Source organism: Canis lupus, chromosome 11 (assembly GCF_003254725.2).
Source record: "Canis lupus dingo isolate Sandy chromosome 11, ASM325472v2, whole genome shotgun sequence".
NCBI classification, from domain to species: Eukaryota; Metazoa; Chordata; class Mammalia; order Carnivora; family Canidae; genus Canis; species Canis lupus.
Window position 1 is genome coordinate 27,925,793 of NC_064253.1, and position 72,089 is coordinate 27,997,881.

A 72,089-nucleotide genomic window follows, 5' to 3' on the forward strand; every position below is an offset into this window, starting at 1 on the left:
CCAGCCCCGCTGTATGAATGAATGCGACAGAGCAAAGGTTCACAATTTGCAAAGTTGCAAGCCTCTTTCTCATGGAAGACACATGAAAAATGCTGACTTCTTGGACAGAGAAAGCATGTTATTTCCTTTGTAATATATAATATACATAATATATATGTATAATATATAACATATTACTCCCTTTTGGGCCTTATCAAAAAGACCATATTTTAAAAAAAGATTTAAATTTTCCCCAATCCAAATTGGGGTTGTGTCTAAGTTAATGGCATCCAGGGAAAGATGTATGGCTGATCCCATTTTGAAAGTGCTCTCCAGAGACTTTTCTGAAACTCCTGCCTGAAGACCAAGACAAATCTCCTGAGATCCTTCAAGCAAAAGGAAACATATTTTATTTACAATGTTACTAATAAATCCTTCCTACTGCATGTTAAGTTCCCTCTCTTTAGGTAGGCACTAGGAAATCTCATGAGGGGAGTGCTGGTATGGTGTCACTGACTATGCCTGTCTGGGAGACTCCAGAGCAGTATGTCTGGGGCCTAAATGAACGCAAAGCATTCTCAGATCAGTATGACCTGCCATGGCTTTTCTGTTTTCCTCAACCATTTTTATTTCTTTACCCAGTTAAAAGAAATACATTTCATAACTAATACACAGCAAACACCGGATGGATATAATTTTCTTCCTTCTTTTTTCTTACCTCTTTCCTCATCCATCCCTCTTGCTTCTTGTGTGTCTCAATGGCTTTTTTTTTTTTCTCTTCTACGTCTTTTCTTACATCTTTTTCTTTTCAACCAGTTTTATTCTTCTCTGTATTTATCTTTTTTTTCTTCCTTACCTTTTTCTTTTTTTCTTATCCCACTTATAGGCATTCATTGGGGGTGGAGGAGATTTATTTTTTAAAGATTAAACAGAATGGCTCTCATTTTCCAGGTTGTATCTGTCTAGTATCGGAGAACGTTGGTCCCTTCTACTGTTTACTGACTTTAAAGAATATTGACCATAGTTTTAGGGTGATTCTGATAATAATTACACCTTACTTTTTTGTTTATTTGCTTCCTTTCATAAAGTCCTTCTCTTTTGTTTAGTTTTTATATACTGTGGGACTCCAGAGACAATATCAAATGTGTGTAGATTTTAGCAATCTTTCAGATCTGATGACATTAGTTTTGTTCAGGCCATGAGACCTGACAACCAGGGCATGGATGCAGTTCAGTTGCATAAACTGACTGGCTCTTGTGTGCCAGATACTGCATACCTAGAGACAAAGAAGCAGGCTTTGCCTCTTAGGAACTCCCAGTCTATCACAGAGTAGTTCAATGCAAAGTGCTGTGTTAAACCACTGGTATAAGCAAAGTACTATCAGAACATTAAGGAAAGATTGATTTTTTTTCTTTTTGGATGGGAAATGAAGATAAAAGTCTTTAAAGAATGAACAGAATTTCTAAATGTTGTGAAGGGAAGGGCACTTATGCAGAGGGAACAGTTTGTACAAAGGAACAAATCATAAAAATACATGGTGTATTTTTGCCATTAGTTAGTAGCAAAAATGGTGAGTGAGTGCTGATAGGAGATATGAAAGATGAGTCCAAGATATTTTGCTGTAATGATTGTGAAGGTTCCAGGTGATAGAATTTAGACTTTGTTATAGGCAATATGTTATAGGGCAAGTCTGGTGAGATCCCTACAGAAGGCCCTGAATCATATATCACTCCATGTTATAACAATTTCCCTTCTTATAACAATGGGGAATAGTACTATATTTTGACTTTTTTTCCAAAGTGAGATTTGTCAAACTGTTTTGTGTCTGTTCATGTAAGATATCTGCATTTTTTTGCCCAAGGGAAAATAAGAACATTTGCAAATCCTCTTCTCTTAGGGGGTTTTGGTCCTTGCCAGAGACCAGTGAAACTTAGCCCCAGGGACTAGTTCTGATCATAAAGTCTATGTTTTTCAATATCTGATCTATGTTAGCCTGCAAGTGTTCAGGGGAAAGATGGACACTTGAATTTTTTCGACTTTAGGCAAAAGGCTGAAAGCTATTTGGGGGAATACTCATTATACATCAGACATTGCGTTTAATAAGAAATAAAAAGGCTTGGATACATGTGTTTACTCGTTACTATTCTTTGATATCCTGCTATAGCTGTTTCATTACAATAAAAAGAATCACAATTTGGGTCTATTTCAAGAGCAGACTCTTACCAGTTTGGGGAGACTCTGGCCATTGAATCAGAGGGAGTCTTAGAGGAGGAGCTGGCTGAAGGTAGGAGGCCTAGTAAGATGCAGGGACTGTGTACAAGGCAAGGGATGGGTGGAGGACAGAAGAAGAGGAACAGAGGGGTTTCAAAATATTTTATGAGATCAAATTGATAACAGGCATTCATTAGAAATGGAGGATGAAGGAGAAAGAAGACTCATAAGATAGAAAATAGATTTTGAGAATAAGTCAATGCTCTTATTCAATAGTCTGGAAAACTCAGGAGGGTGAAAAAGTGGTAGATGAGGAAGACCCCATCTAGTTTGGGGTATGTTAGGAATAGGGGACCTGGGGTGTAACCTAACAGAGATTTTTAGTAGACAAATGGAAGTTTGCATCGGGCACTGAGAAGAGCAGTTAGATGTGGAGAAAGATTTTGGAGCAATTAGTATCCATACAATAAAATGGAAAAATAATACATAGAAAATGGGATTCTTGAGGTAGGCCCTGAGTCTGTAATTAGTTGCCTGGGTGAAATTAGACAGGCTGACAGTTGACCTTTCTAGACTTCAATGCCTTTTTTAATGCAGTCTCCAAGTTCCCTTCTGGAAACTGTTGAACAGTTCAAAGCAGTGCTGGTTGGTGAATCCTCTGCTGGCTTCATGTCCTGCCTCGTGATTTGTGTAATGGACTCAAGGAGGACAGAGACCAGGAAACCCAGGATGGAGTTTGTAGGCTAACTTCTTTGTGACAGCTCTAATGGATCTTGCTGTTTGGAAAACTGTTAATTACACTGGAAAATTACTTCAAACTTCAGTTCTAAAATCTCTCATATATTTCAGAAAAGAAGAAAATAAAATAATTTGCACTAAAAATAAAAAAAAAATCATCAACAAAATAATCTACCCCAAAACCTGTAGTTCTTATTTTAAAAGTAGTGCCAGTTCCTTTGGTTCAACATAAGTGTGTGAGGATTGAGAGGTTGTTCACATGTTTGGCCTAGTGGAGTTATAAAAAAACAAAACCAAAAAACAGTACAAAACACTGAATTCCTTTTTCAACACCTGGCCTTAGTGACTGTCAATCTCCAGTTCCTCAAGGAGAGCTTTATTTTCCACTGGAAACAAACCTCTGCAGTTGGTAGGTGTGGATTAAGTGTGTGATTGATGCCTCCGCTTTCCACTCTCAGCTGCAGAGATCAGATTGGCCTAAAGCAGATCTCACTTAATGCTGGGCAAACCTCATGAATCATTAGAGATGCAACTTTAGCCACTTACTAGCGAAAGGAGCAACATATTGGTAAAATGGTGAGGGAAGTGTTGTCAAACTGTATGTCACTAAGGAAGCAAATCTTGAGAAGTCTTTTCCTCCCCCCACCCCCCAAAAAAATTACCTGTGAAAGAAGAAACAGGAAGGGAGAGAAAATGCTATTTAAAATTCAACTTCTATCTAAAGAAAATGAATCTTGTCCAACTTTTGGTGTTAAAAGAATAGATGATCTGTGTATCTGGAAAGGCTTGAGATCTATTAAGACAGACCTAAGTGGACAGTTTGTCAGGGTATCAGCTGATCTCAATACTGGTACATGAGCATCACCTGGAGTGCTTATTAAGTATGATGAGGCCCAGGTCTTGCTCAGAAATACTGTTATTCTGATTTTACATATATGGGTGAAGCTGCAGTGGCTTTACTCAGGCAACCAGAGCAGGAATATTCCAATTTTATTTGGAATAAGGATTTTTGGGGGTTCTTGTTAAGAAAGAAGCTTCCTTGGGGTGCCAGGGTGGCTTAGTTGTTAAACATTTGTCTGCTTTTGGCTCAGGTCATGATCCCAGGGTCCTGGGCATCCTGGTCAATGAAGCGCCGGCTTCTGCCTCTCCCTTTGCTGCTCTCCCTGTCTGTGCCCTCTCTCTCCCAAATAAATAAATAAAATCTTTTTAAAAAGAAAAGAAAGGAGCATTGTATGTACAAGTTGATTTAGTAGAGGAGACATGCAGGGATCCACATTTTATTTCATGTATTATTATACATTTTTTTTTAAATTTATTTAAGAGAGAGCAAGAGAGGGATGCCTGGGTGGTTCAGTGGTTGAGTGTCTGTCTTTAGCTCAGGTCGTGATCCCGGGGTCCTGGGATAGAGTCCCACATTGGGCTTCCTGCGGGGACCTTGTTCTCCCTCTGCCTATGTCTCTGCCTGTCTCTCTGTGTCTCTCATTAATAAATAAAAGAGCGCCAGAGAGAGAGAGAGAGAGAATGAGAGAGAATGAGTGGGGAAGGGACATAGGGAGAAGCAGACTCCCTGCTGAGCAGGGAGCCTGACAAGGAACTCAATGCCAGGACCTGAGATCATGACCTAAGCCAAAGGCAGGTGTTTAACTTAGTGAGCCACTCAGGTGCCCATAGGGATCCACATTTTAAATAAGCATCCAGGTCACTCTGATGCAGATGGTTCAGGAATGACATTTGACTAACACTGGGATTATGAATTTTGTTCAATGTTGGGGACATCCTAGGATGGAGAAGAGGAATGAGGAGACAGCTAGATGGTAAGAAGTGGGTTGCAATGTGGGATAGTGTAATAAGTGAATTACTATCCTTGTAGTGGCATGAACAATAAACCATTTTAGATGAGAGGAGCTTGATCAAATACTACTAATAAAAGGAATTATAGCTAACATTTGTTGCATGTTTAAGAGAGCATTAGGCACTATTCAAAACACTTTGCATACATTAACTTATATAATCCTTATAAATATCTTATGATCCTAAGGTAGATACACTTACTTATTTCTGTTTTACAGATGAGGAAATGGAGATACAGAGAGGTTAAGTATTTGCCCAAAGTCACACAGTAGAAAATGGCTGTGAGACATTGTCTAAATGGAGCCAGAATAAAGAACCCAGGAAGCCTGACTCCAGAGTGTGTGCTTTTGCTCACTCCACCACGTGGCTCTATGTTGTAGCACGTGGTGGTTAATTTTATGTGTCAACTTAGGCCATGATACCCAGATATTTGGTCAAAAACTAATCTGGATGTTGCTGTAAAGGTCCTTTCAGGATGGAATTAACATTTCAGTCGGTGGACCTTCCGCCAAGGAGCTGGGGCGCGGCAGGTCTTGTTCTCGGCGGCGGTAGCTGTGCTTCGCGGCCAGGCTCCTGCGCACGGGGAGCGTGTCGGGGCCGGGGTCGCTCCGCCTGCCCCGTGGCTGGAGGAGACGAGGTCTGGGGCTGGGCGGCCTCGCGCTCGGCGCAGGGGCTGTCGTCTTCGGCATCTGGGCGCGAGATGCCATTCACGACGGGCGTGCTCTGCTGGGCGGACAGCCGCCCCACAAACGGGGCCAGCGCGGGGGGCACCGGCAGGGGCTCGGCCCCGGGAAGGGGTCTGAGATGACCGGGCTGGACTTGGAGGCCGACAGGGCGCTGGGGAGGACGGAGCCGCTGCTGCCGGGCCCCCGCTGATCGGCTGCACCGCGCGGGCTGGGACCTGGGGCTCTACGGCGAGGCCGAGAAGACCAAAACGCGGGGCTGCTTTCCCTTCTCCTACACTCGGGCTCTGGACGGCGACGGCGGCGACAGGTTGCACGTGAGCCTGCAGCAGGGGCAGAGCAGCGGCACCGGGAACCTCCTGGACAAGGGGGACCCGGCCCTCCCACCCCCGACTACCGCACGTCGTCCCGCGCGCTCCCGGCCCAGACGGCCCGAACCCTCAAGCAGAGGCCCTACAGCCTGGCTGTGCCTGGCTTCTCCCAGGGTCAGCGGCTCGCTGGTGGCCACAGTGTGGGGACGCGGCCCACGGGCAGCCGCTGCTCGGAAGCCCCCCCCCCCCGCCCCCCGTCTGGCCTCCATCAGTTCCCACCTCTGCGCTCGTTGGCTTGTTCTCGGGTTCTTTGTCTTCCTCACTTGCCCTGTCCTGCCTTTTGGTTGGTGACCCCAGACTCTGAGATCCCCCAGGGTCCATGGTGCTGCCCCATCTCTGCTCCTCGTGGTTACACGCCCCCCCCCCCACCCCGCGTGTCCCCCAGGAAGGAGCTGCGGGCGCGGCAGCGGGGGGGGGGGGGGTCCTCGCCTCTGCTCCGAGGCCGCCGTGTTCATGATGCGCGGTCCCCTGTCGAAGGCTCACCGCATGCCAGGCCTAATGTTTGAAGAGAAAGAAAAATCTTAAAAAAAGAAAAAAAGAAAACCAGGAAAAGGACTTTTCTTTCCCGAAAACCAAAACCAGATCTGCCTGGCCCCCGGGGCGCGTACTGTTGCTCCTGCCTCTGACTCCCGCCGCGGACGCTGGCGTCTGTGTCGGGGAAGGGGAGGCTCGCGGCCCGCAGGCGCCCCTCCGAGGGCCGCTCCCGTAAGGGAGGCCACGGCCCCCGCCCCCGCCCCCGCCCCACGTCGGCCCCGCAGGCCGGCCCCTGAGCGCTTCCTTCCCGCGGACGCCGAGGCCCCTGTGCAGCGCCGAGCGCGGCGGCCCCAGGGCCGTGGGACCTCCCGCGGGGGTGGGGAGGGGGGGCGGCAGGCGCGGCTGCTCTCGGACTTTCCGAAGAGCTGCAGAGACCCCCCCCGGCCCCGACTGTCCTGGAAAGCGGCGGACAGCGGGAGGGAATCGCGGGCCCCCGGCTGCGGGCCGGCCCTGGGGAGGGGGCAGCAGGCCGCCCCCCGCCCCCCGCCCCCGCTCCCACGCGCTCGGCTTTCCGTGGGTCTTGGTGACTGCAGAAGCAGACACGCGGACTCCTGGGCTACTGGCTTCGCCTCTTCACACCCTGAGTCTGGGGTGGGAGCCCCGTGACGCTGTGGACGCTTTTTCTGATGTGATCTAAGAAAACCCTCCGCCCGCCCTCCTGGGAGGGTTCGCGAGAGAAGCAGCTCAAGGCACAGACAGACCCATTTTATATTTAAGGAAGAAACAAAGCCAGAACGTGACCCATGTGCAGAGAGCCTTCCGTGGTGTGTGCTCATTTTGCTAAAAGATCTCAAATCCAGGGGATTCCATGCTCAATGGATGAATGTAGACACAAAACCGCGACACTTGTATGAAGATGTAAGGTGCTCAAAATATTTTCGTTTCCTTTCCTCTTTTTTTTTTTTAAATCTGAATTGTGCCCTGTACTGCAGTCGTTTGAATAAAAGTTTTATTTCTTGTCAAATAAATAAATAAATAAATAAATCAGTAGACTTTGAATAAAGCAGATCATCCTTTATAATGTGAGTGGATCTCATTTAATCAATTTAAGGTCTTAAGTGAAAAAGACAACCCTCTCCATAGGAAGAGGAAAGAACCTCCTAGCCTCCACAATTTCATGGGTCAATTCATTAAAATCAATCAATCTCTCCCCTCACCTCCCATGTCTGTTTCTTGAACATGGGGAATCCTGACTACTCTAGAATGATAACTTACCTTGGTAACCAACAAAATTCAGCTTCACAGAGTACAAGAATTTTATTAGAGCAGAAAATCAAAACTATAGGTGACTTTGAGGATGCAATATCCTTGTATTTTCCCGTCTTAGGAGATGTAAAGAAATCCTAAGGAAAACATACTTGCCACAAAACATGAAACAAACATTCAAGCTAAAGCTATTTAGATTTTAAGAGAACAGAATAATGGCATCTAACATCTAATTGCACCCAAAACTACCATCACCTACAACTTTTTTTCTTAATCCAAATTTATTTTTTTACTCATCTATTTAAGCCTGTCTTCTGAAGTTGTGCTTAGTAAAAATATTCATGTACTAATGAATTGTACTAATTGTACTAATACTGCCTTTGACATGTACAGAAGAGATAAGAATGAAATCTATATAGATAGATATAAATGTAGATATAATTGTCTAAACTTACATGATCAGCTGCAAGGATTACTTCAAAGTCATTCCTTGGAATGATTGCTCTCTGTTACTATTTTATCCTTGTTAACAAATAATACATTTTTTCTTTGTCATGCCATGGATACCCTTTTTCAGACACACAGCACATTTTTACAAAGTACTTCCTCATGTCACCCTCAGCCACAGGTAGAAGTGATGGTATCCCTGCTTGAGAAGAAACCATGGTCTTACTGGGGAAAGGAGATGACATGAAAACAGATATTTATGGTAACATGTGATAAAAGTTACAAAAAACAATGGGAAAATGCTGTAAGAGGCAAAGAAGATAGTTGGAAGATCTTGTAGAAAAGATGACTTTGTAAACTGGGTTTTGAAAGATGAAAAGCAGTTTTCTAGGTGAAGAAAGAGGGCCAAAGCGATAGGTGCAGGGATGGTGAGATGGCTGAATTCAAGATCATTTGTGAGTTCAAAAGAATAGGGATAGCAGAGGGGGCGGGCAAGATGGTGGAAGAGAAGGGTCCCCAAATCGCCTGTCCCCACCAAATTACCTAGATAATGTTCAAATCATCCTGAAAAAACTACAAATTTGACGTGAGATTTAAAGAGGGAACAGCTGGAATGTTACAGAGAGAAGAGTTTGAGCTTCTAACAAGTACAACTCGTTTTTAGCCACTCTGCAATGAGCAAAATGACTAGAAAGAAGAACACACCACAAAAGAAAGAATCAGAAACAGTACTCACTGGCACAGAGTTACAGAATTTGGATTACAATGCAATGTCAGAAAACCAATTCAGAAGCAAATTATAAAGCTACTGGTGGCTCTGGAAAAAAGCATAAAGGATTCAAGAGACTTCATGACTGCAGAATTTAGATCTAATCAGGCCAAAATTAAAAATCAATTAAATGAGATCATTGGGAGGTCCCAATGATGAGGGTTAATGAGGTAGAAGAACGAGTGAGTGACATAGAAGACAAGTTGATGGCAAGGAAGGAAGCTGAGAAAAAAAAAAAAAAAAGAGAGAAAAACAATTAAAAGACCATGAGGAAAGGTTAAGGGAAATAAATGACAGCCTCAGAAGGAAAAATCTACGTTTAATTGGGATCCAGAGGGCACCAAAAGGGACAGAGGACCAGAAAGCGTATTTGAACAAATCATAGCTGAGAACTTCCCTAACTTGAGAAGGGAAACAGGCATTCAGATCCAGAAGATAGAGAGATCCTGCCCTAAAATCAATAAAAACCATTGAACACCCGGACATTTCATAGTGAAACTTGCAAATTCCAAAGATAAAGAGAAGATCCCTAAAACAGCAAGAGACAAGAAATCCCTTACCTTTATGGGGAGAAGTATTAGGTTAACAGCAGACCTCTCCACAGAGACCTGGCAGGCCAGAAAGGACTGGCAGGATATATTCAGGGTCCTAAATGAGAAGAACATGCAGCCAATAATACTCTATCCAGCAAGGCACTCATTCAGAATAGGAGAGATAAAGAGCTTCCAAAATAGGCAGAAACTGAAAGGATATGTGACCACCAAACCAGCTCTGCAAGAAATATTAAGGGGGACTCTGTAAAAGAAAGAGGAAGCCCAAAGAAATAATCCACAAAAGCAGGGACTGAATAGGTATTATGATGACAAATGATGATAAATTAATCTCTTTCAATAGTAACTCTGAGCATGAATGGGCTTAATATCCCATCAAAAGACGTAGGGTTTCAGACTGGATAAAAAGCAAGACCCATCTATTTGCTGTCTACAAGAGACTCAATTTAGACCTAAGGACACCTCCAGCCTAAAAATGAAAGGTTGGAGAACCATTTATCATTCAAATGGTCCTCAAAAGAAAGCAGGGGTAACAATCGTCATATCAGATAAATTAAAGTTTATCCCAAAGACTGTAGTAAGACATAAAGAGGGACACTATATCTTACTAAAGGATCTATCCAACAATAGGACCTAACAAACATGAATATTTATGCCCCTAATGTGGGAGCTCCCAAGTACATCAATCAATTAATAACCGAAGTAAAGACCTACTTAGATAATAATACACTTATACTGGGAGACTTCAACACGGCACTTTCCGCAAATGACAGATCTTCTGAGCACAACATCTCCAAAGAAACAAGAGTTTTAAACGATACACTGGACCAGATAGATTTCACAGATATTTACAGAATTTGCATCTGAATGCATCTTAATACACATTCTTCTCAAGTGAACATGGAACTTTCTCCGTATTAGACCACATACTGGGTCACAAATCAGGTCTCTACCAATACCAAAAGACTGGGATGTTCCCCGCATATTTTCAGACCATAATGCTTTGAAACTTGAACTCAATCCAAGAAGAAATTTGGAAGAAACTCAAACACGTGGAGGTTAAAGAGCATCCTGCTAAAAGATGAAAAGGCCAACCAGGAAATTAGAGAAGAATTAAAAAGTTTCATGGAAACTAATGAAAATGAAGATACAACTATTCAAAATCTTTGGGAAACAACAAAAGCAGTCTGAAGAGGGAAATACATCGCAATACAAGCATCCCTCAAAAAATTGGAAAAAAATCAAATACACGAGCTAACCTTGCACCTAAAGGAACTGGAGAAAGAACAGCAAATAAAACCTACACCAAGCAGAAGAGAGTTAATAAAGATTCGAGCAGAACTCAATAAAATAGAGACCAGAAGAACTGTGAAACAGACCAACAAAAACAGGAGTTGGTTCTTTGGAAGAATTAATAGGATAGATAAACCATTAGCCAGCCCTATTAAAAACAAAAGAGAAAAGACTATAATTAATAAAATCACAAATGAAAAAGAAGAGATCACCACCAATACCAAGGAAATACAAACGATTTTAAAAACATATTCTGAGCAGCTATATGCGAATAAATTAGGCAATCTAGAAGAAATGGATGCATTTCTGGAAAACCACAAACTACCAAAACCGGAACAGGAAGAAATAGAAAACCTGAACAGGCCAATAACCAGGGAGGGAATTGAAGCAGTCATCAAAAACCTCCCAAGACACAAAAGTCCAGGGCCAGATGGCTTCCCAGGGGTATTCTATCAACTGTTTAAAGAAGAAGCAATACCTACTCTACTAAAGCTGTTCTGAAAGATAAAAACAGATGGAATACTTCCAAACTCTTTCTATGAGGCCAGCATCACCTGAATTCCAAAACCAGACAAGGACCCCACGAAAAAGGAGAATTAGAGACCAATATCCCTGATGAACACAGATGCAAAAATTCTCAACAAGATACCTGCCAATAGGATCCAATAGTACATTAAGAAGATTATTCATCATGACCAAGTGGGATTTATCCCCGGGATGCAAGGCAGGTTCAACACTTCTAAAGCAATCAATGTGATTGATCATATCAACAAGAGAAAAAACAAAAACCATATGATCATTCAATAGATGCAGAGAAAGCATTTGACAAAATAGAGCATCCATTCCCAATCAAAACTCTTCAGAGTATAGGGATAGAGGGAACATTCCTCTATAGGGATAGAGGGAACATTCCTCAGCATCTTAAATGCCATCTACAAAAAGCCCACAACAACTATCATTCTCAATGGGGAAACACAGGGATGTCCACTCTCACCACTGCTATTCAACATAGTACTAGAAGTCCTAGCCTCAGCAATCAGGCAACAAAAAGAAATAAAAGGTGTTCAAATTGGCAAAGAAGAAGTCAAACACTCCCTCTTTGCAGATGACATGATACTGTACCTAGAAAACCCAAAAGACGCCACTCCAAGATTGCTAGAGCTCATATAGCAATTCGGCAGTGTGGCAGGATACAAAATCAATGCCCAGAAATCAGTGGCACATCTATACACTAAGAATGAAGAAAGAGAAATTAAGGAGTCGATCCCATTTACAATTGCACCCCAAAGCATAAGAGACCTAGGAATAAACCTAACCAAAGAGGTAAAGGATTTTTGCCCTAAAAACCACAGAACACTTCTGAAATAAATGGAGGAAGACACAAAGAGGATGGAAAACTATTCCATGATCATGGATTGGAAGAATTAACATTGTGAAAATATCGATCCTACCCAGGGCAATTTACACATTCAATGCAATCCCTACCAAAATACCATGGACTTTTTTCAGAGAGTTGGAAGAAATCATCTTAAGATTTGTGTAGAATCAGAAAAGACCCTGAATAGCCAGGGGAATATTAAAAAGAAAGCCAGAGCCGGGGGGCATCACAATGCCCGATTTCAAGTTGTACTACAAAGCTGTGATCATTAAGACAGTGTGGTACAGGCACAAAAACAGACACATAGATCAATGGAACAGAATAGAGAATCCAGAAATGGGCCCTAAACTCTATGTTCAACTCATATTAGACAAAACTGGAAAGACTATCCACTGGAAAAAGGACAGTCTCTTCAATAAATGGTGCTGGGAAAATTGGACAGCCACATGCAGAAGAATGAAACTAGACCATTCTCTTACACCATACACAAAGATAAACTCAAAATGGATGAAAGATCTAAATGTGAGACAAGATTCCATCAAAATCCTAGAGGAGAACATAGTCAACACCCTTTTTGAACACAGTAACTTCTTGCAAGATACATCCATGAAGGCAAGAGAAACAAAAGCAAAAATGAACTATTGGGACTTCATCAAGATAAGAAGCTTTTGCACAGCAAAAGAAACAGTCAACAAAACTAAAAGATAACCTACAGAATGGGAGAAGATATTTGCAAATGATGTATCAGATAAAGGGCTAGTATCCAAGATCCATAAAGAACGTATTAAACTCAACAGCAAAGAAACAAACAATCCAATTATGAAATGGGCAAAAGACATGAACAGAAATCTCACAGAGGAAGACCTAGACATGGCCAACAAGCACATGAGAAAATGCTCCGCATCATTGCCTGTCATGAAAATACAAATCAAAACTGCGATGAGATACCACCTCACACCAGTGAGAATGGTGAAAATTAACAGGACAGGAAACCACAAATGTTGGAGAGGATGTGGAAAAAGGGGAACCTTCCTGCACTGTTGGTGGGAATATGAACTGGTACAGCCACATGGAAAACTCTGTGAAGGTTCCTCAAACAGTTAAAAATAGAACTATCCTGTGAGTCAGCAATTGCATTACTGGGGTTTTACCCCAAAGATACAGATGCAGTGAAACACTGATCACCTGCACCCCAATGTTTATAGCAGCAATGTCCACAGTAGTCAAACTGTGGAAGAAGCCTTTGTGTTCATCAAAAGATGAATGGATAAAGATGATGTAGTCTACGTATACAATGGAACATTACTCAGCCATTAGAAACTACAAATACCCACCATTTGCTTCAACATGGATGGAACTGGAGGGTATTATGCTGAGTGAAGTAAGTCAATCAGAGAAGGACAAACATTATATGGTCTCATTCATTCAGGGAATCTAAAAAATAGTGAAAGGGATTAAAGGGGAAAAGAGAGAAAATGAGTGGGAAATATCAGTGAGGGTGACAGAACATGAGAGACTCCTAACTCTGGGAAACGAACAAGTGGTAGTGGAAAGGGAGGTGGGCTGGGGGTTGGAGTGACTGGGTGACAGGCACTGAGGGGGGCATTTGATGGGATGAGCACTGGGTAATATGCTATATTTTGGCAAATTGAACACCAATAAAAAAATATACACCCCCCCCCCAAAAAAAAAAACCCAAAAGAATAGAGATAGACAGATTTTGGTTGTGGATTGTGAGTGAGAGGGAAGGATTCAGAATGAAATTTACGGAGAAACATCTCTCTCTCTTTTTTTTTTTTTTTTGTCAGATGTTGGTTTTAAATGCAGGCAACCTAATGTATTAGGTCAGTAGAGAGATCATCTATTTAAGAAGGGCTGAATTTGGCTATTTAAAGGTCCTTCCAATTCTAAAATCCCATGTCCCTGTAGAACTTGAAATCTAATGAAATGAACAAAGTTAAATATTTGAGATAAGCTGGACAAAATACATGAAAGGAGGTAATTTGTTTTCCTTGGCAGTAACATTGAATATCTCCTGACCAAAGGCAGTGGGAAAAAGTTATATCAATGAGCATTTATCACAGCTTCTTTTCAAAATGAGCATCACTAAATAGAAAATAAAATCCACGAAGACAAAGAAGCAGAGGGAAAGATGGTGGAAGGGAGATGAGAATTTTGGGGATGAGAATCAGATCATATAGTGGTAACTGACTAAGTGAAGAAAGTAGAAACTGAAGCCTACAGAGTGAAAAGTGAACAGCAAGGAAGCCAATTTGTGTCCATAAACTTTGGAAATGCTCAAAAAGGAGAGTCACTGGACACCTCTGTTGAAGGCTGGATTGAACAGTAGGGCTGAAAATAATATTTCTTAAAAGTCTGTAGAAGGAATGGTTGCAATGCAGAATACACTTTTCTTGGTAGTGGGAACTTGTACTTTCCTAACCAGATAAAAGGTAGAAATTTAATTTCATGAGGAATTGACCCAGAAAAGCTCTGGCCTGAGGACTCCTAAACACAGCTGGGGACAAGGGTGAGCCACTACCCAGAAAACCAGAGGAATATGTAAGAATGATGTATCTTGATGGAATGATGGTTGATGAACCATCCTGCTTCTCCCCAGCTTCCAGAATGCTGGCTTCCAGGCTGATTGCCCATGTCTTTGTTTCTTTCACCATGCCTCCTTTTGACTCACATGTGCCCAGGGAGATTAGAGAATTTCTCTCTGGAGTAACCAATTGGTTCAGGGGAAAAGATGTGCAGATACTGAAAACTATGGAAGTCCCTTGAAGAAGTTTGCTCGCCATCTCAGCATCCTTCAATATAGTCCACTAGATATTTGCTAAGTTGTCAGTGCCTCACTCTTAAATATGAACAGGGAGGAAGAACAGATTTTTGAAGAAAACATGTAACATGAACACCACAAGCCAAAATGTATATAATAAAGGAAGAAAGCTAGAAGAAATGTGTGGGAGATATCAGAAAGGGAGACAGAACGTAAAGACTGCTAACTCTGGGAAACGAACTAGGGGTGGTAGAAGGGGAGGAGGGCGGGGGGTGGGAGTGAATGGGTGATGGGCACTGGGGGTTATTCTGTATGTTAGTAAATTGAACACCAATAAAAAATAAATTTAAAAAAATACAGAGACAATGTAAGAAACAAAACAAAACAAAAAACCTCAAAGAAATTAATTAATATACTTATAAACATGAGAAGGTACTCAGCTCAAGAAATAAGAAAAAGATATTATTAAAAAGAAAAATTGAAAAAAAAAAAAACCTTACACATAGTGAATTACATCATGACAAAAATAAGTCACCCTTAATATAAAGTTAACTTTGGCAAAGGAAAAGAAATCTGAAGGCGAATGTTAAAAGACAATGGTAAGATGCAATATCTGTCTAATAAATGACCCAGAGGAAGTGATAGAAGATAGAAATAAATATTCATATTCAGAAATATATGACTCATATGTGTCCTTTATTGTTAAAAGTGTTCAAGGGGTGGCTATTGAAATAAAAGACGGGGTGAATGAATTAGCAAGGTGTAGTATATACATAAAATTAAACACTGTTCAGTCTTAAAAAGGAAGGAAATTCTGTTATACGCTGCAAATTATGCATGAAATGTGAAGATGCCATACTAAGTGAAATAAGCCAGTCACAAAAGGGTAAATACTGTACCTTATGCGATGTACCTAGATGCATAAGAACAAAGTAGAAGAGTGATTGCCAGGGGCTACCAGTCAGAGGAATGGGAAGTTTTTGTTTAATGAGGAGTTTTTATCCTCTGGGAGGGTTAACACTCACCCTCCCTTTTTTAAAAGTAGGCTCCATGCCTAGTGTAGAGCCCAATGCAGGGCTTGAACTCATGACCCTGAGATCAACACATGAGCTGAGATCAAGAGAGTTGGATTCATAACCAAATGAGCCACCCAGGCATCCCACGGATTTGGAGTTGTAGTTTGGGAAGATGAAAAAGGTCTGGAGATGGATGGTGGTGATGATTGCATAGTGATGTGAATGCACTTATTGCCATTGAACTGTGTATCTAAAAATGGTTAAAATGGCAAATTTTGTTTTGTCATGTTATCCTAATCAGTCAACAAATAATCTATGAGAAAATATTTATTTTAAGAAAACAATGGTGAGCAAGAAATCCAGTAAAATTGATATTTAAATTCAAATAATTGCAAATTATAAGGCTTATAGAGCTTATTGCTATCTTACACGGTTGTTTTTTTTTTAATTTTTTTTTTTTTTTATTTATGATAGTCACAGAGAGAGAGAGAAAGAGGCAGAGACACAGGCAGAGGGAGAAGCAGGCTCCATGCACCGGGAGCCCGACGTGGGATTCGATCCCGGGCCTCCAGGATCACGCCCTGGGCCAAAGGCAGGCGCCAAACCGCTGCACCACCCAGGGATCTACACGGTTGTTTTTAAATGGAAGAGAAATAATTTTTTAAAGTTTTAAAAAAATTTTAAATTTTCTTTTGAATTAAAAAAAAAAAAGATAATTATATCCGATCCGATCAATATGGATTTAACAGAAATTCTCCATTGGCAGAAAGTGGAATACAAAAAAGCTAGTGGTGGAAATGCCCCAGTGCTGATAATGGAGATAGCAGCAGATCAAGAGGATTCTTGAGAGATGGTGACATCATTGTTGATAGGGCAATCAGAATTCAATTGCACACAGTTGTACAGAAAGCAAAAGAGTTTATCTAACACTGGTGTCTGACTGGCTGACTTGTAGGAACCATTGGATAAGAAAAGAGCAAGGAGCAGATCCAGTGGGAGTGGCAGAGTAGAATAAAAATATGAAATGTTGAGGTTAAAGAGGGACTTTTCAGAATTTCAGACACTGATACAAAGCAAGCATTCTGTTTGATAACGGAGTCCATAGTGTGTATCTGAAATAGAAAAGGTTTAGATATGTTGGAGTTGAGGAAATTAAGGAATCAACAATCTGGTCTGTGATGTCACCATGAAGATAGAACTGTACAGGCAAGGAGGACTGCTGAACCAGAGCCAGAGTCTCAGAAGGCAACTACAGCACACTGGTGGATGAGGGTCCTGTGGTACCTGTGGGCAAGGTAAGGGAAGGAAGTGGAGATACCAGACAACATCCATAGGTGTGGGTGAAGTGTCTTCCATTCATCTAGTTTTGTGAAAAGTGCTGAGAATAGCGTTTTTTCAGTGTCACAATTAGTTTGATAATATCTGGAATCATAAAAGTCTATTTTAAAACTGTGCTTGTAGTATGCTTGTGTATTATGTTGAGCTATGTGAAATGCCAGTATCATATGGTAATCATAATAGAACTTTCAAGTCCTCCTAAACTTCCTGACCATTAGAGGAATAAAAAGGTTTTTACAGATTTTCAGCATGTCATTTTAGATAACTGATAAACTCAAATGCAATATGGGAAATATCTTTTTTATACAAGACCATTGCTATGCACAGCAGATAGGATGCAAATGATTAAGACTTTTATCTTGTTTTAGTTCTGTATCCCTGCTAGCTATTCAAATGTATTCTCAAAAAAGTTTTAGGAAAATCTGAAAATAGGCTCTTCAGGTGTTCTGTTTCTAGACCCAAATGGAAATATTAGGAAACCAATCTAATGTGAAATATTCCATCTTTTGGTTGAATTCACTTGCTGTGATCAGATTCAAGTAACATTTATTAAGTACCTGAGCATTTTCTACTTACCAGCCCACATGCTAGGTTCATTCATTATTATTCATACATTATTTTCTTTAATGGCAACTTTTCATGTAATCTTATACTCTTTGGTACTATTTTCTTATTCTACAGATAGGGAACCAGTTTCAGAAAAGATAAGCAAATTGGTCACATGGAACAGATAAAGAGTAGAGCCAGGAATTAAACCCAGGTCTCTTGACTCTACATCTTGTATTCTTTCTGGTATTCCATAATCATTATATTTAAACTTCTAAAAGAAAATAAGAAATTACATCTGGGAAATTACCTATGAAAAGAGGGATGGAATGTTTACTATTGAATTAAGTCCATACATTTCTATATTATATCATGTAGAAGTTAATCTATATTTTTGCATGATATTATACATGTCATAGTGTTGAACAGGGGCCCTGTCATTGAGAGAAATGGTAAGAAAACTGTCAGAATATACTGGACTTTGGGACTATGGGGAGAGAGTGGCACAAGGGAATGACATGAACATAGAAGAAGGAAGTATAATGTAAAGAGTATGTTGACCTGATCTCGATGACCTGTAAATTTGGAAACATGAAAAATGTGTGTCTATTTGTGTGTATGTGTATGTGTATGTATGTATATGTGCATGCATATGTTTATATTCTATGAATTTTAACATGTAATTTGATACTACCTAGGAAATACAATTTATCTGAAATATCATATATATTTCACTATTGCAAAATCTGAACTTCTACAAAATTAATAAAATAAACCATGATCATCTTGCTGAAGGATTTTAGTTTACATAAGTACCACCACTGTTTAAATATTATGTGATTCATATCTGACTTTTAGAAATAACCTGTTATGTAAAGCACTTATCCTTCAGAAACTTGAGGTCTGTATAAATTTCTGGAAAGCATAGACTTTCTTTCTTATTTATCTTAATACTGAGATTCTTGATATTTTATGGATCATTATCTCTTTAAGAATTTGATGAAAACTACAAATTCCTTCCAAGAAGAACAGATACATGCATAAATGCTAACAATCTTACATTCTATGATAGGCATTCATGAACTTCTTGGCATCAACCCCTGGACCTCCTAGGGCATCAACTCGGGTCCATAGTGGCTTTCATTGATAGGTCTTTATACTCCTCAGCCTGAGTAGAAGACACAAGGTATGCCATAGCTCAATCTAATCTCCTAATTCACTGCAACTCTAGCTCCAACCAAACTCCTCACTGACTGAAGATAAGGGGAAGGCACATAATCTCTGTGCAGAAATAGTCAATCTGTCTTTTTAAGGAGGTTATTTTGACTTACCTACTCTGGCTTGGAAATTTTTGAATTAGACACAAGCAATAAAACTCCAAGTTATTTTTAAATCACCAGGTAACATAAAATAAGAGCTCCCACTCGGCCCTGAGCCTTACAGCATCATTCAGCCCCACTTGTGGAGAATACATCAGGATGGAATAATGCTCAGGTATGAGTGATGAAAAAAATTAGTGGGAGTCCTTAAGGACATTAATTATGGTAAAAAGCAGTGATTATATATTTTCACATAGATGCTGTGACTCAGATCAACTTAGGTATGAAAAGAATGGTGGTAGAGAAATGTCAAAGTATCAACGCTACCAAGAAGTTTCTGGAGTCAGTGATTTGCAGTGTTTCTTGCAAAATTGTCTTCCAGCTTTGGACTTGCACTAATACCAAGAAAAAGCTTAATTTGTAAATATATAATCTCTGAGGCCACTTCCAGTTTGTGGTGCTTTTAATGGACAGCCTTTTTTATAGTAGCACATCAATTTTTCTAGCAGACATTGTTATTTTTCACTGATGTAGTGTTTCCCTCTCCTTCTAGACACAAGAAAGAATTACACTCTCTCAATTCTTGAACTTAGTTACCATTTGATTCCCACTTGCCAGTGAAATGTAAGTGAAGTGAAATTTAATATGCATGATTCTCCACCTCTCTCTCCATCTGCCTCACTGACCTGTGGAAACCAGATGATGGTGTCTTCCTCATCTGTGCACTTTGAATGACGATGACATGGAGCAAAAGCCACTGCCAACTTGCAGTGGATACATAGCAGAAGCAAGAAAAACACCTTGGTTGTTCTAAGTTGCTGGAATTTAGGGTTATTTGTTACAGCAGCATAACCTAGCCTGTTATGCCTGCTATTGGTATGTACTGAACTTATACAACTTTTATTTAAACACTATAAACAGAAGAGTGAGCTAGTAAATAGGTGAAACAGTGTAAAGGAGGAATGAGTAGTACCTGCTTTTAATGATTAACCTGTTCCTGCATAAGAGCAACTCAGCCAGTTGTTCTGGGATTCTTGGCTATTCCACAAAGCAAATATCTGTGTGTAAATATAGTCCACAGCAACAATGCCTTAGAGAATTCACAATGGCTGAGTTGGCCCAGTGGCCCAGGCAAATAAACACCATTTGCTTTCTTTCCCCTTTCATTTTCTCTGAGAGCTGGAGAGTGCTTGAGTCACTCAGCTTCATCCACTGGGACAGCGGTGTCAATGATCTTGTAGTTCTCTGGAGGCTCCATGTCATGGTCAAGTCACTTGAAACTGCTTAATAATCTGTGCAGGTCTTGTTGGGTCATGAAGTCCCAGAGCCACTTACTCATGCATTATCTTCAATCTCCCTCACTTTTTTCTAAGAACAGAAGAATCTCTCAGGATCCTTTAAAGCATATCCATCACAGGCTTGACTACAAGGGGAAAAGGTTGGGGAAGGTGCTTTCACCATTAGCAGGCACAAATAGAACAAATTTCAGTGAGTGACAGCAACAGGTAATGAAGAGCTCATGCTTAGATTCCAACAATTCACTAATGCACTTTTTAATTTGACAGGAGATGATATATATGTAGAGAGGCAAACGATGTCATGAGAAGAGCAAAGGATTTGGAATAAATGATCTTATCTCAAAAGCAGTTCCTACCATTTACGGCATTGCAGCTGTAAACATCTGTTTAATCCTTTTTTTTTTAGGATGTTACTTGTTTATCTGAAACAGAGAGAGAGAGAGAGAGTAGGGGTCGAGGGGTGGGCAGAGAGAGAGGGAGAAACAGACTCCCTGCTCAGTGGGGAGCTTGATACTGGCTTGATCCCAGGATCAAGCCCTGAGCCAAAGTCAGATGCTTAACTGACTGAGCCAGGCACCCCTATTAAATCTAAGCCCAGATTCTTCACTAGCACCAATGGATGCAATGATACTTGCCTTCCACAGAAACCCTGAAGGTGTATTTCACAAAATGGGCTTTCATTTAATGCTTCTTTCATTTTTTTCTTTATACATAGTCAATAAATATTAACATAATCCAGGTATCCATACATATCCAATCCTCAAGGATCATGTTTTCCTTTAATGCCCCATAAGCAATACCCTAAGCCTCCATCCTACCTAATCCAAGAAGTCCAATGTTTTGCCTAATTTGACTCCTTGGATTTTCCTGAGAATCCTTGAGGATGTGTACATATTTCACAAATCTATCCTGGCTACTCTTGTCACCTTAGCCAGCTATCTGGCACCAGACTGTTGCTCTGATCCTCTGCAAATCCTCCTAGCTGTTGTATAACTGTCTCCCCCAAGTTCTAGCTCTTTATCCTTACACTGCCTTTTCCCAAATTTTGGCACAGGACTCTCTTTATTCCCTTAGCATGGCAAAGACCAGGCTCTGACAAGATTTTTGTAAAGGTTTAGGGACAATAGAAAATTACTTTAATGTCATAGGGGTGGGGGTGGAGAGGAGGAAGGGCTTACATGCTGATTATGTTCTCATAATCCTCAGACCCAATCCTCCCTAAATGCCAGGATTTCCAGCTGATCTGTGCAGAAGCATCAACTGGGAATTGCGTAGTTCCCTCTTAAACAGATCTAGTGAATCAAAATCTCTGAGGGATGCTGTTGAGAAAGGTGTATTTCAATAAAAATACCTAGAGTTTATTAAACTCTCTATGAAGTATTTATAAAGTAGTTTCTCTGTTGGAACATTGGAAGGAATTCTGTGGGAACTTGCACCCTAGTGCCATGTTTCAGAGTCCAGTTTGCATCCAACCAAAAATAATGATTTGATGATATTTCCCCGACTTGGAATCTGAGCCTTCAATTTCTCCAGGACCAGACTAAAATAGCAAACAAACAAAATGAACAATAACACTAGGAGCAGGAATAACGAATTTTCCAAATCTCCCTGTGGGGAAACTATTATTTGTCTACCCAACACCCATCTCCCCTCTTCATCCTTTCTAATGGGACATCATTTCATTGAGCACAAAGTGCTTGGCTTCTGATAATGAATTAGGATTGGTCTGAGTCTATTTTGACTAACCTGTCTCCTCTTAGCTTCTTTTACAGCTAGGGATAGTCATATGACCCAATTCTGGGCAATTAAGGTATAAAGGAAAATTTGTGGGAGACAGTTTCTGGAAAGACTTTTGATTTCCTATCTTGACTATAGATATGATAACTGGATCACGGGATTTGTGGCAACCATCTTCTGTCTATGAGAAAAGGAAGAGAAAATTACAGAAACATTGTCAGGTCACTAGACCAAAGTCAGCATTTGGCTACCCCCAGTCTTCTTTGGATGGGAGAAAAATGAACCCCTATTTTTAAGCCACTGTAGCTTTTCTTTGTTCTATTTTATTTTAGTTACTGAAAGTATTCCCAATCGCAGGCTATTCCCCCTATAAAGATAATATAATTTCAATGCTAACTGCAATGATTGTTGCCTTTTATACTACATGATCTATTTAGTGCATTGTTATTGCAATCATCTCTATTTCAGAAGAGAATCTTGGCTTTATCCAAAAATCTCATTTTTTCCCTTCAAATTGATGAAGTTTGTCTTTGAAACTTTGCTCTGAAAGTGGTTTGCCCTGGACCTCTGAAGAAAGAGGAAAAAGTGCTGTCATCTTTGAAATAAGCCTTTTCTTTTTACTATCTTAGCTTCCCCTACCCCTCACATATATACTCCATTCATAGTTTGAGAAATCAATCACCCTTTACACCACAAATATATGATATGTAAAAATCTTCACTGGCATTATCCAATCTCTTAATAAATTTTTCCATATTTTCAAAATATTTGCAAACCATATATTTGATAAGAGCTTACCATCCAAATATATACAGAACTCATACAACTCAATAGCAAAAACAAAACGACAAAACAAAATAAACAAAAATCCTATTAAAAATGGGTAAGGGACTGAATAGCCATTATTACAAAGAAGATATAGGTCAAAAGGCATATGACAATATGCTCAAAGTCACTGATTGTCAGGGAAGTCAATCATAACCACAATATGATATCGCACACCTATTAAGATGACTGTTATCAAAAAGAAATGAGGTTAAGTGTTGGTGAGGATGTGGAGAAAAGGGAACTCTGATATACTGTTAGTGGAAATATATATTAGTGTAGTAAGTATGGAATATAGTATGGAGGTTCCTCAAAAAATAAAAATAGAACTACCATATAATCCAACAATCCTTCTTCTGGGTATATACACAAAGAAAATGAAATCAGTACGTCAAAGAGATATCCGCTCTTTCATGTTTACTGCATCATTATTCACAATAGCCAGGACATGGAAACACTCTGTCAGCTGATGGAATATATATCCTCTCATTGTACGGCTGGGCTTCTGAGCGAGTTTGGCGTGTTTGCTAACGGTCTTCAGAGAGGACATGGCGAGTCACAGCGTGACTTCTGAGCTCACAAGCATAAGCTTGGGGGCCTGAACCTGGGTGGGACGGGAAAGAGCTTTCTATGGGCCATACGGGGAAATTGACTACCACGGTTTCTGGAGAGAAGCTGCATCTTGTGTTGCACTGGTTTCTTCCATTGCCCAGTGGGACTGTGTATGGATCTGACCATGATCAGCAGACGCTTTGCGACCACAGAACCAAATTCATATATATAATGGAATTTTATTCAGTCTTAAAAAGGAGATCCTGTTATTTGCAAGAACATGGATGAATTTGGTGATCATTATGCTAAGTAAAATAAGCCAAATGCAGAAAGAAAAATAGTGCATGAAGAAACAAACATGAAGGAAAGTGGTTTTCTTCACGAAAGTGGGCACATGTAGTAGGATCTGATAGCATTCCAGAAATCAGTCCCCTTAGGCAGGGTTCAGGCCAGAGCTAGAGCCAACCCATATTAAATTACTTTAAAGAAATATTATACAACATCTGTTTCAGGGAACGTGATTTCCATAGGGCACTTTTGAAAGAAGAAGGAGAAGGAGGAGGAGGAGGAGGAGGAGGAGGAGGAGGAGGAGGAGGAGGAGAAGAAGAAGAAGAAGAAGAAGAAGAAGAAGAAGAAGAAGAAGAAGAAGAAGAAGAAGAAAAGAAGAAGAAGAGAAGAAGAAAGAAGAAGAAGAACGAAGAAGAAAGAAGAAGAAGAAGAAGAAGAAGAAGAAGAAGAAGAAGAAGAAGAGAAGAAGAAGAAGAAGAAGAAGAAGAAGAAGAAGAAAGAAGGAGAAGGAAGCAGCAGTAGCATAGGAGGAGAAGAGGGGCAGGGAGGAGGAGGAAGAATTTCAAGACCAAAAGATGAGAGAAACATTGTGTACTGCATCCCAATTTTAGAGATTTTTTTCCTAGTCCCTCAAATGATCCTGGCCACCACAGGACATTTAAACATCCTCTTTTTGCCTAGAAATCTCTTTTTCTTTCCTCCTCACCTAAACTTGTCTTTCATTCTTGATGCTTTTATCTCTCCTGATTTTCCCTAACCAGATTGAAATCTCCTCTTGTGCACACTTATAGCATTGTTCACCTCTCCAAAGCAGAACTACAATGATCATTTTATGTTTTATTTGTATAATTATGTGTTAAATGCCTACCTTTCCCACTAGATTACAAATTCTAGGAGGACAAAAACTATGCTTGTTTATACTCAATAGAGTATCTTTGGTATCTAATACATGGTAGGCACTTAATAAGTAGCTATTGTTAGACTGAATGAATATAGAAGGCATATATACTTATCAATGCATCAGAAATATCCTGTAGTAAAAAAAAAAACTAATTAACTTTACCTGTAGATTTCCCACATTTGAATCACAGAACTGTTTTTTCCTGTATAACTCCCATTAACATCCTACAGAATGAGGGTTCTAAAAACACATGTTAAAAACTCTTTTCTAGAGCCACATATTTAAAATAAATAAATAAAATTTAAAAATAAAAAATTGCATGGCCTACTGACTGAGCCAGCCAAGAGTCCCATGTTCTGTATCTTTTACTAAAATAAAAACATGAACAAACATCTCCCGCATTCTGTAAGAGATGTCAGAAACCAGAGTCCTCAGGGCAGGGGCTAGAGCACCATCTGCTGCTGCCCGTGGAGCTGGAGAACAGTCCCCGGCCATACATTTTTAATGTTTTGGAGTCTGAAGAAGTCTTAAATTTATCTAGTTTAATTTAAATCCATTCATTTAGCAGAGAAGAGAAAAAAGCCAGGGTGCTTATGTGTCCTACCTAAGATCACACAACTAGTTACTGGCAGATTAAAGTCTAAAACTTAGCTCTTCTATTATCTTATGTAGTCCAGTGATTTCCCTGTGTCTTCTGTTACCTCTCTAACCCAGAATTATGTGAAATTCAGTTGTAAAACAGAGTGGAAAGCAGTAACAACAGGTTGTTAGGAATTCCATTTAGAGACATTCATTTCTCTTCAGTTTCATTAAGACATTTATTTGTGACTAAGTCATGTAACATTTCTTTAGACTTACTCATTTAACACTAATGACTGTGGTGTTAAAACCTAAAACACTGCCACTGAATTTAATCCTTAGAAAAGATATTTGTCAACACTGAGAAATTTTAGTTTCTACTCTTCAATATAACCTCCTTTACTGATCTACTGTAAACTTTAGCAATGATATGGTTCAAAGAAGACTGTACTTTCTTTGCTTGTCTTTTTACCCTTTTCTCCAGCAGTTCTTTACATTATGAAAATTTTTAGATAAAACTTTCAGGACTTCAATGAGTTCCTGACAAATGGTGCCAAGTTATTTAGTGGTTCGTCAGTGGCACCAGGGTGTTCCAAGAGAGGCTGGTGTTGCTACCTCATTAGACTGACTTAACTCTGGCAAGGGATTGTTACTCACTAGGGCCCAGTGCAAAGATTTATTTCAAAGATTTGGGCTGAGCAACTTTTGTTTCACAGTCATTCCTTTTGAAGAAAAGGAGGAAACCCAATACATTTTTATTGCATCTTATTTTTTATAGTGAAGGTTGTTTAGAATGGATAATATGATATAGCAAGGTAATAAATAAAGGAAAAGATAAGAAATGGTTATGCAGGGAGATGGGGAGTAAAAATGGATCAAAGAATAAATGATAGGAAACTGATGAAAAATATTTTGCCATAAACCACAGGGAACATTTTCAGTCACACATGCATTCATTCATATGGAGTCTTCCTCTCCTCCTTTGCATATATAGATCCACCTGTAAATGATTTTCGGAGCTACCCCTTGACCAAGCTTTAAAGAGTCCTTTGCCTTATTTTGACATTTATTCACCAGACTTTAGGATTCCTTTACCTCTTCATCCTCCACGTCCCCACCCATTCCCACATATTCATATATAGAGACTCTTTCCATGTATTGTAAAACAGGGTTAAATCACTGTGGAAAAATATCACCTCAGTTTTGGAACCCAATTGTTTCTTGAGGACCATGATCTTGACTTCTACAGGTGACAATTAAACCACTGACAACCCATTAGAAGAAGGGAACTATTCAAAGCCATTGCCTTGCCATGGGTCAGATATAATCCACATAGAGACCAATCCAACTTGGCAAAACTTATGTGGAATAACTGCCATGTGCTGAATTGCAGTGAAAGAAACAGAAAAATCAGATTATGAAATCAAGGAGTTTATAATCTAGGAAGAAAGAAAGATAACTGGAATTTAATTGTATCTTCTATGTGTTTGGACCCTGAGCAAATTCAGTGATTCACTTAAACTGTCTAAGAACATTTAGTATTTAATGTTTAACTCCTACAACAGGGCCTAGCAAAATACTGAGCCTTGATAAATATTTGTCAAATGAAGGAATGAATACATAATACTATGAGGAATCAAAAACTCATAGGAACCACATAATTGTTTGAGGTTAGGTAGAACTTACTGTACAAACAGTAATGACTACCATTTATTGAGCGTTTTCTGTATGCTCAAACCTATTAGTGAAGAAGCTTTATCAACACAGCAGCCAGTACATAAGTTTTGGAGCAGACACGGGTTTACATTTTTGCTCTATAAACATAGGATTGTAAGACCAGCAGCTTCACATTGCCAAGGCATGATTTCTTCATATATAAAATACAGATGAGAGTATCTATTTTGGAGATTTTATAAAGATTAAATGAAACAATATGTAAAGTGCCTGGCATAGTGCCTAACACAGGGTAATAAATAACTAACAAAAGCAATATTGGAACCCAGCTCTGGTTGAATGAATTATGGTCCCCCAAAGATGTCCATATTGTAATTCCCAGAACCTGTGAATGGCAAGAGATTTTACAGATGTGATTAAGTTAAGGCTCCTCATATATAGATTATTCCCAATTATCTGGATAGACTCAAGGTAAGGACATGGGTCCTTTTAAGAGGGAGACACAAAGATCATAATCAGAAAAGGAGATATGATGATGGGGGGAAGCTTAAAGTGATGCAGTCACAAGAAATTCAGGAAGCCTCTACTAGCCAGAAAAGGTAAAGACCTAATTCTTCTCTAGAGTTCTGCACCCAGAAGAAATGCAGCCTTGCTAACACCTTGATTTTAGTTCAGTGAGACCCACTGTGAAGAACTGTAAGATCATAAGTTTGCATTTCTTTAAGTTTGTGGTAATTTGTTATAGCAGCCATAAAGGACATGCACATGCTCTTTCCTCTATACCTTGCTTGCCTTCTGCAAATACAGAATTAAAGAAGAAAGAAATCTAATGTTTGGCAGTCTAGTGTTGATTTTGTTTTGAATTCTTATTCTCTTGACATGCTTACTATTTCTCCTCTCATGGCTAGACAATTTGGCAGGTCTGTTCTCACTGTTTGATTGCTTTTTCTGTGGCCACTAACTTGGGAGTTACATGGAAAAAGAAAAAAAGGACAAAAGCAAAGGAAACATTGGGAGAAATAAGAGCTGTTTTGGGGAAATGCAGATCCTCAGTATCTGTCTTCTTACACTGGAAAATGTATGCTTCCCTTGAAAAGGTTATGTTTTTCTCCATTTTCCAATATCTTTTCATGCTTCCTTCCTATCTCCCCAGACACAAACCCAGAGAATTTTGGAGAATCTGGAAGGCTTGTCTAATGGAGGCCTAGGTTTGAACTCCATTTTAAAATGCATCCTTAAAAATGGTTATTGTAGTGAATATGTGAGGATATCTTGAATCTTTATTTAAAGATAATCATTCACTTATTCATTTATTAATTCAAGAAATATATTTTTGAGAACTTCGCATGTGCCAAAAGAACTTTGACTCTTATGAGGAAAGCAGTGGTCAGTGAACAGGTCAGATACAGTTTTTTTCCTCATGCACTTAAAATTTCAGGGAGGAAGAAAAACTAACACGAGAAAATACACTTAACATGTGTGTCAAAAGAATTGTAAACTGTGTTAAATATTACTAAAGAAAGGAACCAAAGGCTGAGATAGCTCATAGGATGTATGGGGAGTGGGGTGAAGGGAGAAGGTTGCTGTAGGTAGGTTACTTAAAACAAGGTGTCAGATATTTAAGCCAAGACTACCTTAAAGGATGAATAGGAGTCTTGTAAAGAATGATGGTGTTCTGGAGAGCCTTCCAGGCAAAGAGACCAGCATGTGCAAAGGCTCTGAGGCAGATAGAAGCTTAGAAATTCCAGGAATTGAAAGAAGGCAGTGTGATTAGAATATAGTGAGTGATACCATGTTGTGAGGTGTATTTAGGTTCATAGCAGGGTTTCACTCCTTGAGAGTCTTACAGGAAATATAGCAGGGAATTTGATTTGACTTTGTGTGAGATGGAAAGCAATTACAAATTTTAAACAGACAGTGACATAAACTGATGCATGTTTAAACAGGCCATGCTTTGGTTTATTTGGAGGATGGATTTAAGAGGAGCAAAACTGGAAATGGGCAAATACAATATCCCAGATGAGAGCTAAAGAAGACTTGAAATAAGGTGGTGGAAGCAAAATATATGTCTAAATATAATAGAAAGAATTTATAAATAAAGCAAATATGGGGGGCCTTTTAGCTTGAATATCTGAGTGGATGGGGTACCATCCCAACTGAGATGAGAAGATTGAGGTGATAAGGAAATAATTTTGACAAAGGGATTGAGAGTTATATTTTGTGCATGGAAATTTCAGATGTCTGGCTATTATCCAGTGGAGCTGTCAAATTGGAAATTGGATAAGTATACAAGCCTGGAGTTCAAGGGACAGGTCTGGGCCAGAGATACAAATGTGGAAATCATTAGCATACTTATGATACTTAAAGACAAATGACTTGTGATACAGCTGGAGAATATGTGTGGAGCAAGTAGACAGTCCAAGGTAAAGCCCTGGGGAATTTCCACAGTGAGATGTCAGATGGAGGAGGAGCAGGAGCCATGGGAACAGAAGATGAGTAGTCGGCGAAGGAGGAAGGCAATCAGGCACAGGTTGTGGTCTAGAGTGCCAGAGTGGGAGGGAGAAGGCATGTGTGTTAAATGATGCGGAAGCTTGAGTGTAACAGAGAGTGTCTTTTGGATTAGCCAATGTGGAAAGCACTGATAACCTTGAGAAGATGAAGGTATATTTAAGTCACAAGTAGATTGCAATGAGCTAAAGAGTGAATGTAATGGGAGGAAGCGCAGACAGCATTTGTGTGCAGACATCTTTTCAAGAATTTTGGTAGTGATGGAGGACAGATTCATGGGGCAGATCTGGCAGGGAATATGTGGACAGTGGAGGTGTTTTGTGTGCATATACATAGATAAAAAGTGGGAGATGCTAAAACATGTTGGTGTGCTGAGGAGAATAAGCAAGTGGATGGAAAGAGATTGTTGATACATGACAAAAAGTGGATAACTAGAAAAGCCAGCTCTTGAGAAGACAGGGAAGAACATGAGCTAGACCTTCACTAGCAAGGACACTAAGGAGGCAGGAGAGGAGTGCAGGTATCAATGATAGAAAGATGATGTTCTCACTTAATGGCTTCTATTTGTCAATGAATTTATGAAAAGTCATCAACTGAGTAATAGGGTTAGTGGAAGGTTTGAGGAAAGAAGAGAGCACATAAAATTCTTGTCTCGTTTGGATTAGATAATTAGCTTCCCTTCAGCTGACTCCGTGCTTATCAAGCAACTTTGTGGTTGTAATTAGGCCTCCTGTGGGACTTGCCAACAGAGAAGATATGCAGGTCAGAGGTTCCAAATATCAGCCCAGAGGAAGTTAGAATTCTAGTAAAATGTATCTTGCGAGTCTGTCTATGTGAGTCAAACTGGTCAACTCAGGGATGCAGAGAAGTTCAGACTGGATGTGTAATCTGAAATGTGACCACCACATCAACTTTGTATATGCTTCTAGTGGGAAAATCCTTGACTTATCCAGCACCTTTCTTATATTCTTTTAAATTTAAATTCAACTAGCCAACATATAGTAAAACTAAGTGCTTAGTTTCAGATGTAGTGTTCAATAATTTATCAGTTGTATATAACACCCGGTGCTCATCACATCACAGGTACTTTCTTTTAAACTTCGGTAGGAATTATATCATTTGCCTGCATTAAATAGGCACATTTAGGCTCACAACAGCCTGTGCATTCTATGTCTTAAATAGTATCCTTGAAGAATTGGTTATGATGATTAATAATTTCATAGAAGCACCATTTTATACCTCCAAATTATAATAGTAAAATTTCTGTTGTTCAATTCTTGTGGAAATAAAATGAGTAAGCAGATAATAGAGACAAGGAAGATCTGAGATTAGCCTGGGAATTGAGGGGGCTTCTGGGCCTTATATTCTGAAGAGTCTCATCAGAGGGGTTTCCACATTTAATATTCTAAGTGTTCTGGCTCTGAGAAGAGTGCAAAGACAAGTATGTATATACAAGTAAGAAATAATTTTTATTTATTTGTCTGTTTAAAAAGACTTTATTTATTTGGCAGAAAGAAAGAAAGCACAGAGTTTGTAGCTACAAGCCACAATATCCTTAAATATTCCTTTAAATATCCCTTGAATACTTGCAAAATGTCCAGCTGATGGGTGGAAACAACAAGGAAATATAATCTTACAATATTTTGAGCAGAATAAATAGTGACCATCTGGGGAAAGAGGCTCTAAGTTTCTTTCTTAGATGTTAATTCTTTAGGTACTCCTTTCTTTGACTGCTCTTCATACATTATTATGATAATTATTCTTTTTAAGACTTCATATATTTTCATGTCAAAACAACAGTAAAATAATTGTGAGTTCTAGATAAAGCTACAGTGTAATTTCTATGTTTTTTTTTAAGATTTTATTTATTTATTCATGAGAGACACAGAGAGAGAGAGAAAGGCAGACACAGGCAGAGGGAGAAACAGGCTCCATGCAGGGAGCCTGATGTGGGACTCAATCCCGGGAACCCAGGATCACGCCCTGGGCCGAAGGCAGGTGCTAAACCGCTGAACCACCCAGGGATCCCGTGTAATTTCTATGTTATAGCAGCTGGGATTGTGTGTGGTATGTGTGTGTGTGTGTGCAAATGAGAAGAGAGGGACAGAGAGAGGGAGAGGAAGAGGGAGAGAGAGAGGGAGGAAAAGGGAGAGGGGAGAGAAAGAAAGAGAGAGAGAGAGAATAGAAATTTTTGTTGTAGATGAAACAAAAATTCCCTTGAATGATGGAACTCAGCAGAAACATCAGACCAAAAAACAGGACAGTACATTTATTCCAAAAACACTTATTGTACATTTTCCTTATATACAAGCAACTGCACTGGGTATTGGGCATATAAAACAGACCTTAGAAAACCTATGATTATGGAAACTTATATTCTGGTGGATGGCACCTGACTCTCCTCCCTACTACATTAATGGACAGGTATATATTTTTTACCAGAAGTTTCAATACCTTCTTTTGAGAGCCAAGGGAGGTTGAAGGTTTTTTGCTTTCTTGGGTCAAACACAACTTGGTTGGGTACTTTGTCTTTCTAGTTGTCTTAAACAACACAAGAAGTGACTTTCAGGTTTACAGTGATAATAAAACTTGAGCAGAAGTGGCTGATGGTGTTATTTACTATAGAAAAGGAAGTGTATCTGTAGAGTAGTGAGATTAGATCTATCAAGGTAGCTTGCAAGTAACTAGAAAGCAGCCACCAAATAGGATTGACTCCTTCCCTCAGTAGCAATAACATTATCTTCTGTTCTATTGAACTTTTCCATTTCATTTTTTGAAGAAACAAAGTATTCTTTCTCTTTCATTGGTAGACAGGCTCTCAAACACACAAGAGCATTGTCTCTCTGTCCCTGTATCTCTGTTTCTGTCTCTCTCTCTTCTCTCTCTCTCTCTCTCTCTCACACACACACACACACACACACACACACACACACACACACACAGATACTGCTTCAAGCCAGTTGCTTCCAGGATTTATCTCAAAGCTGCTACCTAGAAACAAAGCCCATTTTCTCCCTCTTACCAATCACCTTAAAGTTTTCTTTGAAGTAAAATCAGAAGTCCACCAGAGTCACTTTCCTGGTTGCTGAAAATTCCATCACTTCATTTTCACACCAGGATTCTCAGGCTGCTAGCTTTGCTCCTGGAGTAACGGGGTGGGGTGGTAGTGGGGGGGCAGTCTTCCTCCTTTTATCTTTGCTTATGTGGTGAAGCAAGCACATTAGGCAATATGGAAGCATATTATATCCACACTTGTCTCCGTGGCATCATTTATAGTTTCTGCGTCAATGCTTAAGATCCTCGATGATAACAAAGAGGGTAATTAGTCTATAATTAGCAGTTAATCACAAATCTGTAGAAGAAATTTCAGCGTATTGACAAAGACTTTTCTTTAAGTGACATTTCTATGCATAGTTAATTAATTGCTGGTTTCAAATTGGGTCACTAGAAATGTATTTTTCTGATCTCTAGTAATTTCTCATGTAGGCACAGTTTTTAAAAAAATTCAGATAACATATCTAGGTGCCCAGTGTGTAGTTGAGCTATACTGCAGTGGGATAAAAGGCAAACCATGTAGGGCATGGTTAATACAGTTGCTAACAAATAACCAGTAACTGATGCACCACTGCAGTCTACTTTGTGAGTGACAGGACATACTCACTCACCCTTTTTTAGAAGGCACTTCCCCTCACCCCTAATTCCTTAAGGAAGTCAATGAACCAGAAACAGCTCACTGCACAAATATGAATTGCAATATGTAGCACATAAGATTAATAATGGGAAAAAACACACTAGCAGGAAGCAAGCCAGACTCTTTTTTACCCCATGTATTCATAGAAATAAATATATCTATAATATCTGTACCTGTGAGACTGTACTAAGTAAGGCTCGATATATGGAAATCCAATGGAATTTTAATAGAAAATAATGTGAGGATTGCTATGGAATTACATTGGTGTTATATTCACTAATACCAAATGCATTAGTTGCACTTAATACTGTTGCCATTACTGGCTAAACAGGGGTGATCACACCTCCAATAATCTGCTGAACAGATTTCATAGAGACTTTCTATCAAATAGTAATAAAAAATGAAATGCTTCCTGAGGCTTTCCAACTCAGAAGAAAGATATGTTGAGATTGTGAATTAAGTTTGAAACAATGTTCTTTTCCTGCACTATGTTCCAGCTCAAATAACACAGCCTTGGGCAAGTATGCCGGAGGATCTTATTCCATAGCCTGAGTAGTTGATGAAGAAGAGCCATCCAGATGGTTCAACTGTTAAGCCCCTGCCTGATTCAGGCCTAACTCCATCTATCTGTAAGTCTTCTGTCCTCCATGGTATGGATTTTATAAACAGAGGGGTTCTGATAATCTGTGCTCCACCCCTGGGCTGATACTCTAGGATTTTATAGTAGTGCTGGTGCTAATGTTCTATAGTCCTAACCCTACACCTACAACCTCCATGGAATGTCCCCATGGTAAAGCTAAGCTCTTTTTCTGACTCTTACATGGCCCCCAAATCTGGAATTTACAATATTTTATGATATTGGTATTTTCTCATTTATTAAGCATAAGGAAGCTGAGGCTCAGAAAGATTTAGCAATCTACATGGCAAGTAAATGGCAAAGCTGGGCATCAAATCCAAGCTGACCTCAACATCCACATGCTGACTTTACATTTCCTCTCATATTCCTGAAACTGTGGCCTAGAACACAGTTTCTTAGGCCTGACTACACATAAGAAACACTAGAAGGCTTACTAAAAATACAGATTCCTGAACATTTTCCCTCTGATATTTTGATTTTACTAAATCAAAATCTGGGGTAGAATCCTGGAAGCAGATTTCCTCCAATAGTAGATCTGGGCAGAGTCCAGGAATCTAAGATCCTCCAAGTGATTCTGAAGGAACTGCTGATTTTGATCAATGCACCACACTGGAAACTCAAATTGAGATTCACTCATTGTTTCTTTCAACAAATATTTCTTGGATGCTGACTATATACCAGGTATTGTTCTAGATGCTTGAAATAGAGCAGAAATAAAACAGATAAAATCCCTGCTCTTATGAAACTTACACTCTAACTAGAGGATACATACAATGAAAAAAATATATATACTATGAAGCTGTGACAAATGCTATATAGAATAACAAAGCATGAGATCTACAGGAGATATTAACAGCATGGCTGTAGTTAGATGAGAATGGCTAGGTGAAAATGATAGAAGATGAGTCTGGAGGGGGCAGGAATTTCCTCTCTGATGGAAGAAGTCAGCAGATTCATGGACAGCTTCCAAATATGTTGCTACAACAAACACTTCTGGAAGGGAAAAAAAAGATGTTCTTTTTCTCCAGTTCTTGTGATGACAATAAAATGACAACACATCTGCCCTTTTTGGGGAAGTAGCATCCTCACATGTGGAATCTGAACCCCATAGGTTCATCTCTGCCTCCTCAGGCAGGAAAGGAGAATTGGCTCAGCAGTGCTGATGAAGATCCATCCTTTGCAATCAAAGATAAGGTTCATTGCCCAACCAAAGATCCCAAGAGTACTTTAAATACCATTTGGTTCTAGGCAGTGCTGAGAATCCTCGAGAAGCTGTACAGCAATGAGTGCAAGTTAACAGAACAGCTCACAAATAGATCCTGGGGGAGGCTCCTGCTGCCTTGTGGCAGGCCCATAGCCTACACACACCCAGTCAGCATCTTCTGTAAGCTGGGACCCTCCAAGTGCAAGTTCAATGCTTCCCCATGGTGTTTCCAGGGATATCAGTAGTGAACTTGATGCTTCCAGTTTCCACTCAGATTCTCCAAGATCCTCAGGGACTATAGTTACTATATATTACTAGGAGAATTTCGCAAAGAGTGCTTCCTCAAATTATTACAGGTTGAGACCAGAGCTAAACAGATTACTTTAGTCTACATTTATTCAGGGCTATGATAGGTACACAGGTAGCTTCTCTGAGGTATTCTCAGAATTTAGGGGAACGATCAGGAAAAGGTGAGTCCCCAAGAGAGGGAAGAGCACACATGCATGTTTCCCATGTGCAAATGCCTTATTCTCAGATGGTTTGTATTTATTTTGCTGAGGGGACTTCACAGATTTCTCTGGCCAACATGTGTCTCCAGGACTATGGCACAATTTCAGAAAGAGTTAATCTGAGTGATAGTGCTGCTTCTTGCCTGGCTGAAGTGGCAAAGCTAATGGTAACTGAAGGTGAGAGTCTTCATGAAAATTAGAAAAGGGGAAAACGAAGAGGAAGAATAAATCACTGTATTTCCAGCCCTGTCCACAGTAGAGTACTCTGTTCAGCTAGCACAGGCATCCACTTAACTTCACCTACCTAGACTGGAAATGGGTGGCCTTGAAATCTCAAAAAAGCAAAATCATCCAGCTCCTTTGACTTTGTCTCAACCTAAGTGTAAAATAGTCTCACAGGATTGGGGTGTCCATGGAGTTCTTCTTTATACTAAGCAGTTAGCCGAGATAGCTGTTTTGTCTTTTTAACATCTTTCCTCCAAACCTAACCCGAGTCAGTAGGTATACCCTGCTTTAAGGCAGTTTTAGACTCAATTTTATACATAATTATATATGTGATATGTAATAATATATGTGTATTAATAGTGATGATATGTTTTTAATAGTGGTCTGAAGAAAAAGTCACTCTTTAGCATCTGAAAGGGATTCTGATATAGTTAGGATAAGAACAATACTTATATAATATACATATATATAGTGTACATATATACTATTGAAATATATACATTTTAGTACAATAAGCTAGTGGTAAAATTGGTATCAGAGTCCCATTTTCTGTTCATCTGAATAAATATCTTTTTCTTACTGCTGCCATATTATTGCTACTATACTAGTCACTTTTATTGATGAATTTGGTGATATATGATGAGCCCAGAGAGGTATATGCCATTTTATTACTCTCAGTAATGTAATCTGGAAGTCGGTTGCAGCACAGATTTTATATATCAAACAAGAAAGATTAATAAAGACACGAAAAAAAGAAAATGACCAGTTTAACTTTTATCTTTATTTCAATCTTAGTTCCTATTTTGCAGTTGACTTCTTCACCATTTTTTTTTCTTTAATAAGCTCGCTTGCCAATTCTATTTTTTGGACAAGCTGTTTCTTTCATCTATGTTTTTTTGTAACTTCTCTTAAATGTTTATTACCCTTTAGTGCAGAATTATTTATCCCCAGATTCTTTTGTTTGTGGATATAAGCATTTGGGTTATTTTAATGATTTGTCTCTCAGTAAGTTTGTTTGGATTTATGTCAGTAGCATCTCTTTCCCAATTAAAGTAAGTCACCCCAATGTTTCCAAGATCATAAGATCAAACTTATTGATGACTTCAATTCTTAAGAGCCAATCTTCTCTTATTGAGTGCAAAGCTCAGCTCAGTAACAAGATCTTATTACAAAAAGAAAGAATAAAGTGGTCACCATAATGCTTATTGTTGGGATGTTATTTTTATTCACTGAGAGAACTGCAAGTGTGAAAGTTTGCTTGACATCACTTAATCTGCCTTAGATAAGCAACTGATTTAGGTGAGATCAAAACATGCAGTCCATGGAAGACACATTGAGTTGCCACACACAAAAAATGAAAATATGAATTTACCTTAAATGTTAGATGATGAAAATTGGCACTTGATGAATAAGGACAAAGATATAGGAAATCATCTCTAAGATGTAGAGTGATTTCCAGGATAGAGAGACTATTTTTATTGATAGTATTAACACATTTAAACTATGAATGAATCAAAGCAAAGGAGATTGGTTAACCATAAATGTGCAGGAAAAGGAGTGCTCAAAGTCAACAATCCCCAGGAAGGAGGGAGCAGGTCTCAGTGAATGTACATCAAGTTTGATAGAGGATATCCTGAGACATTACCAAATCCCCAATTCTATCTGTGTCCTCATCTCTAAAATGGAGATTAAAAGTATCAACATTTAAATGAGATCCTGTTTTTTTGGGGGGGGGGGATTACTCTTTAACTTTTATTTTATGTGTGTGTTTACCATTTTACCAAAGTATAATCAACATATAATAAATTATGTACATTTAATATGAACAGTGAAACCACCAACACAATTGAGATAATGAACATATGTACTATTCCCCTAAGTTTTTTTGTGTCTTTTTATAATCCTTCCCTCCTGCTGTTCCTTTCTACCCTCCTCATGCCCCACAGCTCCCATCTCCCAAGTCTCCAGGCAACCAAATGATCTACTCTTTGTCATTTTTAGATTAGTTTGCATTTTATAGAATTTTGTATGGATTGAATTATGCAATAGGTGTTCCTTTTTTTTCAGCTCCTTTCACTCGGCATAATTATTTAGCAATTCATCTATGTTGTAGTGTGTATTAACAGTTCATTCCTTTTTATTTCTGAGTATTTCATCATATGGATATACCACAGTTTCTTATCCAAACACTTGATAAAGTTGGATTGCTTCCAGTTTTGGCTATTGCAAATGAAGTTGCTATAAACATTAGTATATAAATCTTGAGTAAATACTTAGGGATTGGAATGACTGGATCACATGGTAAATATATGTTTAACTTTTTAAGAAATTGACAAACTGTTTCCAAAATGGGTATATTTTATGTTTCTACTAACAGCATATGAGAGTTTCATTTCATCCACACAGGTCCTATATTAAAATGAGAATGATCTCAGTAGCAGGTGTACGTTCACTCTCCAAGTCTGTATTTCCCATAAGTCAGCTGTGTACTATGCCTCTGAGTGATTTCTGCCATTGTAATGTATGATAGTCCTATTATTTATTAATGTTTATCTTGAAAATAACTCATAGTCATGCTCTTGCATGACCAGAATATATGCACCTATAAATTGGTATTATTGATATCCAAGTTTATGTAGTGATTTTTGGGAATCTGGTTAATATCCCTGTAGAGACTTAGACACATTGCCAACTCACATTTTTGAGCCTACAGAGTTTCACCTCTCACTGTGGACCATGGTCAGTGGACTAGGATAATTCCACCCAGTGAAACCAACCTCTCCTGTGCCACTCTAACCAAAAATATTATTTTCTTACAAGTAAAACACCATATCTTGCTGATTTTGAGCTATACCTATTGAAAATAATAAATAATTCATCAGCTCGGAGTCTCACCTAAAAGTATTAACCTTTTTAAATTTCCAGTGCCTAGGCAACCCTGAGATTCTTTGAAGGTTCAGCTCCCCAAGGGCAGAGAAACAACCTAAAAAATTTATACCAACTTTTCCCAAGTTAGAGCCAGTAACTCAATCAATCTCAATGGATTCCTGACTCATAAGCAAGCTTTCTCTATTAGGTGGTGAATTCTAGGAATTGGTAGATCTGAGAAGTCCATCTTGGCTGTACCTGTGATAAACAGACACTAAAAAATGTAAATGAGGGTAGAAAAAGACTTTGAAGTCTAGAATCAGAGAATCCAAGAACTTGAGAACTAGAAATGACTCTAGTGACCAACCAACATAACCCTTGGGATGCTGAGGTCCAGAGAAGTGAGAGTATTGGCCAGAGGTCACAGAGTCGGTGATTAAGTAGCAGAGGTGCTCTATTTATTTTTTAAATAAAATTAAAATCAAGCCTCATGACAGTGCTTTCACTATAGTGTATTCTTCACAGAAGTACTTTGGACCGATTGCTGTTAAGAAAGCAAGGGTCATAGGGAAACAATGCAAAAAAGAGAAAAAGAGGGTAAGATTTTTGAACTTGGTTTTCCTTGAAAACAAAATAAACAAAACAAAACAAAACACCTTCAGAGGTTGTTTTTACTTTGATAGACCATGTATTCTTCCAGCAATATTCCAGCTTCTCTTTTCCTTTTTTAGTTGCATATGGTTCAGCTGAAGACTTTGGGACTTTTCTACCATAATCATGGAACTATTTCCTAATCACTATTCTGCATTTCTTTTCCATTTATCAAGCAGTTCCACTTCAAATTGCCTGTCTTGAGACTTACTGAACTCTACTAGCATTCAAGCCTGCTCACCACCTACCTCTTACTGCATCTGACTTCACTACTCCATTGCTTCCTGTGGCCTGTTGACAGTCATTTAGTTTCTGTGTTTCCCATTCAATAGCATCTCTGTTTCAGTCCCCGGTAGAGCCTGGTGGAAACTTGGAAGAGAGGAGAGCACATAAATGAAAAATAAACCTCTATTTTCACATCAAAATTGGAGGGTTTTTTTTTTATAGGTCTTATATATTGTTTAGGGAAAAAAGAGTTCATTATTCCTGCTCATGACCTAAAATCAGAAAGCCTTTGCAAGGCTTAGATGTATAGATTATTGAAAACTAAAACCTGGTTTCCACTGGGTACAGACTATCATAAATTCATTCCCATTTAAGGGATTAGAATGACAAAAAGGGAAAATGAAATGCTCTAAAGGAATTTAAATCTTCCTCCTCCTAGAGAATTTAATGCTTTGAGTTCTGTTTCTAAATGTTACAGTCTACAGTGTAATTCAGGAAGTCCCCAACCTATTACCTTTAGCTTTTCCAACCTCAAATGACTCCCATTAGGGCTCTGTGGCCCAAATGAAGTTGATGAAGCCAACCCTTAGAAGTGGTTCTATTCTATAAAACTCTTAATGCATACTTCATCAACCAAAAATAGATGATTTAACTTTTTCCAAAATGACAGACATTTTGGGTTTGGAGAAAAAAAGATGCAATCACTGTGCTATCTCCCATAAAGAGCCATCAAACCCCCAGTGGTTAGTGTTGCCCAATAAACTGATGAGCCACATTGAGAATATTGGATGTGGGGTTATTCTGCTCATCGGCCCTCAAGAGAGATCAAATGGCACTGAAAACACTTTAGGGAATGTCAAGGGAAAATAATTAAGAAGAAGAAAAGGTAAGAAAAAGAAGGAAGACCAAAATTAAAACAAAAACAAGTCAATGTTTTTGCCTAGAACGATAAAGCTAGATATACTTGAAGAAGAAAGCATGATGAACATAGTGAGCACAAATCCTTATTTGATAAAACATCTTATCTGTCTGCTTTATCTGTAAGGCTCTATGTGGAGTGCTATGGGGGGAATGGAGATAAATTAGACAAAGTTCATGTCATGGAGTATATGCATTTTAGTGTGTTTAAAATTAGAAAAACAAATATCAATAGTGCAAACAGAACACTGCATATGTCTAAGAGGTATGTAGATAAAGCAATAGTATTTCAGAGGATGAACAATGTCAATTGGAAGGAAAAGGAAGGGAAATTATAGATAAAGTTTTATCTCAAAAGACAAGTATGATCAAATGTGGATGTATTAAAAACAAGAGCATAGGATATAGAGGGACTATAGGGAAAAGTTACATCAGTAAATTAGTTAAGGCAAAATTTACTGGTATGATTGATAAATCCTCAATCTCAGTGGTTTCACAGAATAGGGATTTAATTTTGGCTTCCAAAATGGACATTCCTGTTTAGTAGGTGACTATCTATAAGTGGTGATTTAACAACCAAGTTCTTTCCATCTTTTGGCTTTTATCTACTCTCACATCTCTAAGATCACTGCACTCATCTACATTCAGCTGATAAAAGAAAAGAGAATAGAAGGAAACACTTGGAAAATTTTTGTGGGCTGTCTCTAAAAGTGGTACATTGATTCTACTTATATTCCAATAAGTATAACTTAGTCATGTGCCCACACTTAACTACAAGGTATACTGGGAAATGTAAGTCCAGTGAGAATAGCAAAAAGAAAATGAATTTGATGAATAAATAACTAGCTGATCTCTTCCACAGGTGGGAAAGTCTGAATGGAGAAGTAATTCAGTTTGGTTGAATTGAGGTTGGGAGATAAGACATTCTTTGAGATAAAACTAAAGAAGTGGGTTGAGAACATTTTTATTTTTGAATAATGGATTGATTATTTCATTCATTCATTTAGCAAAATTTATTTAGCACCTGCTATATACCAGATACTATACTAGATGTTGAGGATTCAATAAGCAATGTGTCTAGTGGAGGAGACAATTATGAGAGTGTTGTAAGCATAATGATAGAGGTATATAAAAATACCATAAAACACAGAGGAAAGGAAATCACTCTGCTTGGGAAGTTTGGGATTGGAAGTGAATCAGAATAAGTCTTTTTATGTGAGAATAGTGGGCAGTGGGGGATATGAAAGTGATATTCCAGGTGGGGGAAACATTCTAGGCAAATGTCCAGGTATATGGAAATCACAAGGTCACAGAGAATATGGAATTTTTCACAGAATCCTAGTTTGCTAGAAATTGGCCAACTCTACAAGTCTGAAAAATATGAATTCAGGACAAAAAGGAAAAACAATGGAAATGCAGCATTTCACAGTGGATCATTAATTCACAGAGTTTTTTCTTTAAGAAGTGGTATAGACTAGTGATATACACATTTACTGGTAGATTAAAGAGATAGATTCAAGATTGAGAGATTACAATGTAGGAAGCTTTTAGGGGTACATTGCAGGTCCCTTGCATTTATTGGCTTAATCATAATATATTATTTGGAGTTGGCTGTCAAAGACATGGGCTTTTAATTCAGATAGACTTGGATTTAAATCCTAGATGTAGCCCTTGCTAGCTATGTGGTCCTGGGTGATTTTTGAGTCTTGGTTTTCCTTGTCTGTAAAATTGAGACATTGATATTATATACTCTAGTGTATCAGTTAGGTTTTTTGCCCATTATTTAATGGCTTAAAAGTGATTTATTTTTGAGAGTTGACAATTTTGATTGTGCTCAGTTAAACAGTTTTCTTGCTGGCCTCACCTGAACTCATGCATATTGCTATATTTAGCTATAGGGTGGGCCAAGGGCTAGTTGGTCTGCAATAGCCACTTGTCTGGTAATTTGTTCTGGCAGTCAGTCAAGGTAATGAGGCTGAATGTACTAATGTAGCTAGTAGGCTAGTTTGGGCTTATTCATATAGTGACAATCTCAAGATTCCCAAGTGTATAAAGATAGGGCAAGCTCCAATGCTGAAGCGTTTTACAAGCCTCTTTTTGTGTTATGTTATAATCTCACTGGCTAATGCAAGTCATGATGTTCCATTGGCCAAGCTCAAACTTAGTATGAGAATTGGCTATCCAAGGCCATGGATACGGGGATTAAAAAATCCATTGGGACTGCAACAATCTACCACATTCAATCATGGTGTTGTCACATAAATTAAATAATATAATGTACTTACTATTTTGATCAAATTTACTAATGTAGTAAACTTTCAATAAATAGTAATGATAAAGATGATGATTAGGCATGGATCACTGCCAAAGTGGAATATGTAATTACTTTTTATAGTTGAGGAAAATGTCTAACAGGAAATAGGAGATCTAGATTTTAGTCTAGCTTTGCTGTAATATGATTTGAGGTAGGGAATTGATACTAGAAGGACTAGAAGTTTAGTTACAACAATGGACAAATAAACATTTCTTTGTTAATTGCTACTCCAGATAATTCTTCTACCATTAATCCTATCACATCCCACCTTACTAGATTGTTTCTCAATACTCTCCCTTGTCCGTTCACCACAACGACCTTTGTCTGCCTAGGCCTGCTACCACTGAATACATGACTTATTATACAACCTCTCACTCTGTGTCAGATATCCTGGGTACTTTTTCTTTCTGGATCTGTGAATGTATTTATTAGGATGCCTATAGATACATGCAACTAAATAACTAACTGAAATGGCTCAAACACTGAGGAATTATTAGTTTATGTAATAACTCTGGAGGAAATAATTCCTGAGTTGATTGATTGATTGATTGATTGAGAGGTTCAATAAATGTCAGTTCTCAGATATGGCACTCTGAAATTCTCTTTGGTTTTCTTTTGCTATTATTGCAAGATGACAGCTTTCATTTCCAAACATCCTGTACTCACAAGACAACATCTCAAGGCAAGAGAGAAAGGGTACTTCCTATTCCCACTTGTGGTCCCTTACTCCCTTTTGTTTACTTATCAGATATGTCAAATTCTCTCAGAACCTTCTCCTTTATTTCTCATTGACTAGAAAAATTACTTCCAAACCAATCAGAGGCAAGGAGGGAATAAGGTTCTTGTTATCATGGTGAGATTAGATTTCTCATCATTCATTTTCCATAAATAGAAAGGGGCCATATTCCTTGGGTATACTGTTGCATAATATATTGTTACAAGATAGTTGTTTTTTAAACCTTTACTCATGATTCTTACAAAAATATAAAATGGATAGGTGTCAAAGATTTCATTTAACAGATGAATTAAGAAGGAAATGAGAGAAATTACAACTAGTTCTAAAGAGATTCCAAAGACCAAACAAATATATAAGACCATCATGATTGCTGAAGTAAATTTATTTAATTGATGCAAAACTAGCTTCTTCCATTGTAGGGGAGAAAAGTCAATTGAACCTCCATGGAACAGAACTTATTTTCTATAGAAAAGAAATATTTGTCTTACCATGAGTTTTCTACAAGTTAACTTCTCTCTCTATAGGCTTGTAAAATAGCTCAAAGACAATGAAAGTCACAAATAACATAAAATCAGATGACTCGGGAGAGTGAGCTTCAAACAATATATATATTTAATTTGAAGACATTTTATAGTCTTTTGGTCCATTAAAAGTCTTTCAATTTTTTCTTATAATATGAGAAAAATCAGATTTTCTTAGCAAGAAATGAAGGGACATGGCTGTTGGACAGAACACCAACAGTTAGAGAAATAAACATATTTTAATTTGCAGTGAGGCTTTCATATCACTTCACAAGGATCACTTTGGAGGTAAATGGTGAAACAGACAGTATTGGTTGTGGCAGAGAAAGCCTGGTGATTTGTCCTTAATCTAAGCCTGAGCCTTCAGTGGGAATGGAACAGCAGCTTGGTATCTCCATTTCTGAGAAGTTGCTAGAATTGCACATTAGGAATTGTCACCAGAGGCACTTCTGCCATGAAAGACTGGACCATGAATGATTCCTTCTTGGAAGCCACAGAATTTAATTTTTCTAATGTGCATGATGATTCTTTGTTCCCATTCCACCCCCTTCCTTGGCTCTTTCTGCATTTAGTGTAAATTGAATTCCAAGGGAATTATACCAGGGATCACATACTATTCATTTCAGTCTGTTGACAGGCAATTTTTCTGTAGTACCCTGCTGGGGATTTGATAGTGAGAGGGGGTGGTGTGAAAATGTGATATCTGGTATTCTTACAGCTTTTGTCCCCAATCTGGTGTTTATGGACTGCTTTATTCCTGTGTCTTATACACTTTGGGATACTATATTTTTGTACCTTAATTAGCTTCAAAATTAATAAACCAATTTTTTCCCTTAAGTTCCAAACCACACAGTGTACTTGCCAACACTGTTAGCTCAGCAAACCTGTCTTGTCATAGGAAAGAAATCTAGTCAGGCTTTTGCTAAACACTGCGTTTAATACACATACATTTCACACATATACATCAGACTTTGCCTGTGAATAAATTTTTCCTTGAGAAAGCTATTTTACAAGCCTTACACACTTTAGAGGAATAAACATTTTCTCCACTTTGTTACATTGCAACTAAATAATGTCTATATCCAAGGCAAAATATAGGTCTATACTGATTTCTCTAGGCTAGTGGTTCTCAAGCTTTGGCCTGCAGCATAATCACAGAGGTGCTGGTTGAAACATAGATTGTGGGCCACATAACAGTTTCTGATTTGAAAGATCTGGATGGGCCTAAGAATTGACACTTCTAACAAGTTCCCAGGTGGTTACTGCTGCTGCTGGTTTGGAAACTACAGCCCAAGAACCACTGCTCTAAGCCAGTTACCATCAGGAGATTCTCTCAGTCCAGAAGGCATTCAGAAATCTACATGTGAGAGATAAGGGAAGTCATTTTGTTATTTCTAAGGAGTATTTCCTTACCCTTCAAAGGTGCTTATTTGACTTTCTATTATCTTCATCCATGAAAATATTGATGTGAATAATCAAAAATGGCAGACCATTAAAAAATCATTGTATTGAAATCACTCTAGTACTTCCAGTTCTCTGTTGATGCGTGCCATAGGTAAGAGAAAGAGACTGAATTGAAAATCAGCAAACTCATAAATCTGAGTAGGATTCTTATCATATACTGGCTGTGTCACTTTGGTCTATCATGGACTGTTTCCTTTCTGTAAATTTCATCTGTAGACAAGGATTGTGGATTGTGTTGATTGCTAAGTCCCTTCCAGCCCTAATTTTCCACAAAACTGATCTTAAGCAAGCTCATCTGCTGGTTTGGGCGTCTAGAGCAAAGGAATCCAGCAGGAGAGGGGCAGTAACTTCCTCAGAGCCCACAGCTATGGTTTTGTCAACCTTGATGACAGAGTGAAGAGCCAAGTAAGTGGAGTTTCAAGGGACCCAGGTAAAAGTGATCTGATTACCTGCTCTTTTGATAGAGCTGTCACAGGGTTATTAATGATATCCAACTGCCTCACACGGTTTTGCATGCTGTCACACCTATGCCCTCAGAATTGTTCCAGCACCAAAGATCCTCAACCAGAGGAAAAGTGCAATCTCCACATTTCAGTAGAAACTCTGGAGGCTTTGCTAGGAAGTGCTCTGGACAAGTAAGAAGGCTCCCTGCAGTCCACTTCAGGCATCTGAAGGGTCACAAAAGAAAGGTGGAATGCTTTTGGTTTCACCTCAGAGTCCTAGAGTTCCATGCACAGCCTATGGTTAATAGAAGGGCAGAGACTCTTTGAAAAGAAATCTATTGTCAAGTCTTGCAGTCCATTGTGCATGTGTGTATATGTGTTTCTTTGGCAAAATTATGGACTCTTATGACTCTCCATGCTTCCTCCATCATTGAATTTGTCTATTGCCAGAACTGGAGCAGAAGAAGTACTTTGTGCTGAGTGGATAAATATATGGATATCCATACTTCTGTGTGGAGGTAAATATAAGGGTTGTTTTGTTGGTTTGTTTTTCTCCGAAAACTCTTCAGAATCAATAAAGTTATTAATGAATGAATGGCTTTTATATGAAAACAAAGTTACATCAAAGGCTTGGAATATTTGTTGCCTTGGTAAAGAGATATTGAATGGGTAGATGAATAAATTCTTCAATAGAAGTTTCATGAAAACAGGATTATTTTGTGGCTTGCAAAATTAGCATCTGAACTTCTAAGTCCTGACAAACTTTCAGTGGGTCCCAAAGGTAGGTCTGCAATAAAGAAACAAATAAGTAAACAATTTCTCCCTGATCTCAGCTCCACTAGCATACATATTTTTGTTTCTTCATTGTTTAATAATAATAATAATAACAGCAACAATAATATTAAGGGCACTAACTGGGCATTAAGACCCAGGCATTGTGCAAGCCCTCTTTTCCTTTTTTCCCCTCTTTTCTTTTAATACTTATAGCAATCTAAGAAGTAATTACTATAATTATCCTCAGAAAGACTGGATAATTTATTCAAGGGCATCCAGTTGTTGATGGGGGAGGCAGGATTTTTGCCAAGGAAGTCTGACCACAGTGCCACACTTCTCACTGCTCCATCATACCAGTAGCATTTGTTGATAAATGAGCCTTTGGAAAAACAGCTTGTGGGAGGCTGAATAATGACCCCCCAAAGATGTGTATTATCTTAATGCCCAAAACATGTTAATAAATTGCCTTACATGGCAAAAGGGACTTTACACTGATAACTAAATTAAGGGTATTGAGATGGAGAGATTACCTAGGATTATCCAGTGGGCTTAATGTAATCACAGAGGTCTTTATAAGAGGGAGGCAGGGGATCAGAGTAAGAAAAATTCACAGATGACAGAAGCAGAGGGGGCCATGAGCTGAGGAATGGAGGCAGCCTTGAGAAGCTGGAAAAAGCAAGAAAATAGAGTCTCCCCTAGAGTCTCCAGGATAAACAAAGTCCTATTAACCCATTTTGGACTTCTGACCTCCAGAATGTGAGATAATAAATATGTATTGTTTTAAGCCACTGAGTGGTAATTACTAGCAAGTATTTAGTTTTGGCACTTTGTTACAGCAGCCATAGAAACGGAAACAGAGTTGATGTAACCTGATAATAGTTACACCCTGCCCTCATTAGGAAGATGCTAGCACAAGGCCTCAAATCTGCTATAACTGTTTCACAGACCTCACTCTGGAGAGAAATACCCTGTTGGTTTTGAGGCTCCCAGATTTGCCTGCTGCTTTATTTATCAGTACATAAATACATGCCATTTCAGAAAGTGGATGCCATTCCCCAGCATATTCACAGCAATCAAAATAGCAAACAGACTGAAAATTGCCATAATAGCGCTTATTCTTGTCCTCACTTTGACTTATAAAATGACATGCTTACAAGATTTGTAAAAATCTCTGCTTCTCTTTGCCACCTCCCTTTTTTCTAGATCCTTCTTTTCTGTCTGTACTAAGAAACTAAGTCCATTAGCAGGTTTCCTTTCACTGGTATATATTGTGAGCTTTATTCTTTTTTTCTTTTTAAGTGATCATATGTTTTCTCTTTTAACTATTTTTATGACATGTGTTGGGTTAACAGCAAAAGGGAACCTTGAAATGGCAAACATAAACATGAGGAATGGAGACTCTAAATTAATTTCCTCTCTGACTAAAGAGAAAACATGGTTGGTCTCTATTTGAGTATATCAGATTTATGTGGTAGAGAAAGAAGGATTGTTTTAAACTTTAAAAAGAAGAGCAAAATGTAATATCCTTTAGATACCTACTATATGTCTAATGATTTATGCATGCTATCATATTTACTTCTCACAACCTTTAAACGCTAGGTATTTTCCTTTTTTTTTTTTTTTTTTTTTTTTTGGATGCAGAAGAGTAAAATGACTTATACAAGGTTTCACAGCTTTGAAAGATGAAAGCCAGGTATTACCTGAGGCCTAAACTATTGTAAACCCCATAAAGAGTGGGTTTCCTTCCTGTACCATCCTCAAGGTGAAAAGTATCTTTTCCTTTCAGGGCACCACAACTAGCTTTCTGAGAAGTTCCTTGATACCTGGGAGCAGGCAAGTGCTCTAGAACTATGGGTCCTCCTCTGTTCATCCCATTTTCCTCTTACTTGGAAGTTTCCCATCTGCCATCAGTAGCCTCTCCACTTCAAAGTCATCTTCTTGTTCTCCAAATTGCTCATTGACTCAAATTCTTGCTTTCATCTTCCCTCTCATGAACATGTCATGTTTGACAGAGACAGAATGTTTAAAGAGAAGGCCTTTGTGGTATTACTATGACAGACCTACATAGCCTAACCACACCATGCTATTCCCCAAAATATGGTAGTCTGCCATTCACTGTGAAACTAGATTGTTCTTTTGATATCTCTTGCCATTAGTTTCAAATGTTGGTGCCTGTTATAAATAAATCTGATAAAGATAACACTCTTATAATGTCATCTTATGTTGGTGTATATAAAGAGGCAGAATATAAATTTGGATAATCAAGTATAGGAGGAGAGAAACAGAATACTGGGATGAGGAAAGAACATGAATAGGTGACTTAGAAAAAGAAAAATTTCTATGATTTTATTTTAAGCAAAGCTAGATGAGTTAAGACTACGTGCACTTGGAGGTATGGCGAATATTCAGTCCCTTGACAAGCATGGGGTCTCATATTTCCACTGCATTTTTCTGGTTAGGCTTTGGTGTTGCCTAAAACCAAAACAGAACCCTAATGAAGACAGGAGAAAGAACATTTGGTGTACAACAGGCTGTCTCAGCACACTGGCTCTTTCTCTTTTTCACCTTCCCACTTGCCCCTCATTCATGTTCTACCCCGGCCTGGGTAGACTGAACCTATGGAACACATCATCCAGGCCCCCTTGAATTCTTTTCTCATTGGGTTTAGCCACTGAAAGGTGCTAGCAGGAGATTTTAGATTCGAAGAACTGAGACACTGGGACATTTCTTTCTTGCTGCTTCTTATTCCATGCTATTGTTCTTGTGGTGTCTATACCCTTTCATTACTCTAGATATGGGCCTCTCTGAAATAGGCCTAGTCTCACTAGACTTCAAAAACACTGTTTCCTTATTTTGCCCCTTCATATGTAGGAGCAGTAATAACTTTCCACTCTTGCTGACCTTGGGATGTCTCAACCTCCTTCACTGGTTGGCTTAACCTGCTCACTCTTAATGTGAATAGTACCTTCATTAAAACGTCTTCATCTCAACCATCTGTGTATAGTTCTGTTTCCTGATGTTGCTCCAACTGAGCACAATTCTCTTCCAGAGCCTCATGAACAGAGAGTGTCCCTGCAACCATCATTATTGCATTTTTTAGTTTTGTCCTAGTATCAGAATTAGCCATATTTTTAAATCCTAAGTTCATTTGTTTGCTTGTTTTCTTTTGTAAATGGGGAAATAACTTTGTCTGTTTCACAGGGGGAAATAAGGTAAAGTAGTACCTCTTTAAAAGTGGCATGGGTTTTGCTCCTGTGGAGAGTCAAATCAGTGCCTTCCTGGAAATAAAACCTCCTGTTGATATAGGACCCTACTCTCTTTCCTTAGTATAAAATCTCTCTGACAGGTGTTTTCCTTGTCATATAACATTGGGGTCACAATGAGGTTCCACTGTGCTTGTTTCTAAGCCATACAATGTCACTCTATGGCTGCACAATACCTATGTCCCTAAATGTTCCAGATATTTTAAGGAAATTTAACATAGCTATCTGCAATAAAATGTTATGAAGAGTTGGAGTATTACCTCAACCAGGCAAAAGCCTGATTAAAAAGATCTTATGCTGGCCCTGAAGGTCGGTATTTATGGCACTATATTATTTATAAATAATGTGAGAATTATTATAGCAATAAAAGTTGGCGTTCCAAAGAATGGGCATATTAGGGATGGATAAATTATGGTGACATTGAGACCATAGGTCACATCTGAAGCTTCCTTTCAGCCCAGTGGAAAATTACCACCAATTTGACTGCAGGAAAGTCTTCAAAGACATAAAGAATAGTGGGGAAATTTCCATACATTTGACTAGAAGGAGGAATGAGTAAGACTACATGGATTCAAGGGGCTGTGAGACTTGAGTAATTTAGCATTCGTTCTCAGTTTCAACATTTCTGCCTAACTTTTTTTCTCTGAATCTGAGTAAAGTTGTGCTCTGGTCAGAATACCAGAATCTCAAGTAGAAATACACAGCTAAAGAAAATCTTGAGACTGGAGCAGCCCAGGTGGCTCGGCGGTTTAGCCCCACCTTCAGCCCAGGACCTGATCCTGGAGACCCAGGATTGAGTCCCTGCATGGAGCCTGCTTCTCCCTCTGCCTGTGTCTCTGTCTCTGTCTCTGTCTCTCTCTCTCTCTCTGTCTCTCATGAATAGATAAAATCTGTAAAAACAAAAAACTCCTGAGAGAGGATGAGATTGGAGACTGTATGTAATCACAAATCTGAACTTAACCCACAAACTCCTCTGCCCCTCCTACAAAAGGCAAGAGCATAGGTTCCCAGTTGATACCATTGCATGGCCAAGGTTCAGACAATTGACACATTTAAGGGGCAGTTATAAGAAAGTCTCTTTCTCTTCAAAGGAAAGCTTTAGAAGTACAAAATTGTTGGGACGTCTCAGTCCCTATCCCTATGGAGGTAGAGTCCACTTCATTGCTGGAGAACGTAATCTTATCACAAGACCTGTGATTATTTTTAAGGAAACACTCATTTGGAAACACCATTCTATATGATGTCCCTACTTCACCCCTTCTCTGATTTAAACACTTCAAACTCGAAGATCAGTTTTCACTCAAAAGCTAACAGATATTTATTACTCTAGGAAGCAAGCCAGTTTTAAAAGTTCAACTCCACTTCTGACTCTGAAATGTTTGAGATGGGAAAGAGCTCAGAAAATTATTTTCAAAACCAGTTGTCTAATCATACTGTTTCTGGCTATGGGCAAGAAATTGATTTAGTTAAGAAAAGCCATTCTTGTGACATTTGTAATATAAAAACCACCAGGAGGGTCTCACTCTGCTGGAAGATCTCTTTGTCCAAAAAGCATCAGAGTTGCAAGTAAACTGAACAACTGGGGGAAGGGGGAAGTAAAATAACACTCCGATCCTTTGATAGACTGCCATCTCTCTATGTTTTTGTTTTGGCACTTTAAATGTCTATGTTTTTCCTTGGGGTTTGTTTTATATAGTGTCAAATTTGTGTACACATTTTTTTCTTTCTCTAAGGAAAATTCATTCTTCTACAGGTCCATTAAAGTTCTTAGGCAACCTTTAAACTGGTAATTATGTAGAGATTATACTGAGAAGGAGGTAGATTCAATTCAAAGGTGATTACAATGTAATCCAGAAAGCATAAATAATAATGTACTTAGCAGAAGAGTTTGCAAAAAGGCACAACCATTACTTAGCTATGTGTGCCTGGGGAAAGAATAAGAACCCAAATGTTTGTGATTTATGATTCCTTCGTCTCTGTTAGGAGCTTCATATATATATACTTTTTTTCAAACCATTTCCTTATGAGAATGAAAATAATCTTCAGTATTGCGTGTTTCTTCTTCCCTTTATGTTTTGCATCCTTGGTCAGCGTTGGGCTGCTTAACCCTGGAGTTTGTAGGACAGCATTCTGGGGAAGCAGAAGCAAAGCCACTAAATTTGATTGGCTGGAAGGCAAGTTGTACCCTATATTTCTATAATCTTTATTGCTATTTTATTTTCAGTTTCTACCACATAAATTTTTGCACTTTGGAAAAACAGAAAGATCTGGTTTCTCAGATTCGGGATTTAAAATTTCATTGTTTGGAAATTCACTGTTTACCCTCCCGTGGTTTCAAATTCTTCCACTCTTAAATTAATAGATCTAAAGGTACTAAAGAAAGGTGTTTAAAAATTTGCATTTAATTGAGTCTTTTCTCATAATGCAACATGAAGAACTCCAAAGAGAAAGTTGGCATGTCTTTCAAATACAGACCAAATTTTACGGATTTTCCAATCTTAAGAAATGTAAACAGTCTATCTCATCCCACTTAAATAGGGAGGATGTACTATATCCCTTTTATTCTTCATTGTGGTGACATTTGGTTGATATTGAATGTATGGATTATTTCTCCAGTAGCTTCATTTGTTTATTAACCACATGGACCGTATCATTTAATTTTTAAAAAAGATTTATTTATTTATTCATGAGAGACACACAGAGAGAGGCAGAGACACAGGCAGAGGGAGAAGCAGAATTCCCACAGGGAGCCTGATGCAGGACTCTATCCCAGGACCCTGAGATTATGACCTGAGCCAAGACAGATGCTCAACCACTGAGCCACCCAGGCACCCCATATCATTTAATTTTTTGTCTCCTCTCCAGTGCTCTATACATGTTCTTATGTATACAGAATTGACACAAATTCCTGAAGCCAAATTAGAATTTATCATAATAATTCTGGAAATAAACCATCAGTCAGAATAGATTAGAATATGCTGCAGCAACAAATGACCTGAAAATATCAGCAGCTTATAATACCCTGGGATTCAAGCAAGTAGAGCAGAGTCTAGATGGTACATTGCTATATCATGGCAGAGAAAATGAGAGATACTGAACCAGCTGCTGCTTTGAGGGGACATGCATCACTTCTGCCCACATTTAATTGGTCAGAGTAAGTCTTATGGCCACTCACTGAAGGAAGAGAAAAATGAGATACTAGGCAAACCTAACGTAATCTCCACAGGAGACATAGGGGTTAAAAAGAAGACATACTGGGGCAATGTTTAGTTGGTATATATCCTTCCAGCCTTAGGCCAGGCAATTAGCAACTATTATTCACCACTTCCCTGTCTCTTCTAACCTTGGGTATGATTAAATTAATTGGTTAAGGAAAGCTGGTATGCATTTCATGTGATTAATGCCCTAGAAAACAATTGCAGTAGATTGCATTGATTTGTTTCATTTTACATACTTGAAATTAGAGGCTTATGAAGTCTACATGCAAATTTATGCAAAGTGGGATGCAAATTCATATTGTGAGCTATGAGTCCTGGCACTCCCCCCGCCCCCCAGAAAAAGAACTGCACCATTGAATATGCATGTGCTGCATATGGTGCTGCTCTTTTCAAATAGCAGCTCAGAGCCAGCAGCCAAATAAATCCCAATGACATCGACTGAGCAACAAACAGAAGTTTAAAGTCATTTAGAACAAAAATTAAGCTCCAAAGTCTCAATATTTTTAGGGTCAATATCTCCAAACAAGATTTGAGTTAATAAATGCACTGTTCCCTGGACTCAGTGGATGGGGTAGAGACATACAGTTGAACAAAAGAGGTACTAGCGGAACCCATCCTAGAATATCATTCTCTTGATTGCTTGCTTCTGGTGATCACTTGGCTGGCTGGATCAAATAAATCTTCATTGCCACAAGCCAGTGCCCATGTGAGCTGACAATATTTTTCCCTCATTTGTACCCATCATTGGGGGATTCTGGTTCCAAGATTCAGACAGGGAGTGATTATTAAGATAGTCTCAAAGAGAGGAACAAATTTTGCACCTGAGTGCTTTCAACTCAGGCATAGGGGAAAAATTAACCACTTGTAGGAATACCAATTAGAAACAATATCTTGATTGGCCTGCAGGTGGTACTCAGATGATTCTTCTGAGCTCATTCTGTTCTTGCGAGACCCCAATTTTCCTTTGATACTAAGTATGTGTAAAATATTTTTGGTAAATGTTTATAAATAAACTGATATTGGGTGCAGCCTCATGAGAGTTCTTCTAATTTGATGCTAATGACTTCAGCATTTAGTCATTTAGTTATTCATTCATTTATCAAATACTTTTTTGGTTACCCTCCAAGTATTAGGTAGGGACCTGGGGGTAAAGAAAGAATGATAAGCATCCCCTGTGCTTAAGAACTACCAACCAACCTACTGAGCTACCTGAAGCTCTTCATAGTATCAAGGACATTGTTTTTGGATGGCATTTAAAAGTAAATGCTTATGAATTACATTAAGAAATATACCAAGTGGGAGGAGGGAGCAATGAAATCTTTTCATTAGCGTTTATGGAACAATCCTCCATTATAGTAACTGTTTTTGGGTTTTTTTTAGTAACTTTTTATAAAAATCTATTCAGGAAAATATTTCTCAGCCACAGCTAAGGTTTCAAACAATATTTAGTACAACAAAATTTCAGTACAATAAATGTGCTTCTAATGTCCCCTGTAGTTTGTCATAACGGGGTTTGATCTATGAATTTAAAAGATATGTTCAGTGGTTTAGATGTTTAACTTATAAAAAATTTCCCAGAGAAAATGTAAAAAGGAAATATAGACTGTGTTGGAGGCATAAAATGACCAAGAGGTTAAGGGACCTGTGTTTCCTCTATTTACCTTTGGCAATTGCCTTAAGGCAATTGTTCAAAATTGGCATGCCAGTGATAAATGTGTGAGAGTTTCCCACAAAGATCAGTGCAGAAGTGCAAAGTTAAGTCACCTTATAGGCTGAGAGGCAGTCTGATGAAAATACTAATCATCCAAAGATGGCTACTAATAAACAAAAGAATAATAATCATAATGGCATCAAGTCATAGTATTTATGCTTAAGAATTTAAGAATGAGATAAGAGCATTTATTTGTTATATCAACTCAATATGTCCATTTTACAGGTTAGGACACTAAGGCTCAGATAGGTATATAAAGGAGCAAGCATGGTATTCAATTTGGATCTACATGATCTTTTTTCCTCAGGCATTAAACCTCTTCCTGAGGAGAGCTTCTGTCCCACAGCTGAGAGCCAGAGAGGCTGTCAGAGTAAGAAAGTTCACATTAGCTTGACCTCGGTGAAGGACAGCTTTCAGAAGCCTGCTCTTATCTGGCCTGTTCAATGAGCTCAACTACTCCAATCCAGTGACGAGAAGAATAGATGCTTCTTTTATTTCTTTGACTGCAAAAATCATTTAAGCAGGCTGGCTTCCCATATCTTATATTTCAAGTGGATATACCATGTATAGTAGGTTGAATTATTCAATTTCTAACCACAGTACCTGTGCCAGTGGCCTTACTTGGAGGTATTGTTGTTGATGCAATTAACTAAGATGAGTTCATGCTGCAGTAGGGTGAGATCTAAATTCAATTATCTTAATGAGAGAAGGAAGATGGAGATTTGGACACAGAGACACAGAAATATAGGGAAGAAGACTACATGAAGACAGAGGCAGGAATTAGCAGTGATGCAAGATATAAGCTACAGAACACCAAGGACTGCTGACAACAACTAGAAACTAAGAAAGCATCAAGGAAGGATACTTCTCTAGAATCTTCAGAGGAAGCACAAACCTACGGACACCTTGACTTGGGATTTCTACCCTCAGAATAGGAGAGAATATATTTCTGTTCTTTTAAGCTACCCAGTTTGTGGTATTTGTTATGGAAGCCCTTGGGAGGCTAATCTATTACATTTCTTGTCTCTCCCCATTGTATCTCCCGTTTTGTTACCATAGCCATCATCTATTAAGACCACTGTCTCCATCACTTGAACTTTTATTGTGGGCTTTCCTCTGATCTGGCTGCAAACTACTTTTTTCTTTTGCAGTACGTCTTTTCCGCCATTTCAAAAATCATTCTCCAGAAGTCCAGGTCCAATTATGGTATACCTCCACTGTTCTAAGTTTTCAGTGACCCCCCCTGCCAATATTTGACACCCCTACTCTGGGACTCAAGACTCCAAATGAGAAGTCTCTAACTCACCTACTCATCACTGTGGTCTCTCATGTCTTTGTCATCCTTGTCCTTTGAGTCCATGGTTACTATTCATAACTATCATTATTTCTTAAATCTGAATTCAGCTCAAATGAAGGTTCAGCATGCCCTGTCTCTGAGCTTCATTTTTCCTCCTTGTTGCTTTCTCATTTTTACATACTTCACTCCTACTAAATATGCTACTGTCTCCCTCTTTTTCCCTTCTGAGGCCCATGGTTGTCCTTCCTACTTCACAAATGCTGTCTACTCATAGTCTTCCCCAGTTGTACTAACTTGGCAGTCTTTTTCCACCCATGACACTCCCATAATTTCCCCCTCTTCAGTAATAATTAATCTTGAATTCTTTCCATGTACCAGCCACCATGCTAAGAATTTTTTTAAAGATTTATTTATTTATTTATTTATTTATTTATTTATTTATTTATTATTTTTAGAGAAAGAGGGGGAGAGAACATGGAGTAGAGGAGCAGAGGGAGAGAGAATTTCAAGCAGACTCCCCACTGAGCATGGAGCCTGCCATAGGGCTTGATCTCACAATTCTGAGATCATGATCTGAGCCAAAATCAGGAGTTGGGTGCCTAACCAACTGAACCACCCAGGCACCCCTGTGCTAAGATTTAAACTTGTAGATTATCATATTTCATCCTCACAACAATTCTACTTGTTAATTTTATGGGGAAAAAATGAGGCTTAGAATTAAAAAGTGTCTTGCTGGAGATCACAGCTAACAAATGGTGGAATTTGTTTAAGATCTGGGCTGCTGAAATCCCAGTCCCATGTTTCTCATCATTATACAATGTCACCTCTGTGATAGCTTCATTGCTCTTGAGTTATTGTGATATCTTGGGTCTTCTTCTTAGCTCATATTCTATTTGCAGATCCTTGAGAATGGAGTCTCAATTCATTGTGGTTTCTCTGTAGGGCTTGATGTTGGGAAGACTCTGGATTAGGAGGTAACACATGTCAATTTTAGGCTCACCTCTACCATGAAGCAATGGTGTGGTTTCAAACAATCATATCATCTCCATGGACCACTCTGGCTGTAAGATTTAATAATTACCATGGCTCAGAGCTTGGGCTGTATTAGTAGAGCAACAGACATTGATTTAACTTAATTAGGAGCAGCTCTAGTCATAACTGAGGCCTTTAAACAAACTGGAAGGCAAGAGCCCATAGGTGAAATGCCCATTTGACTAATTGTTCTTTTGTCCAGAAACATTACTTAAAGCTTAAACTGAACACTTTCATGAAAGACCACCTTACAAGAGAGATAGATTATTTGCTAAAGGCAAGTCTGCTCAGTTTTTTCTATTGTCACTTTAAATCAGATGAATTTTCTATTTGTAACAAGTCTTAATTTATTAAACAACTACCAACACATGATATAAGGCATAAGATTTAAAAGTAGATTTTAAGACCATCTAGGGTAGTATCAAGATGTTTAAAGATCATATTTAAATTGAGACATTAAAAACAAAAAGATTTCTCAGCTCTTCAACCATCAAAACATTTGGCGTCGCTTTCTTTCCTAGGCCCCAAATAGCCATGTAATCATCGCTCTGTGTTTTACATGCAATTCCACAGCTAAGTACATCATTATTTAGACTCCACAGATTATATGGTAATCATGGATTTACTGTAAACCCAATTTAATTTCTATGGAATTACTGACTTTAAGGTTGCAAAACAATATTGTTTACAAGGCAGTATAATAGCACCCAGAATGAATGCTGATTAGAACTAATAAACAAAGGAATGCATAGCTTTCAGGACTAAGCCTAAACAGTTATAGTGATCGATATGGTAATCAAGGCTTTTTAAGACAGTACCTGTTGAGCACCTATTCTGCAGTCTCCGTACAACTTACTAAGAATATAGAAAAGAAGCAAAATCATTTTATTATAAAATTCAAGAGTAGTGCTTACAATGGATCACTTCACTTATGTATTTGCTTGTTCTAACTAATAAAACTAACCCTGTGTTTGAAATTTCAATTTTTAATAACCAACATATTGAGTTCTTGGTTAGGTTGGTCTTTAAAGTATCACCTTAAAACCTAAATGTTGTACATTCAATCCATTCCACCCTAAACTTGCTCTCACTTTAATTTCCCTGTAACTAACTAAATGTGTCTGAATTTAGATGCATAGGTGGGAACATGAATGAATAAATTAATACTCCTCAACTCAACAAACTTTGACATGTATTGGACAAGACGATGGATACGGTTTAGTTAGTGGTGTTTATTGGTCATAATCTCTGATGAATAAACTTCAGTTATTGCACAGAGATGAAAACTAGCCTAAGCATGAGTCAAGCTGCATAGGCCTTACTTGACAGTGGGGTTGAAAATGTGTGGGGAAGAGGATTCACACAAAAGTATAGATCAAATAAAAATTTGAGACTTTTGAGAAATTGAGACTGCAAATTAAAGAAGAAAGCTAATAGGCTCAAAAAAAGATGAGTAAGGGGAGAAGATAGGGCCACATTCTATAATTTTTCTAATATTCCTTATGATAGGAATTATATTTGAAAGTATCAAGCTACTAGGGAATGCTGAGTGAGACTTTAAATTTAATAAGGATTGTATATGTTAGAAAGAAGTTGCAAAGTGGTTAGGAGTGGAAAGGAAGATGCTAAATTACATCTCTTTTGGAAACAAGTGCTCCCTTAAGCCTTTTAACCCATCAGGCTAAATATCCCTGGAAACCAATGCCAAGAACCCAACTGCATCTAACATAGTGAATCAGTTCTAAACCAAAAGTTCCTTGAATGTAGGCATTCTATTGCATTCTATTTTATTTTTTTTCATTCATTTATTCAACCAATATTTAATGAGCTCCTACTACATGGCAACTGCTTGCTAGACACTGGAGATTTTAAAATCAAAGGACATATGTGATTTCTCCAGTCTTTAGCCTCATAGAAAGAAAGAATTCAACAAGTTACCTGAAAAAAAACCATAAACATTGCGTTAGTCGTAATTTTTTTTAGTTAACAACAACAACAAAAAGAACAAAAACCCAAAACCTTAGCTAAATTAGAGAGTGATTGGTTCACAGATCAGAATGGTCCAATGCATTCATCATGGCTAAAAGCAGAGAGTTTAGAGCGTGTATTCTGACTTGATCTCATTCTTTCCATTATTCTTCTGTAATCGTTTCAAACTCAGACTTGCTCCTTTGTTGACAGAATGGCTGCTAATAGCTCCAATCATGACTTTTATCTTCTTAGTTCTCTCATTTAAAAAATGGAATTTCTCTTCCCCTGCAGTTCTACAGAAATCTTGGGCCTAATTTGTGTTGTTCAAATTGTTTCATCTACCCATTCCTGAACCAATCACTGCAGCTAACAGGATGCATATGTTCCTTGGCTAAGGCCAAGGCCCACCCTGAGCTAGGGCATGATCAATCCTAATCAAATCACATGAAATGAGAAAAGGGATGGTATCATAAGAAAAATTTGGATGAAGTCCCAGGCAGGCAAAAACAATGGATCTACCACAAATCTTATGATGGAAAAAAACCCAGGGCATTCACTGTGTTCTCACTTCTTTCTCCATGCACATAGGAAGCATCTTTTCAAAGATGGTTATAATAAAATCATTTTAAAAGATATTTTTGAAGGATGCTTGGGTGGCTCAGTTGGTTAAGTGCCTGCCTTTGGCTCAGATCATGATCCCAGGGTGCTGGGGTTGAGCCCTGCATTGGGCTCCCTGCTCAGTGGAGAGCTTGCTTCTCCCTGTCCCGCTGGTGCTCCCCCTACTTGTGCTCTCTCTCTCTGTCCAATAAATAAATAAAATCTAAAAAAATATATGTATATTTCTGAGGATCTTTTACAGTGTATGGTAGTAAATTTATGTGTCAAATTAACTGAGCTAAAGGATGCCAAGATAGCTGGTCAAACATTATTTTTAGGTGTGTTTGTGAGCCTGTTTCTGGAAGAGATTAGAATTTGAATCAGAAGATAAGGCAAAGAAGATCACCTTCTTCTGGAGGAGGTCATTGAGAGGAGTTGACAGCCCATTGACTTAAAAGCTGGACCCAAAGCAATTGGAGGCCGTTATCCCTCCACATTCCTTGAAATATACATTCTGCTTGCCTTCTCTGCATCAGAAGCTGCCCTAAGGACACAGCCTTGAAAGACTATAGTGTTGCTGAGGCCATCTGCACAGAGTATGTGAGTAAACCCAGTTAAGGCCTCTATATAAACTTTTAAGGTTCTGGCATGGAGTGCAGAGATCTACTCATTTTGAAGTCATCCAAGTAAGTACCCTGGCTTGTTAAAACTACTGCCTACCAATCTGGAGTGACTTGCCTCTTTCTTTGTCTCTCTTTGCTCTCCAGGGGGCAATTTGGAAATTAACACCTTTCCTTATGTGGGTGGACATCATCCAATTGGTTGAGGACCTGAATAGAACAAAAATAAAGAGGAAGGGCAAATTTGTTCTCTGCTTGGGCTGGGATATCCATCTTTTACTGCCTTGGGACATTGGTGCTCCTTGTTCTTAAGTCTTCAGCTTTGGACCAAGACTTGCACACCATTGATCTCTGGTTATCAGGCCTTTGGGTTTGAATTAAAACTACAACACTTGCTTCCCTGGGCCTTAAGCTTAAAAACAGTAGATGGTGGGACTTTTCAGCCTCTACAGTCATGTGATCCAGTCCTTAATACTGAATCTCTTTCTAGATATCATATATACTCCACTAGTTCTGTTTCTCTGGAAAACTCTAACTAATATACAAAGTATTATTTTTGAGATACCCAAAAAATAAGAACCAAGGATCTTGAGGTCTATTCTAAACAGTAAATACGGCCAACTTAAACAATCTAAGAAGTTCCAATATATATAAAGTAATACATTAGAATTTGAATGCTTGGGGTGCCCGGTGGCTCAGTCAGTTGAGTGTCTGCATTTTGATTTCAGCTTAGGTCATGATCTCAGGGATGTGGGATGGAGCCCTGTGGCAGCTCCATCCTTAGCAGGATGTCTGCTTGAGACTCTCTCTCTTTCTCTCCCCTCCCCCCGACCCTTCCCTCTGCAGCTCTCTCTCTCTCAAATAGATAAATAAATAAATCTTAAAGAAAAAAAATGATGTAAATACTTAAGTGATAAGTAAGGCATGAAGACACTATGCTCTACTATAATAACTAAAAAAGCCAACTTCTATTTTCCAGTAATTTGTGCTTTATTTAAAAAAATTTTTTTAAAGATTTTGTTTATTTATTCATGAGAGACAAGAGAGAGACAAGCAGAGATACAGGCAGAGGGAGAAGCAGGCTCCATGAAGAGACCCCGATGTGGGACTCAATACCGGGACTCCAGGATCATGCCCTGAGCCGAAGGCAGATGCTTAACCACTGAGCCATCCAGGCATCCCATATTTTGTGCCTTAAAAGAATTTTCATATGTATTATCTCAGTTGATTTTAAAATCATCAGTCTGGTTGTTGGGGACCCAAATTTTCCATAGGAGACAATTGATGCAGAAAGAGGCACAAAAATCCAAAAGGAGGTGAAAAGATGAAAAGGGTACAACAATCTTGTCACTTTTCCTCTGGTCTCCGGAGGGTCTACTCTCAGACAGCCCTTGCAGCGGAAGTTCCTGGGTAATTGTAAAGCACAAGCCAAAGTGACCTGCCATAAAAGGGCTCTTCTTCTTCTTTTTTTTTTTTTTCCCTGAAGCTCACATTTTAGCTATGTGCAGTTGCTTTTTATTTCATAATATATTTGTACTACTTTTCATACTAAAAAACTTTTGCCTTTGTCTTTCAGTAACTTTGATCCTAGCTTGTTTTATGACTGTGAGTAATCCCCATCACACTTCTGACAATGGGCCCATCATCCAAATTCAAAAAGCACAGCACAGAGTTGTAGGGACATGGATACCTGAGATGTAATTTCTGGAACTGTCATTTTCAGTCTTGAGGAATATATCTGGGGAGACATAGTATTGGGTCACAAAGTAACACCTGTTCTTTGTGGAAAACAGTGACAGGAGAATAATTCGTTTCCTCCACCCCATAAAGTCCTTGAAACAGAAGCACAATTCTAGTGAGGGAAAAAAAAATTGGCAAATGCCTGCTATTATACACAGAAAATCAGAGTACTTCTTTGTATAATCACATGTTTAGTCCCTTTCACAAAGATATGAATCACACAGTACACTTCTACAGGTTTTTATGTTTTCTATAAGCAAACACAATTTCACAGCTTTCCAGAATATCTTAGTGTTTAGCATCTTTCAGGACTTTGTACTCATTAAGTACCTTACAGTTTATTCCTTAATCATCACAGAATCCTTGAAACACTTTGGCCTGATATATTGCTATTTTATTTTATTTTATTTTATTTTATTTTATTTTATTTTATTTTATTTTATGGATGGGGAGCCTAAAGCAAAGTGATGTTCAAAGTTACACACAAGAACAAAAGTTAGAACCCATAAGTATTTTATATTTATTTAAATTTTAGCTAGTTAACATACAGTGCAATATTGGTTTCTGGAGTACAATTCAGTGATGCATTACTTACATGCAACACCTGGTGCTCGTCATAATAAGTGCCCTCTTTAATACACATCACCCATCCAGCTCATTTGTCACCCACCTCCCTCCATCAACCCTCAGTTTATTCTCTATCATTAACAGTATCTTATGGTTTATTTCCTTATCTCTCTTTTTTCCTTTTCCCCCTTCCTATATATTCATCTGTTTTCCTTCTTAAATTCCACATATGAAGGATATCATGTGGTATTTGTCTCTGTGTGACTGACCTACTTCACTTAGCATAATATACTCTAGCTCCATCCAAATCATTGCAAATGGAAAGATTTCATTTTTTGATGGCTGAATAATACTCCATTGTATACATATATACATGACCTCTTCTTTATCCATTCATCAGTCAATGGACATTTGGGCTCTAATGGTTTGGTTATTATTGATAATCAGGGTGCATGTACACTTCCAAATCTGTACTTTGCATCATTAAGGCAAATACCTAGTAGTGAAATTTTTGCTAGATTGTAGGGTAGTTCTATTTTTAACTTTTTAAGAAACCTCCATACTATTCTCCAGAGTGTACCAGTTTGTATTCCCATGAACAGTATGAGTGTTCTTCTTTCTCTGCATCCTCCCCAAAACCTGTTGTTTCTTGTGTTGTTAATTTTAGCCATTCTGACAGGTGTGAGGTGATATCTCATTGCATTTTTTTTAAATTGAGGTTTTGATTTGTATTTCCCTGATGCCAAATAATGTTGAACATTTTTTCATGTCTGTTAGCCATTTGTATTTTTTCTTTAGAGAAATGTCTATTCATGCCCATTTCTTGACTGGATTTTTTATTTTTCGGGTGTTCAGTTTGATACATTCTTTTAAGATTTTGTATACTAGCACATTATCTAGCATATCATTTGCAATATCTTCTCCCATTCCATAGGTTGTCTTTTAGTTTTGTTGACTGTTTCCTTACTGTGTAGAAGCTTTTTATGTTGATGAAGTTCCAATAGTTCATTTTTTCTTTTGTTTCCCTTGCTCCAGTGACATGTCTAGTAAGAAGTTGGTATGGCTGAGGTCAAATAGGTTTCTGCCTTATTCTCCACTAGGATTTTGATGGTTTCCTATCTCACATTTAGGTCTTCCATCCATTTTGAGTTTATTTTGTGTAATGTGTAAGAAAGTGGTTCAATTTCATTTTTCTGCATGTGGCTGTCCAATTTTCCCAACACCATTTGTTGAAGAGACTCTCTTTTTCCCATTGGATATTCTTTCCTGCTTTGTTGAAGATTAGTTGAGCAGAGTTGAGGACCCATTTCTGGGTTTTCTATTCTGTTCCATTGATCCATGTGTTCATTTTTGTGCCAATACCATACTGTCTTGATGTCTACAGCTTTGTAATATAGCCTAAAACCCCAAATCATGATGCACCCAGTTTTGTTTTTGTTTTTCAGAGTTGCTTTGGCTGTTTAGGATATTTTGAAGTTCCGTACAAATATTAAGATTGTTCTAAGTCCAAAAAAAATGCTGGTGGTATTTTGATAAGGGTTACATTAAATGTGTAGATTGCTCTGAGTAGCATAAACATTTTAACCACGTTTGATTTTCCAATCCATGAACATGGAATACTTTTGCATTTCTTTGTGTCCTCTTCAATTTATTTCACAAATGTTCTATAGTTTTCAGAGTACAAATCTTTTACCTCTTTAGTTGAGTTTATTCCTAGATATCTTATTGTTTTTGGTGCAATTTTAAATGGAATTGATTCCTTGATTTCTTTTTCTACTGCTTCATCATTGTTGTATAGATTTCTGTACATTGATTTTATATCCTCCAACTTCGCTGGATTTACATATTAGTTCTAGCAACTTTTTGGTGGAGTCTTTTAGGTTTTATACATAGGGTATCATGTCATCTGCAAATAGTGAAAGTTTTATTTCTTCCTTGCCAATTTGGATGCCTTTTATTTCCTTTTGTTGTCTGAATGCTGAGGCTCAGGCTTCCAATACTATGTTAAATAGGTAAGTGAGAGTGGACATCCTTGTCTTGTTCCTGACCATAGGGGAGAGGCTCTCAGTTTTTCTCTATTGAGGATGATATTAGTTGTGGATCTTTCATACATGGCCTTTATGAGGTTGAGGCATGTTCCATCTATCCCTGCTTTGTGGACAGTTTTATCAAGAAGGGATGCTGTATTTTGTGAAATGATTTTTCTGCATCTATTGACAAGATCATATTGTTTTTTCTTTTACTAATATAGTATATCATGTTGATTGATTTGCAAATATTGAACCACTCCTGCAGCCCAGGAATAAATCCCACTTGATTATGGTGAATAATTCGTTTAATATACTGTTGAATTCAATTTGTTAGTATTTTATTCAGAATTTTTACATCCATGTTCATTAGGGATATTGGCTCTTAATTCTCCTTTTTCACAGGGTCTTCATTTGATTTTGGAATCAAAGTAATTCTAGCTTCATAGAATGAGTTTGGAAGGTTTCCTTCCATAACTGTGGGGTTTTTTTGTTTTTTTTTTTTGGTTTTTTTTTGTTGTTTTTTTTTTTTTGGAACTGTTTGAAAAGAATAGGTATTAACGCTTCTTTAAATATCTGATGGAATTCCCCTGGGAAGCCATTGGCCTAGGACTTTTGTTTCCTGGGAGATTTTTGATTACTAACTCAATTTCTTTGCTTGTTATGGGTTTGTTTAAATTTTCTATTTCTTCCTGCTTCAATTTTGGTAGTTTTTGAGTTTCCAGGAATTTGTCCATTTCTTTCAGGTTTCCCAGTCTGTTGGCATATAATTTTTCATAATATTCTCTTATAACTGTTTGTATTTTTGTGGTTTAGGTTGTGATCACTCTTCTTTCATTTATGATTTTATCTATTTGGATCCTTTATCTTTTATTTTTGATAAGTCTAGCTAGTTTATCAATTAGGGGTTTATAAATTGTGTTGACTCTTTCAAAGAAACAGCCCTTAGTTTTGTTAATCCATTCTACTATTTTTTTATTTTTTTATTTTGTTTCTATGTTATTTATTTCTTCTCTAATCTTTATCACTTCTCCCTTTTCTACTGACTTTAGGCTTTATTTGCTGTTCTTTTTCTAGGTCTAGTGTAAGGTTAGGTTGTATATTTGAGACTTTTCTTCCTTCTTGAGGTAGGCCTGCATTGCAATATACTTCCCTCTAAGGACTGTCTTGGCTTCATCCCAAAGGTGTTGAAATATTGTATTTTCATTTCCATTTGCTTCCATGTATTTTTTCTATTTCTTCTTTTATTTCCTGATTAATCCATTCATTCTTCAGTAGAATGTTCTTTAAACTCCATGTATGGGTGGTTTTGTGGTTGATTTCTAGTTTCATATTATTGTGGTATGAAAATATGCATGCTATGATCTTGACCTTTCTGTACTTTTTTTTAAAGATTTTATTTATTTATTCATGAGAGAGAGAGAGAGACAGAGAGAGAGAGAGAGAGAGAGAGAGAGGCAGAGGGAGAAGCAGAGGGAGAAGCAGGCTCCATGCAGAAATTCCAACACAGGACTCGATCCTGGGACTCCAGGATCATGCCCTGGGCTGAAGGCAGGCACCAAACCCCTAAGCCACCCAGGGATCCCCCTTTCTGTACTTGTTGAGGGCTGATTTGTGACTCAGTACGTGATCTATTCTGGACAATTCTCCATGTGCACTTTTTTGAAAAAAACAAAGTATTCTTCTGCTTTATGGTGAAATTTTCTGAATATATATGTTAAGTCTATCTGGTTCACTGTGTCACTCAAAGCTGCCATTTCCTTATTGATTTTCTGCTTGGATGATCTGCCCATTTCTGTAAGTGGAGTATTAAAGTCCCCTACTAGTATGATATTATTATCAATGAGTTTCTTTATGTTTATTATTAATTGATTTATATATTTGGGTGCTCCCAAGGAAGGGGCATACATATTTACAATTGTTAGATCTTCTTGATGGGTGGACCCCTTAATTATGATGCAATACCCTTCTTCACCTCTTGTTACAGTATTTGTTTCATTTTTTTCTTTTTTCTTTAAATTCGATTTGCCAACATAGAGTACATCATTAATTTCAGAAGTTTTCAATAATTCATGAGTTGTGTATAACACCCAGTGCTCATCACATCACATGCCCTCCTTACTTTGTTTTAAAATCTAGTTTGTTTGATATGAGTATGGCTTCTTCAGCTTCCCTTTGATGTCCATTAGCATGATAGATGGTTCTCTAAGCCTTCACTTTCAATCTGTAGGTGTCTTTAAGTCTAAAATGAGTATTCTGAATGAAGTATATAGATGGATCTTATTTTATTTTATGTATTATGATAACTTATGTCTTTTGATTGGAGCATTTAGTCCATTTACATTTAAATTGATTATTGAAAGATATAAATTTAGTGCCATTGTGTTATCTGTAGAGTTGGTGTTTCTGGTGATGTTCTCTGGTCCTTTCTACTCTTGGTTGCTTTTTGGTCTTCTTTTCTCCAATCAAAGAATTCCTCTTAAAGTTCTTGCAGGACTGGTTTAGTAATCACAAGCACCTTTAGTTTTTGCTTGTCTGGGAAACTCTTTGTCTCTCTGTTTATTCTGAATGACAGCCTTGCTGGATAAGGAATTCTTGGCTGCATATTTTTCCCATTCAGCATGTTGAATATTTCCTTCCATTTTCTCCTGTCTGCCAAGTTTCTGTGGACAGATCTGCTGTGAACCTGATCTGTCTGACCTTGTAGGTTAAGACACCCCCCCCCCCCCCCGCCGCTGCATTTAGGATTCTTTCCTTGTCTGTGTATTTTGTGAATTTGGCTATGATATTACTTGGTGATGGTCAGCTTTTGTTGAATTTAATGGGGATTCTCTATACTTCTTGAATTTTCATGTCTGTATCCTTCCCTGGATTAGGGAAGTTTTCAGCTATAAATTTTTCAAATAAACCTCTGCCCCCTTTTCTCTCTCTTCATCTTCTGAGGCTTCTATGATACAAATGTTATCACAATTTAATAAGTTGTGCAATTCCCTAAGTCTACCTTTCTGATCCATTACCTTTTTTTCCCTCTTTTTTTTCTTCATTATTTTCCATAATTTTATCTTCTGTATTGCCAATTTGCTCCTCTGCTCCATCCATTCTTGCTTTTATGGCTTCTATTTGGGTTTGCACCTTAGTTAGAGCATTTTATTTTTTTTTTTTATTTTTTTTATTTTTTTTTATTTTTATTTTTTTTTTTAGTTAGAGCATTTTAAATCTCAGCCTGATTGTCTTTTAGTTCTTTTGTTTTTATAGCAGGGGATTCTCTAGTGTCTTCTATGCTTTTTTCAAGCCCAGCTAGTGTCCTTATACTCATTGAACTCTAATACTTTTAGTCTTTGAAATATAATCCTTAAATTCTAATTCAGACATCTTACTTATATCTGTATTGATTAAAGCCCTGGCTGTGAGTTCTACCACCTGTTCTTTCTTTGGGGTAAATTTCTCCATCTTGTCATTTGGTCCAGAAAAGAAAGAAAAAGAAGAAGAAGATGATGAAGAAGAAGCAGCAAAAACTGGATTCCGAATGTTTTTGTCTGCATCTAGACCCCAAATTTAAAAAAAAAAAATTGAAATGAACAAAAAATATATATAACTAAAAATTTAAAAAGGAATGAAAAAATAAAATAAATAAAAAAAGGAATAAAAGTAAAAAAGAAAGCTACTTTCTATTTCCCATAGAACTGAAGATTTGTAGTATTCTATGATCAGTAGACTTGTGAAGACTTGTGAAAAATTGTTTGTTTGTTTTTTTTAAGATTGTATTTATTTATTCACGAGAGACACGGGCAGAGAGAGAAGCAGGCTCCCTGTGGAGGACCTGAGGATTATGACCTGAGCTGCAGGCAGATATTCAACGATTGAGCTACCCAGGTGCCCTGAGCAAATTGTTTATGTTGGTCTTCTGGGGAAGGTGCCTGCTCTGTTAATTCTCAGGCTGATTTGTTTCAGTGGAAATACACCTGCAGGGTGAAGGGTGTGGGGCTTGGTGTTAGTGACTCCCACCTCTACAAAATGGTGCTGTTTTGCTTCCTTAAGGCTTTCCTCACTGTTGGGCTGGATGAATATGGTGGCACCAGCTCTCCAGCCCTGGATTCAAAGTTTGCCCCCCACCAACTCTTAAGTGAGCCTTCATAGAGGAGCAATCTATCACCCCTCTTGTGTTCCTGGTTTCCTCTGAACTCTATGTTCACCATGCCTGTGTCTGAGCTTTATATCTCTGGAATTCAGTGGAGTTTCAAAACTCTAAATTTTAGGGACTCCCACAGCATGGACCCATGCTGTTACTCCAGGGGAGGGTATTGCAACATTTTGCCCTTTGCTGGTCAGTCCCAGGAAAGCAGTTGCATAATCACATAGTGGTTTGTAGTTTATGGCAAAATAGAGGAGAACACTGGCACCAAGACCCACTGCTCTCAGCTGGCTTCCTCACTCCTGTGCTTGGGAACAGTGCAGCACATTGCACTACTTGTTCTTCTTGTGACCCAGGGGATCCTCAGACCATGCAGTCACTCCTGGGCTTCACCACCTGAGCACATTTAAGCCAGGCACATCCTCTATGATTAGTGGAGTCGTAAAATTTCAGATTTTGTGCTCTGCTGCTTATAATACTTTGAGGTAGCCCCCATAAGGAGGTTCTCTCCTTGCTGTTGTAGCCACAGCTATATTTCCCCCAAGTCAACTCTTTGCATCTCCTACCTCCCAACAGGTGGTCACATTTCTACTTGTAGACTTGTAGTTTTTGTTCTCTCAGTCCTTCAATTAACTTCTTGGCTGTTCTGAATGATTTGATAACTATCTAGCTGAGTTTGACAGACGAGACAAATTTAGGGTTCCCCTACTCCTCTTCCATCTGAATTCCACACCCTTAGGTTTTAATTACAATTAAGATTTAATTAATCAGTCCAATGACTGATTTCCTTTTTGTATTTAACCTTGGGTCTCTCCATCACCTCTTTAAGTGAAGTAAAAACAAACAAAGAAACATGTCTCTATCTGATTTTGCCCAATGTTCATTCTGATCTTGTTACTTAGTAGTCTGATAACCAAGGGCATGTCATTTAACTTGAATAACCTGCAGTTTTCTCAGTTGTAAAAAAAAAAAAAAAAAAGGAAATTAAGCCTATATTTCTGGTTGTGATTGCTAATAACAAATGCAACAAATGGCAATTGTTGCTATTAAGAATCTTCTCACTCTTCATTCAGCTATTTCTAATCAGCATAACTTCTCCAATTTTCTCATTCTACTCTGTCTTGTGGTAGATCATAAACCCCTTGAGGACACAGGCTTCCACTTATAAATTGCTTTAAACAGTGGTTCTGAACCTAACTGCACCTTAGAGTCAGCTGGGCAGCTTTTTGAAATTATCTATTCCTTTCTTTCACTCCAGACCAATTAAATAAGAATAAATAAGAAGTGGGTCTCAAGCATCATACTTTTAAAAATCTCCCCAGCTAACTCCACTGTGCAGTACAAGTTGAAAAATCTCTGCTTTATAGAGATGCCTGTCATTTTCACCACCTACTTATAAAGCCATTACTCTTTCATTATCCAAGATGCAAGTCTTAAGCAGTTTGGGGCCTAATTAAAAGATAAACAAATGCATAAATTAGGACATATATGATAAGTATAACTCATTTAAAGATTGCAATTATCCTTCTACACAATAATACTATACACCTCTGAGATCAGCTAGAGAATCAGGAAGAATGAAACCCATTCTGAGGACTTTTTTAAGCTGAATCTTTGTCACACAGATTCCTCTAGATCTTGAAACTTCCTTATTTGCAATGCTTTTCCATTAGATAAAATTCCACCATTAAGAGGTTTATTTAAAAAAAAAAACTATTGATTAAAAAAAAAAAACGTATTTGAATGGTTTAGGATGGGCTTGTGAAAAGGACAAATGATCTTGCATGGAAGAAGGCTGCCTAGAGTTTCAGACATACTTGATACTCCCCCCACCACACCTCCCTATTGTGGAGGCTGGCCTACCATGCCAGTGGGTCTGGAAGGCAGAGCATTGAGTGAAACTGGAATGTTCTTGAGTCTTAAGATTTCAGGTTATTGGCCTTGCTAGGTTTTAGACTTACTTGGGACCCATTACCCTTTCCTTCTTTTGTGTTCTTCCCTTTAGGAATGGGCATCCTGTTCCTGCCTTAGCATTGTATATTGGTGGAAGCACATAAGCTCTCTGGTTCTACATACAGGTTCATAGCTGAGCAATTTGCCTTAGGATGAGTCAACTTTAATATCACTCATATCTGATTAGATGATATTTAGATGATATTCTGGACTTTAGACTTTACAGTTGATACTGGAACAAGTTGAGAGGTTGGGGACTGTTGGAATTAATTTAGTTTGCATTCAAAAAAGAAGGTGATGAAAGTTAGACTGAATATGTCTCTCCAAAATTCATATGATGAAATCTGAATCTGCAATATCCTCCCTTTGGGAGGCAATTAGGTCATTAGGGTAAAGCTCTTATCAAGGGGATCTATTTTTGCCTCTTTTCCCTACCATCTCCAACCCCCCTAACTAAACCAGGTAGTCTCATGTCCTTCTAGAGTTTCTTTCTGCAAATCCAAGAAAAAAAATGCAAACATATGTATTCTTATTTTCTCCTCTTTCTTGCTCAAAAGTGGCATATTATATATAATTTTCTGCACAGTGCTGTTTGCACTGAACAGTGTATCTTAGGAATCTTTGCATTTACATACACACAGAGCTTTAGAGTTTGCTTTCAAGCTGACTCTTGTAAAATAAGGAGTCTTATAAAAAGAAGGGGAAGGTCATTGCAGAGGAATGGCCTGGAGGCAGGACTAGGCCTGGCAGTTTGGGGGAAATCAATGCCCTCCTGTTTAGCTGGCATACGGAGCAGGGAAAGAGAAGACATTTTAGATAAAGCTTGGGGGGAACCCACACAGATGCTGCAAATACCATGAAAGGACATTATCAGGTGAACCAGGAAATGATGGAGCATCAGAATTATGCTCTAAGAAGATCAATCAATAGCAAGGTCAAGGGTGGTTTACAGAGGATAGAAAAGAGGCTAAAAAATCAACTAGGAACCAAAATAGTCTAAACCCAAACCAGGCATAGTGATGAAGAGAATGGGAAAGGAAGGATATAAACATGAGAGACATCATAGAGATTCATTCTACATCCACAGTTCTCTACCCTTTCTGTCCAGCTATCACACATTATAAATAAAATTCAACTGCTCTACTCAATTCTGTGGGCATATTTAATGATATATACAGTCAAGCTTGCTAACCTCACTTTCATCTATTCCTTTAGCATTAATGGGAAAAGAAACATCAGAATTCATATGAGTGAGAGTGATGACTTCTGTAGAGTTGATTTGTACCCCCATATATTCTACATACTGGTTAAAAAGTAAATAACTTATAAACATTGGCATTTTATTATTAGCAATAGTAAGTTATTTTGTAGCTGATTGACAGGATAGTTTAATAAGTTAACTCAGTT

General features: G+C 38.2%; 1 long non-coding RNA gene across 3 annotated transcripts; it reads left to right on the forward strand.

Moving 5' to 3' along the window:
* Positions 1–16,995: 16,995 nt before the first annotated feature.
* Positions 16,996–51,994, forward strand: LOC112650354 (uncharacterized). 3 transcript variants are annotated; one of them, XR_003130114.3, is made up of 3 exons: positions 16,996–17,104; positions 33,563–33,694; positions 51,909–51,994. It is a non-coding gene; the product is annotated as an uncharacterized LOC112650354 (long non-coding RNA). The 3 variants fall into 3 exon arrangements; XR_003130115.3 differs by lacking the exon at positions 51,909–51,994 and adding an exon at positions 39,336–39,570; XR_003130113.3 differs by lacking the exon at positions 51,909–51,994 and adding an exon at positions 39,339–39,570.
* Positions 51,995–72,089: the final 20,095 nt, after the last annotated feature.